General features: G+C 34.2%; 4 protein-coding genes across 9 annotated transcripts; 3 read left to right on the top strand and 1 right to left on the bottom strand.

Moving 5' to 3' along the window:
• The first annotated feature begins 26,531 nt into the window (after positions 1-26,531).
• LOC108323536 (uncharacterized) lies at positions 26,532-30,520 on the top strand. Of its 6 annotated transcripts, none has more exons than XR_008244904.1 (6): positions 26,536-26,960; positions 27,124-27,520; positions 27,635-27,797; positions 28,226-28,317; positions 29,854-29,904; positions 30,196-30,520. XR_008244904.1 is itself a non-coding variant. In XM_052867351.1 (5 exons), the coding sequence occupies exons 2-5, from the start codon at positions 27,406-27,408 to the stop codon at positions 30,340-30,342; spliced, it is 405 nt and encodes a 134-aa protein (XP_052723311.1). In that variant the 5' UTR covers positions 26,532-26,960; positions 27,362-27,405; the 3' UTR covers positions 30,343-30,520. The 6 variants fall into 6 exon arrangements, 3 of the variants coding, with proteins under 3 accessions (XP_052723311.1, XP_052723310.1, XP_052723312.1); XR_008244905.1 differs by having other exon boundaries at positions 27,629-27,797; XM_052867351.1 differs by lacking the exon at positions 27,635-27,797 and having other exon boundaries at positions 26,532-26,960; positions 27,362-27,520.
• Positions 30,521-49,317: 18,797 nt separating this feature from the next.
• Positions 49,318-50,115, top strand: LOC108344346 (uncharacterized). Its single transcript, XM_017582802.1, has one exon. It carries the CDS (start codon positions 49,318-49,320, stop codon positions 50,113-50,115), a length of 798 nt encoding a protein of 265 aa, XP_017438291.1.
• A 4,122-nt stretch (positions 50,116-54,237) lies between these two features.
• LOC108344345 (uncharacterized) lies at positions 54,238-54,990 on the top strand. The gene has a single exon (XM_017582801.1). It carries the CDS (start codon positions 54,238-54,240, stop codon positions 54,988-54,990), a length of 753 nt encoding a protein of 250 aa, XP_017438290.1.
• Positions 54,991-57,987: 2,997 nt separating this feature from the next.
• On the bottom strand, positions 57,988-60,813 carry LOC108344344 (uncharacterized). Its single transcript, XM_017582799.1, has 3 exons — positions 60,640-60,813; positions 58,531-58,623; positions 57,988-58,272 (listed from the first exon to the last, which is right to left on the bottom strand). The coding sequence occupies exons 1-3, from the start codon at positions 60,811-60,813 to the stop codon at positions 57,988-57,990; spliced, it is 552 nt and encodes a 183-aa protein (XP_017438288.1).
• Positions 60,814-72,089: the final 11,276 nt, after the last annotated feature.

The raw sequence follows: 72,089 nt of genomic DNA, 5'->3' as shown, positions 1-72,089 counted from the left end.
TATCAAGATATCATTAGTGCAAATTTATCTTTTATAGTGATTATTTATACCGATCATAATTTATCACATATAAAAGTGGGGTAGTGGTAGTTTCATAAATATGAGAAGCTTTTCTATACTGGTTGGATCCAGAATCGGTATAGAAAGTGGGCACGGTTGTAGTTTTGCAATAAAGAAGAAAAAATTCTATACCGATTCTAGTTATAATCAGTATAGAATGTAGGCTCTTATTAATTTTTTAAAATTAGGATACATTGAAACCCTAAATTTTCATATCTTAGTGATAGCATTGTCCAAGCGTCTTCTTCCTCCATTGACACTACCAACATTCGTGAGCATTGTCGCCAATGCAAGGGGTTGCAACCACGATCGTCAACGAGCTTGCAACCAGGGATCTGCACCATCGACGACCCTTTCCGTCTTGTAGGAGGCTTGCTACTTCTTTTCCTCTGATTTACGGTTCAACTTCTCCAATGAGTCACATTCAAAGACGTACTTCTCTACAATGTCGTTCACAATTGCCCATCAGCAATTATTTCTCCCTTTCTTCTCTTTATTTTCTTTTTTGGCTAATTTATGGGAGTGAATGTGGGTTACAATGACCCACTTATTCAGAAAGACAAAATGTAGTGGCCATGCTGCTCTCAAAGATATGGGACATTATAGAGGCATACTTGGAAAAGCCTTAAAAAATGTAGTGGTAATTGTGAAGGTGGGGATTTGAGGAAACAAAATGGTGTGCACAACAAATTTCAGTCCCCATTCATCTGCTGCTCTTCACCAATTTCATTCTTTGTTCACACCCAACAAAAATCCTACACAATAAAATCCCAATTTTCTATAGTTGTTGTACTTTAACCAGTATAACAAGTGGCACTTTTTATATTGGTCATGAAATGGGTATAAAGAGTCAATATTTTCCATACCACCTTCTTTTATACTGGTTTCAAAATCGATATAAAAGTCCATTTTAATTGGTATAAAAAGCTTTTTCTCCACTATAGTATTATAGAATTTGTTGCATAAGTTTTCTTTAAAAGAGATTTTATGAACGTTTCAAAGTTTCCAAATTAAGTTCTCACTTAATCCAAGAATAAAAGGAAAGCTTAAAAGTCATGGAACATATTTGAAGCTCCAAGCGAATATCTGAAGATCATTTCAAACAGATAATAAAGACCATATATGAAGAGCTACATAAAAGTATGAAAATGAATGATCAAATCTTTCAAATTCAACAAAAACAACTATATTTTTAAGAGCTAAAAATAGAGGACATGTTGACCGAGAATGACACACAAATACAACAATCACTAGAACGAACAACATTCACTACACAAAATTCAAAGAGTAAAGCATTGTCAAATTTACTTAATAAAGAGTTCAGTTTCAGAAAAAGGGAGAGTGATAAACCATTGTAATATTCTTCATAGTTTGAAATTTTACCCTTATAAGCTATACTAGTACTTTCTTTCTTTGACATTCACTAGTACAAAAATAGCGTATAATGTCACGCGTTCAACATCCAATATCAGAACAACCAACGTTAACAATGACCGGTGGTAGTTTTGTAAATAAATTCAATCGCTATACGTTGTTTAAAAATACAATTTGGTGTCCAAAATGAAATGAGGTTTTACCACACCCACGTTGGACGTGCAACTATGATCTGAACAAGAATATAACGTCCGCTTAGGACACAACGGACGTCCAATCCCAAACAAATTAATATAAATGGTCATTTAGTTCACCACAGTTTCACTTCAAATAGAGTTTTGCATCCTTTGAAAACCCTAAACCTCCATTCACCAAAGTTTTGCTTCACTACAAAGCTTTATTAATCCAATTCATTTTTGATAACTTTTTGTCTTTATGTTTCTATTAACTCCTTCAAGGTCACAAAAGCATGGCATTTCTTTGTCTTTGATTCATAGTCATTATGAAATATTTTTTTGATGCTTGAAGGTATGATAGAAACACAGAGCAAAAAGTTAACAAGTATGGATTTCAAAATCCTTCTCCATTTTACATAACCTGTAGTGGTTCTTTTGTTGGTTTTATTTTCATTGTTAGAAAATATGTGCTTTTGTTTCTCACACCAAGAGGGGAGGGGGGTGAATTGGTGTTGTATAAAAATGATCCATTTTGAAATCATTTTCGCAAAATAATAAGTCTTCAAACTTTTCTTGAATCGCAAGTACATATGTATGTAATGTAACAGTATGCATATTCAAATATAGACAGAGTATAATTGATTTAATGTAGAGAGATAGGGAGAAGAAAGTTCAAACTCTGAGTTTTATACTGGTTCGGCCAACTTGCCTACATCAAGTGTCCTTCTACTCAACCTGAGATTGGAAGCCAATGCACTATAAAGATCTGATTTTTTACAACAAGGGCTTTTAGCTATCACACTATCAAAATGTAAATCACCTCTCTAACTCCCTAATCTAATATAGGAAAATACAAAAAGACTAGCAACAAGAACAATCCTCTCTTGCAGTCACCCCTTTGAGACCCTTCTCAAAGTCAAGAACCATGTTCTTCTTCTTGTATACACCATAGGGAAACATCAATACTCAACGTTTGTTAAAGCTCCTGATCAAGCAGTAAGCACCTCTATTTGCAGAATGATCAGACTTTACGAATCAATCAATCTACCTTCTCAAGAAATCTTCAAGACTTGTACACCACGACAATTCTTGTTTCTTGGAGTGTTTCTCTCTGCTGTAAAACTTCAAAGCTCAATCTGAAATTGATAGTAAAATTGTTAAACTCAATTGTCTTACAGAATTTCATATCATGCATCTATATATAGAGTAAGTCAAATCAGACGCCTTTTAATCGATTTTGTTATTAATATAATCGGTTTCATTTTACAGTTATAACAGATTAACAGAAATCAAAGCCAATAATTGAATGCTCAATTAATGTAATCGATTTGCAATAAATGTTTGGTCAACATATTTAAAAATATGACCATTGAGACAGTTATGTCAAGCAATGTAGCAGTTTTCAAATATTTTACAGACATAATTGAATACAATACCCATGTAATTGATTAAGCTTTAACACTTATCATATTTTTGAAAACTTTTCTTCTCAAAATCCATCACAACACACTTGAAAAATATTTGTGCAAACATACGAGTTTTAATCGATTTAACCACTAACGCAATCGATTCAAAACTTGTTGTTTTGCCATAGTTTAAAAGTTAAGCTGTCTAATGACTTTGATTGATTAACACACCATTGTAATCGATTAAGTCATACAGATATGCTTGGTGCATGTGGTTTTTCCATTTCCAAAACTCATATTATGCATACACAGATATAATCACATTTCACATAGTAGTATGCAATAATCAACCTAATATGTCCACAACTATGCTTGTACAAATCTCATAGTAAGCATAAACATATATAACACAAATAAAACAGTACATACACATGTGTTTTTATTAACAATGTGTTGTCATCATCAAAAACAAATATCACAGAGATTGTGGATTCAGCTAACATTGTGTTCCCTCTATCATTAATCTCAACATTCATTTCTTCTCTATGTTTTGTTATAATTTATTTCTTTTGGTTTTGTTTTCATTTGTGAACCTACGTTCTGTAAAAATGGATTTCTTTTAGAAATCCTCCAAGGCAGTTGACGTCGAATTCGTATAGCATTCGACGCCCTTTTGTATATATGATTCAATTTTTAAGTTTCTTGAAGTTGTTTTCTACAGAATCAGTGGATCTGAAATGTGGTAGAAAAAAACTCTAGGAAAACTTAAGAATTGAATCATTCAAATATGATCAAACTATGCAATAGTGTATTTGGATGAATCTTGTTTTAAGTGTGCTAAGGTTATTTTTCGCAGAATGAATCTGTTTGCTTTGAAATATGATCTTAAAAATCATGTAAATAAGTTTAACATGTAGATTGTATAAGAGAAACAGTTTCACATTGTATTTGTAGATGAGTCATCAACGTCGAACCTCATTGCAGCTCAACGTGAACCTCTTCGTTGGTAACATCAACATCCATTAAGTCTTTTCACTTCCCTTCCCCATACATATATGACGGCGAACCCCTACACAATTCGACGTCAACCTCTGAATTGGTATCAACAACATCCATTAAGGCTTCTCACTACCCTTTCCCATGCATATATGACGTTGAATACCACCCAAATTCGACGTCAACCCCAACTTCCCTTTCCCTTGGCCAGAAACGTTTTGTTGGACGTCGAAGAGCCATGCTATTTGACGTCAAGTATATAGTTTTTCTTTAAATACAGTCTCAGATCCTTGGATAACCACCACACCCCACCATTTATAAAACTTTTCCATAGTACAGAGCTTTCGTAACTGATAACAAAAATTCGTTTAATCATATGAAAGTTCCTAAATTTAATTAAAGTATATTCTCAACCAAACCTAGAATCCCTTGAACTCATATGATTAATATGCATGTATATTCAAACACGTTATGATGAAAAAATCATTGCTTTTAATATGATTGAGAGATGAAAGACATAGTAAGAGAGCAACTAAAATCAATAATCAAAAGAAACAATTGCATTAATTCAAGTTAACCTCAAAATTCATAATAAAATCAAAGTGGAATAGCCCTAGAAGCTTAGCCCTCCATGAATGGAGTAGAATACATGATGAAATAAAATGAGAGGAGTGGGTGGATGAATGCTTCCAGTGGAGGAGTTTGAGAGAATGAATCAATTGTGTCTCCCTTGGGTCTCTTTATATAGGACTTTATTGGCCTTGGATTCTAAATATTTTGTTGATAAAATCTTTTATCTTATATCTTTCAAATAACTAAAAGATTTAAATAATTATAAAATTATTTGGAAGATATTTTGTGTTAATATTCCCAAATTAAATGAATTCAAAAATTGAATTTTCTCTTTTAGCCTTTCTGAATTTTCCAAATTTGCAATAAGCCCTAAAATTTCTTCTATTTGCGCTTTAGACCCTCTTTTCTTTACAAAATTGCACAAAGGCCCTGTTTGACCAGCTTTGACTAGAGGAGACTTGTTGACCAACTTTGACAAAGGGGAAACACGACCAATGAAGCCTTGCCATGTGTCAGCCCTTCCCCACCCAAAAATTATGGTTTTTGCAGATTGGGGAAAGGGTTTGTGTCGTCACGCGAAGGAGAAACTACACTAGACTCTACAACGAGCTCGATTTCTCTGCAGGTGGTTCTCGCAGGCTGCTGCAATTAGGATTGAGGGCGCGAAGGTGGTGGTTCTGTTATGGATGGATGGTGGCTTTGGGTGGTAGTCGTAGAGGCCTCACGATGAAGATGACGAAGGAAAATGATGGTCGCGGCAAGGCAAGGGTTCGCGTTTCTGGGTGGCACGATTTGATCTTGTGGTCCTTCTGTAGATTTCTAGTTCTTGTGGTTTGTAGGTTTGGGGTTGGCGAGGATGATGGAGGTGTGGTGGTTGAGGAAGGCACTAAAGCTCACGGTGTTACTCGCGATTTGGGAAGAAGATGATGTTGCTGGATGTTGGTGGTGATTTTCCCCATTGGTCTTGGAAGAAGGTTGAACGACGCCACTTGCGACGCGAAGAAGGAGCTTTGGGTGGTCTCTACGGTAGCTTTAGTGACATTGACGGTGCAGAAGATGGTTGCGCAACGGTGGTGCTCCACGATAGTCGTGTTGAGTGGTGAAATTGTGGCCTCGCGTTTCTGGGTTGGTTATGGAGGAAGGTTGCGCGACGAGTGGTGGTGGAGGTCGCGGCGGCTTGCACGAGTGGTCAAGTGACGATGCTTCATGGTGGCATCCTGACTGGTATCTTTGGACGGTTCTAAAACGGTAGAGTTAGGTGAGAGTTAGGATCATATGGCATCTGATGTGGCAATGGTGAAAGTTGGCAACATTTAAATGGTTTATCATGGTGTGTTAGGATTTGCGACACGTGGCAAAATCCAGTTCAATCTGATTTAGTAGAGGTGTAGGTAGGGGAATTTAGGGGTGTACATGTAAAGGTTTATTGTTGGGCTTTCTGTTTGGCCTTTTTTAGAAAAGAGGGGCGTACATTTGTAAAATCAAAGGTGCATTCAGCCTTTTTACTTTAATAAACTAATTTCCTTTTAAGACTTCTGATTTTGGGCCTCAATTTCCAATTTTGGTCCAATAAAGCTTTAATTTCAGCTGCACAAATAAATATTAGAACATCCAAGAATAATTTATGTGCTAAAACTCACCTTATACGTCTCTTTAATTCCCAAATCCAACAATTCCAATCGTCACAGATTCACTTTAAATCAACCATTTAAGCACAAGAATCTCACTAAAGTGTTATAGGTGATTGAGAAGTTCCAAGAACCAAGATTCAAAGATTTGGAAGAAACTTGAAGGATTCTTGAGAGAATAACTATGCATGTAATCTGTTGATCATACTCTACACTAGTGAGGTGTTTCTACATTGATCAGAAACGTGCTTTTGCAATCTCAGATTGTGGTTCCCTATTCGTGCATGACAGGAAGAAGAACAAGGGGTTCTTGACTTTGAGAGGTAGTCTCAAAGGGTTCTACAGCAAGGACGTGTTGTTCTCTGTGCAGGTGTTTTCTTTCTATATTTGATTGTTGAGTGGGAGAGGTGTTTACATTGTGAGAGTTTTCTCTGAAAAACCTTTGGTATAAATCTCAAATCATTATAGTCAAAGATCTTGATTGGAAGGGAAACTGGATGTAGGCATTGAGGCCGAACCAGGATAAAACCTTGTGTTTGTTTATCTATCCTTATCTATTTTACTTTGAATTGCATACGCGTATTACTTAGATTACAAGAAATATTAAAGATCATTCAGATTATGAGAAAATATTTGAAAAACATTCAATTTTATTAATCACCAATTCATGTGATAACGGTTGAAAATACTTTTATCTGTGATGTAATTTTAATACTAAATGCACCTTTTTGTGCTTAGAAACTTGCTTGGAATCATGTTTTTCTGTTAAGTTGTGTGAATAAGAGAGTCGGAGTTGAATTTGATGATTTTATGACTAATTCCCTTTGTTTTGATAGAAAATGAGTTAATATGGAAAGCCGGGATAAAGTGCTAAGGAGATAGAGCTCAGAAAGGTCCAAACCAGAAGGAAAGAAGCTCGAGGCTTGGACTCCTCTTTTGAGGCTTAAAAGGAAAGAATCTGTACTTGAAAAGATTGGTGGTCTTGAAGTCAAGGCTACAAAGAGGAAGCTGTTGAAGATAAGTTGGTGTGGAGACAAAAAGGAGAACGCCAAGATTAAAGTTGGAATTGGTTGATCCAGACATGAGCCTATTGGGTCAAACTAGTGACGTTAAAGAAATGCTTGTTGGGAGGCAACCCAGTGTTTTAAAACTTTTATTTGTTTATTGTTTCTTTAAGTTTGCAATTTTTATGTTTATTTTATGTTTGCTTTGGGTCAAGCTAGTGACGTTAAAGAAGCGCTTGCTAGGAGGCAACCTAGTGTTTTACAAACCTTTATTACGTTAGTTTTAGTTTGTGACTGATTTCATTGTGCTTAGTCTGAATGTATGAGGGGTGAAGAGAGATGAATTGATTGATCTAAGGGTTGTTGTGAGGACTAGGGAAAAGAAACTGAAAAATTCTAAGTTGAATCTGAGAACTCAAGGCCAAGACCACCCAAAACGAGCTAAAAAGAAAAGAGGAAAAGTGTCGTCCGCCGCTTAAGCGCCCTCTTGATAACGGTTGAAAATAACGTTATTTGTGATGTAATTTTGATACCAAATGGAAACCTTTTGACCTCGAAACTTGCTTTAACTCATGTTTTTGCTTTAGTTTTGTGAATAAGAGAGTTCAGGTTATACTTGATGATTTTAACACTAAATTCCCTTGATTTTGTAGGCTATTGGAATGATTTGAAGGAAGAGTTAAAGTACCAAAGAGTTGGAATGCAGAAAAGTCAACCAGAGTGTAGAAAATCCAACCAGAATGTAGTCTGTGAGGCTTGGGCGGCCCTAAGAGGGGGCTTGAGCGCCAGAAAGTGTTGCAGCATGCCCAGGCACCCGAGCGTCATGCATCGTGGATTAGGCCCAGTTTTTGCTCTATTTCGACTCTTTTGGACCGGACCCTGTTTCTACTCTTTTCTGACTCTATTTAAAGGATCCCAACACTCTAGGTTTGGTATCTTTTGATGGCTTGAGCACAGAAACACACTTTTCACCCCTTGGATATAGATTTTGGGGATGTGGCAGCGCTCCTTTTCCTTTAGGGTAGATTTAGGGATGTGACAACTCTCCTCTTCTCTTTCTAGGGTTTTTCTATCTCTTTCATTCTTTCATTCCATTGTAAAATCTTTTTGTTGTTGGGGGATGATGTAACCTTGTGAACTCTCATGTATTTGAATTGATTCTCAATTTCATATGCTTTTTCATTAATTGTTAGAGTAATTCATCTGTGCTTATTACATGCTTTGTTTAACTCATTCATCGCATGATTTATAAATTGCATGAGTGTCAAGAGGTTCCTTACAATTCAGGTTCTTGTTGAATTCTCCCAAGAGTAATATTTCTCAGGGATGAGGGTATGAGTCTTGGTCGTCTTAAAGCTCTTGATCTTCACATTTAATTGCTAGGAATGCTAGGAATTGGACGAACTGGTGATTAAGGACAGGCTTATTCGCCGAGGGATCGGGTTTAAGTGATTTAGTGAGTGACGTTAACATTAATGTGTAAAGAAGAATTCTTATATACATGAGAGTAAATTAGGTGAAATCTAAACCCCAACAACATATTCATCTCATATTATCATCTTCATCCATTCATTCTTGTGTTTAGCCTCAATTGATCAAATTGCATTCATGTTTATTTTATTGCATTTGCATTCAAAAACTCCAAAATATGTTCTTTAGAGTCTTAATTAGTTGAGTAATCACATAATTGTTTAGTGCCGTGAGTCTCTTGGGAAACGATACTTGGTGTTACCATTTTATATTACTTGTGCGATTTGGTACACTTGTCAATCCATCAACAAGTTTTTGGCGCCGTTGCCAGGGATCAAAAATGTTGTCAGCACCTCTGAGGGGCGATAACGGTTTAAAATACCGTTATCTGTGATGTAATTTTGATACTAAATACCCCCTTTTTGACTTAGAAATTTGCTTCGGCTAATGCTTTTTCATTAAGTTGTGTGAATAAGAGAGTTGAGGTTGAATTTGATCATTTTACGACTAATTCCCTTTGTTTTCATAGAAAATGAGTTAATACAGGAAGGAGAGATGAAGTGCTAAGGATATAGAGCTTAGAAAGGCCTAGAAAAGCACTAGAAGAGGGAACCGCACGAAGCTTGGGCGACCTGTAGGAGGCTTGAGCAGAGAAAAATCGACCCCCGCCGCCCGGGCGTCGGATTCCTGAAGGTCGGGCGAAATTGAAGCCTCAAGCCTTCCGGATATCGACGTACACCGCCCGGGCGCCCAAAAAGGGCGCACGAGTGTCGTGCGTTGCGGATCTGGCCCAATTTTTGCTCTGTTTTGACGCTTTTAGACCGGACCCTGTTTCAACTCTTTTTAAAGGACCCTGACGCTCTAGGTTTTGTATCTCTAGCTGGAGCAACACAACAACACACTCTTCTACTCTTTAAAGGGGGATCTGGAGGCAAAATCTTCCTCTTCTACTCTTAGGGTTTTACTATCTCATGCTTTTCCATCGTACATCTAGTTTCTCCATGTCTATAGGGAACTAAACTCTATTTGTTGTTGGGGAACGATGTAACCTTGTGAACTCTCATGTATTTGAATTGATTCTTAATCATATATGCTTTATTCATTAATTGTTAGGGAATTCATCTCTTTTAATGCTTGCTCTATTTAACTCATTTAGTTGCATGATATATGAATTGCATGACTGCCGAGAGATTCCTTACAATTCAGGTTCTTGTTGAATTCTCCCAAGGGTAATATTTCTCAGGGATGAGGGTATGAGTACTTGGTCATCTTAAGCTCTTGATCTTTAGACTTAATTTTCTAGGAACACTAGGAATTGCACGAACTAGGAATTAAGGCAGGCTTATTGCGCCAAGCGATTGTGTTCTAAGTACTTTAGTTAGTGACGTTAACATTAATGCATAAAGAAGAATTCTTATATACATGAGAGGGAACTTGGTGAAATCTAACCCAACAACATATTCATCTCATACTAAAAAACCTCCGTTCATCTTTGTGTTACTCTACTATTGATCAATTTGCAATCATATATAATTTTATGTCTTTGCATTTTAAACCAATGATCTCGTTTCTTTTAAGTGTTAATTAATTGAGTTATCACACAATTGTTTAGTGTCGAGAGTCTTCTGAGATACGATACTTGGTCTGACCATTTTATATTACTTGTGCGATTCGGTACACTTGCTGATCCGTCAACAAGTGTTTGGTTTCGTTTCTAGAGATCAAAAATATTGTTAACAACACCCAATTAGCACAAAAAGATAAAAAGAAAAGGATAAAGAGATAAAAAGAGAAAAAGATAAAAAGATAAAAAAATAAAGAGATAAAAAGATGAAAAGATAAAAAGATAAAAAGATAAAAAAAATAAAGAGATAAAAGGATAAAAGGATAAAAAAATAAAAAGAAAAGATAAAGTCTAATCGGTTAAGAATTACACAAATAGAATAATTATACCACGAGTCCCCGACAACAGCACTAAAAACTTGTTAAGACTCCGGCAAGTGTACCGAATCATATCAAGTAATATAAAATGGTAAGACCAAGTATCGTATCCCAAATGACTCATGGAACTAAAGAGTTATGTAATTACTTAAGCATTTAATACTTAAGAACAGTGTTTGGGGGTTTTCAATGCAAATGCAATAAAAATAAACATGAATGCAATTTGATCAATTGAGGTTAAACACTAGAATGGATGGATGAAGTTGAAAATATGAGATGAATATGTTGTTGGGGTTTAGATTTCACCAAGTTTACTCTCATGTATATACGAATTCTACTTCTTCATTAATGTCAATGTCACTCTCTAAAATAGTTAAAACCCGATTCCTCGGCGAAGAAAGCCTATCCTGAACTATTAGTTCATACAATTCCTAGCATTCTTAATAATTAATTCTGAATAACAGAAGCTTAAGACAACCAGAACTCATGCCCCCAATCTTGAGCAATACTGCTTTTAGGAATAATTCTCCGGATCATGAATTGTAAGATACCTTCTAGTAATCATGCAAATCATACATCACGCTACTGAATGAGTTAAACAGAGCAAGCATTACGCAAAGAAGAATTACTCTAACAATTAATGAAAGAAGCATAAATAATTAAGAATCAATTCAAATTACATGAGAGTTCAAGCGGTTACTCTTTTTCCCAACAACAAATAAGGTTAAGTTCCCCATCATCATGGAGAAACTAGATGAACAATGAAAGAATGAAAGAGATAGAAAGACCCTAGAAAGAGAAGAGGAGAGTTGTCACATCCCCAAATCTACCCTTAAGGAAAAAGAGAGCTGCCACATCCCCAAAATCTACCCCCAAGGGGTGAAAAGTGTCTTTCTGTGCTCAAGCCATCAAAAGATACAATGCCTAGGACGACCAAGTCCTTAAATAGAACATACAAATAACAGAAAACAGGTCCAAGCCCAAGAAACTAGCGTTCAGTGCCTTAAGTGGGGCGCCCAGCGGCATACGGGTCAAAACTAGAGCTCAGCGCCCCTAAACGGGCGCCCGAGCGAGCTTTACGGCACTAAACTGGCGCTCAGCCCCAAAAACTGGAGCTCAATGCTACTTTTTCTACACTCTGGTTGACTTTTCTACACTCTGGTTGACTTTTCTACACTCTGGTTGACTATTATGCATTTTGGTTGACTTTTTTGAACTATGGTTGACTTTTTTACACTCTTGTTGACTTTTTTGCATTCTAGTTGACTTTTTTGCATTCCAACTATTTGGTACTTTAACTCTTCTTTCAAATCATTCCAATAGCCTACAAAATCAAGGGAATTTAGTGATAAAATCATCAAGTATAACCCCAACTCTCTTATTCATAAAACTAAAGCAAAAACATGAGTTAAAGCAAGTTTCTAAGTCAAAAAGGGTGCATTTAGTATCAAAACTAAATCATAGATAACGATATTTTCAACCGGTATCAGTGATCATCTACTTGTAGATTCTTGAAGAGCAAGTTAACTGCACGTACAAAGGCTGATCATATCTGCACATTGGGTGTAATTGAGAGATCAGAGGCTACAATCTTGTAAAGATTAGATTGAGGTTCCCTGTTGAGATTACAGGAAGAAGAGCGTGTTGCGTTCTTGACTTTGAGGGTGGCTCAAAGGGTTTGGACTACCGGAGAGGGGATTCTTGCTGCTACTTTGTTTGTATATGCCTATATTTTGATACGAGGGTTAGAGAGGTGTTTTATATTTTTGACGTGAGGTTGCTATAAAAGCCTTGTTGTAAAAACCTTGATCATTATAGTGCATTCGCTTCCTGTGGTTGGAAGGACACTGGATGTAGGCATGGCCGAACCAGTATAAAAACTCAGCGTTTGATCTTTCTATCCATACACTCTTTTATTCAGTCGATTTCTTACTGTATTTAATCGATTTAATTTCCGCTGCATAAACAAATCTTTTTCCTTGTGTTTCAAGAAAGCTTTTAAAGGCATCCACTTTGCGAAAAAGATTTAAAGAAAAAATTGTTTTTACATTTCACCAATTCACCCCCTCTTGGTGTGAGAAATTAAGCCATTCTATTTTCAACAATTGGCACCAGAGTTGGTTTTCATAAGATATTTGAAAAACAAGTCGATTATCTTTTTCTTTATATCGACTGATCCTAAAAAATGGCTTTCAATTTTCAAATCTTTGGTGAAGGTGCATCCACAAATAGACCACCACTATTTGCTAGAGAAAACTATGCTTTCTGGAAAATTAGGATTCAAATCTTTCTTGAATCCGTGGATAAAGGAGTTTGGGATGCAATAAACGGTCCATTTGAGCCAATTCATGTTGTTAATGGAAAAACTATTTTGAAAAACTTTTTTGAGTGGACTCAAGATGAGAACCGAAGAGCTCAATATGATGTCAAGGCTAGAAATGTTATTGGTTATGCACTAACCATGGATGAATTTTTCAGGATATCACATTGCAAGACTGCCAAGGAAATGTGGGAGGTTCTTGAGGTGACACATGAAGGAACAGACGAAGTAAAAAGGGCCAGAAAGAATTCTCTTATACAAGAATATGAGTTATTCAGAATGAAGGTTGGTGAGACGATCTATGTGGTACAGAAATGATTCACACACATAGTCAATCACCTTATGGCTCTCGGGAAAGTATTTGATAAAGAAGAAATCAACATAAAGATCTTGAAAATCCTCAATAGAAGCTGGCAATCTAAAGTCACTACTATATTTGAATCAAGAGATCTTCCAAGCATGAATATGGCAACCTTGTTCGGCAAGCTGAGAGAACATGAATTGGAGCTTGGAAGCCTAAAGGAGGAAGAAGAAATTGAAGAGAAGAAATCGATTGCTCTAAAATCCACAAGCAAGAAAGCTACAAAAATTCATGAATCTGAAACTGATTCAGATGTAGATATACCAGAAAAAGAAATGATGAATATGATGCTAAGAAAATTTGGCAGATTCATGAAAAATAAAAATTCTGCAACTAACAATGCAGGTTTCTCAAGAAGAGGAAAGAAGAATTCAAGAAGCAACGTTGTTCAATGTTATGAATGTGGAAAGGATGGTCATATCAAGCTTGACTGTCCCGACTTGAAGAACAAGCAGAAAGAATTCTCCAAGTATCCTCAGGATAAGAACATGAAATAGAGGAAAGCTTATATTGCTTGGGAAAACAGTGATACAGATTCTTCCAGTGATGAAGATTGTGATCATGAAGAAGAGTCAAATATATGCTTCATGGCTGGCCCAACACAATTTGATGATGACAGTGATGATGGGTTTGAAAATGAACCAATAGAAGTTAAGTACCACATGCTACTAGATGCATTTCAGGAAATTCATGCAGAGGCCATGCCACTTCAGTACAAAGTGAATCGATTATCATCTGAGAGAAGAGATTATGAATACAAAATTGATAATCTTGTGCAGGATAATGAAAAGCTTGAAAAAGATCTTGAAGAAGCTCTAAAATCTGCAAAGACAATAAAGACTGAAGTACAAGTTATTGAGAAAGAGTGTGATAACTGTCCTCTACATGTTGAGAAAATTGAGTACTTAACCAGTACATTGGCAAAATTCACTCAAGGTAAAGAAAATCTTGATGTTGTGTTGAGATCATCTAGAAGAGCTATATATAGACAAGGTATTTGTTACAAGGCTAAAAGTAATAGGATAAAGTCAAAGAAATTTCTTGATCTGAGTAAACCTACTACTAATGCATGCTTTTATTGCAATACCCTTGGTCACACAGTAAGAAACTGCTATTTTAGAAATGTTGGCGTTCCAAAGGGAAAGTACAAATGGGTTCCCAAGGAACAGCTTCCAGCTACTAATAAGACAGGACCCAAATTCAAATGGGTACCAGCATCAAAACCTTTTAACTATTGTACAGGAAAGGAGCAGTAGTTGTTGTAGCAGTACAAAACTCAAGGATGAGCTAACTTGATGATATCAAATTTATTGAGTATCTACAAGCGATAACAATCGTTTTCACATTGTATCATGATTGATATTTGTTTGAACGATTGTTTGATGAATGTATTGTTTGTTGATTAATTCATTGAGATGGCTTTTTGTGAAAATCACTTGTTACGACTTTTAATCGATTGGATTAAGTGTGTACTCGATTATTTGTTGTTGTACGTGTATTTCTATTTTGTGAAAACCTTTTGAAATACAGTAGTCAACTTTGCAAATAATAAAATCGATTGGGTGTTTCTATTAAGTGAAATTTAAAATTTTGTTCAAATCGTTTAGGCTAAAATTTTGGTGCGAAAATGAATACAAATTGTTCCCTCCAAATTTAATTTTTCCTTGATTAAAACCCTAAAACATAGAAGTGTGTCACTAAGCCTTCTCAACAACACCTGAATCAGCACTTTCTTTCACTCGGTGATTGATGACAAATTTATGAACACCGAAATACGGCGCCACAAACTTGTTTAACAATCGGCAAGTGTGACCGAATCGTTTCAAGTAATAAACTCGGTAAGACCAAGTATCGTTCTCCCAAAGGACTCACAACCTAGTTTAGTTATGTGATTCGTTGATTATTTAAGACTTAAGAACGAAATAAGTGGAGTTTAATATGCAAAACAGAAAATAAACATGTATGCATGAATTTGATCAATGGCTAAAACAAAATACAAACACTTTAATGGAATATATGGATGAGTATGTTGTTGGGGTTATCAATCTCATCTTATCCACTCTCATATACTTTAGGAATTCGACATTCTTTTCATCATTGTTAATGCCACTCTCTAAATTACCTTGTCTAGAAGGCCTATCCCTAATTACGAGTTCATACGATTCCTAGCATTCCTAATAATTAGTTCTTTTAGTGCAGGAGCTTAACGGCAACCAATATACTATTGGGAGAACTTCCCCGGATCTAGACTTCCCCGTACGTTCCCGTATCGACAAAATCAATAATCATGCATTGAATGAGTTAAACAAAGCAAGCATTGAGCAAAGAGGAAAAACCCTAACTAATGATGAAAGAAAGCATAGGTCTTAAATATAAGATGTAAAAACAAATTCCATATATGAGAGTTTCACAAGACTACATTGATTCCCCAACAACAATACAAGGTTTAGTTCACCATATTCATGGTGAAACTAGATGAATAATAATGAAAGAATGAAAGATAAAACCCTAGAAAGGTGAAGAGGTAGCCTGAGCATCCAAGATCCTCCTTCAAAGGGGTGGAAGAGAGAGTATTTGCTTCGTCACAGCCAAAGATACAAACCCTAGGGCGTCCTAAAGCTTATATACTATTCTAAAATTACAGAAAATTTAGGCCCAAGCCCATAAGTGTGCCGCTCAGCGGTAAAGTACCGCTCAGCGGTAAGTGCGTGAGTTGGTTTCTTCCCCTCAGCGGATCCCCCGTGAACTCCTGAGTGTCGCTCAGCGGTAAACTGCCGCTGAGCGGTAGTTGCAGCTTCTCCTTTTGCACTTTTTGATGTCTTTTCTGATTCCATCTCTCTCCTTCTTCACTTCTTTCACCAAATTCACCTTAAAACCTGCCCAAAAACACTGAAATCAAGCATAAACCTGTCCAGCTCTCTTATTTCTGAAAATATGAACAAAAGCATGATTTCAAGCTAGTTTCTAAGGGTTAACGGTTGCTTTTAGTATCAATTTTAAGCATGAAAATAACAGTTTTTCAACTGTTATCAGTGATCAACACTCTTATTCACTTTAGCAATGGCTTCTAGTTGTTCTCAACGCAAAAGGGTAAAGACAATTGGTCAGAAAAACATGAAGCGTCCTTCAGAACTTGATGGATGGATTAGTGATGGTGAAGTGCAATCAAAGTTCCTCGACTGCTGCAAAATGCGTAGTCTGATAACGCATAAATATTTAAAACTACGCTTTTTCAGGAATGAAGGCTTTAAATTCCAGAACTAGCTCAAACTACAAGGATTAAATAAATTTGTAGAGATGGCGGATCCATGGTATCCGAAGCTTGTGAAGGTGTTTTATTGTAACTTGAAGATCAGTGACAAAATACTTTGTTCCAGAGTCAAAGGGGTAGATATCAAGCTCACTGAAGAGGTCTGGACTAATATTGTTGGCCTAAAAATGGAAGGAGAAAATATGTTATTTAGGCATAGATGGCTTCCATAAATTCTCAGTTTATCAAGACTGTCTAAGGAATCCTGACGCCATTTAGGATTATTCTCATTATAAAACTAGGGGTATGAAGAAGAATGATAGACTAGCTGTGTTCGTCATTTCATGGATACTTTTGCCTAGAGGGGGTAATCACGCCCAAGCTACCACTGAAGACTTACTCTTGCTGAAAGCTTTGAAAGAGAACATTCAAGTGGACTGCCCTGCTGCCATCTCTAATAACATGTTGAATTAACAAGACTTGAATCTGCAAAGCTGCCATATTGTGTGTTTATATCCAAGATTCTTGTCCACTTCGGCGTTAATTGTATTGATGAATCAAGTGTATCTTATAGTCGTACTAGTCTGATAAATAAAGCTGCTTTACACATGATGGGCTTGCAACACACATCTGAGGGTTGGCAGTTCAAAAGTGAAGTTGTTGAAGATGAAGATCATGCAGAGCAACCTTCTATTCCGTATAAAGCTCGTTCTGAATTTGAAAGGATAGTTTTGAGGGAAATTAAAGCTCTCAAAATTATGTGCCAAGCTACAAGAGATGATGTCTTGGAAATAAAATAGCATCTCAAGTTGAACAGTCCTGATGATGATGATGATAATGAAGATGAGTCAGGTGAAAAGGGAAGTACACCTGATGAATCTACTAGAATGAATGTAGATGAAAGTGAAGAAGAGGATATTGATGAAGAGAGTAATAGTGACATGGTCCTTAAGACATATTTGAAAAAGAATAAGATGAAAGTATAAATAGTTTGTTTTTTTTTGGATATTTTGTTTGTTTTTAGGGCTTGTTTTGTTAATGGCTTTTTATGCCATTCTGCTTTTGGTTTATCTGATTATAATTCCAGTATAAAATCAATGAAATCAGATTTTGAAGTTTAATTCGATCAGTATTGACTTTGAAATTGAATATGTTCATATCTGATTGAAGTCGATTATGTGTTGGATGAAATTGATTATGTTGTTGTTTACTTTTACATTAATACTTTTGCATATTCATTTATCACCTGTAATAATTCTTGCATTATAATGATTCTAAAATTCTTGATCTGGAAAAGATCTTGAAAGGTTTTGCAGGAACATTGCTTCTGGATGAACTACTGGAAATACAACTCAAATGAAATGCAATGAAGTCTATTGCAACAATGAATCAATTGATTATTGTTTAACAGGGGTTAAAAATTCCAGATTTGGAATTCTTTTATCTTTACTATATGATGTTAACCTTTTACTTTTCAATATATCTCTGTTCAATAATTGATTGAAATTACTTGAGATAATTTTGAGATTGGTTATTGATATTGTATGTATGCTTCAATGATGTGTTTGCACAATTTCTGATATGATACAATACTGTCACATGCTTATACATGCTCTAAAATGTTCTGTGAAAACTGCATTGTGCATTTGGATTTTGATTATAAAACATGCATAATGGCAGGGGAGCATTGAATAGGATCTTAGATAATTTCACATTCCTACACTTTAGGGGGAGATTATATCTTTTTCATGTGATTATTTGTGACAGGGGGAGCATCTTTGTTTGATTAATTTGATTTACTGATGCATCTCTGACTAACTGTTTATCAGTATCATCAAGCATACCTTTTTCGCTAGTGCACAAAGGGGGAGAATGCTAGAGAGTTGCTCTGATTTTTGTTTGCTCTTATATGAACTGATATTTTTTGCTCTTAATGAAAATGAGATATTTTCAGGTTTGCTCTGATACATTTTGATCGTTTGCTCTGATACATTTTGACATGATATGATTTGATTTGTACAACATGGTTGTTTATTAATCATGGTTGTGCATCATCAAAAAAGGGGGAGATTGTTGAGATTATTGATAGGGAAGCACTGGTTTAGCTGAACCTACAATCTCAAAGCTTCTAGTTTTTTATGATGACAACATAATTAATAACCCATGTGTTGTTTATGTGTTACATGTTCTATTGCTTACATGCTATATGTTTTAATCAATGTGTAATGTGTTTAAAGCATTGAGAAATTGATTGTGTTGATACATTGCATTTCACTGTGCTATATAATTGATTTTATTGGTGAATGCATGTCTAATGTTTTATAGAAGGAAAACCACAAGCACTTATGTTAAACTTTTAATTGTGTGGCAAAACAACAGTTTTAAGTCGACTTCATTATGGGGTGAGTCGATTAAAACTCATGGCTTTGCACAAACCATTTTCAAAGTGTGCTATGACGATTTTCAAAGTGAAAGTTTTTCGAAACTTGGTTTAACTGTGTTATATAGTCGATTATATGCAACATGCATTCGTCTAAGTTTGTTACAATTATTTTTGTTTATTTTAACTGATTATTTTCGTGCTCTTCTCCTTCATAGGCGCATTCTTCTTTCTCTCTCACTGGTGACGAAACTTTATTCTGATGAACCCACCGTTTGAAGGTTAATTTTCGTTTTCGTTCAAGAACTTATGTGTTGAACTTGTTTGTTGTTTTTTTTGTTGAACTTGTTTGTTGTTGTTGTTTCGTTGAACTTGTTTGTTGTTGTTTGATTGAAATTGTTTGTTGTTGCTTATTATTGTTTGTTGTTGATACTACACTAAACGTTCATAGTTCATGCTTTATAAAATACCCGAACACTGAAATTTGTTGTTTTTTTGCTTTTCAGATCTCATAGAGTTGAAAAAAAGGATCAGAATTAATTAAAAAAAACAAAAAAAAAATTGATTAACGTCGAATATTGACAAAATTCAACGTTAAGTTAACGTCGTATATGAACAAAATTCGACATAAACTTAATGTCTCCTGATATGACGTCGTTTGCGAATTCGCTGTTAAAAGCCTAAAATATTCGACGTTGTACGCGATTTTTTACTAGTGTCTCTTCTAAACGATCCTCTTATGAAAACCTGTTGTTGAGTTTTATTTTCAAATACAAGAATCTTCCAAGCTAAACGATTACTTTTCAAAACACTACAGTACACATTTTGAATAGCACGATAAACACAACTATCATTTACCAATATTGATCAAGTTTAGTGTCTAAGAGTTTAAAAGAAAAGTCTTAAAGCTTGATAACATATTATATCAGAAGGATTGCAAAAATTTTTCCATTAACATTATTCAACCCCCCCTCCCCCTACCTTCTAGTGTTTTTCAGGTACTTCAAGAGTCTTATTCACTAAATATCAATTATTTTTACGTATATCAAGGTGTCTTGTGTTAGATTGATATGTTTTCACTTTGCTCGTGCTCTTTTCCCTTAAATATGTGCTATACTGATTATTTCTATGACAAAGAGGTTTTGCTTTGCATTTTCATTGTTTTCTACCAACCTAATTACCTTACATAAAAGAAATTGAGGTTTATAACTTTTTGTAATGTGTTTTAGATGATGATGGGTTGTTAGGGAGTGTTGTTTGGTTATTTTTGGGGTGACCAGATAGTTTCCAAAAACTGTCAATGGCGTTGAGTGTTGTCGAGTATGTTCCATTGTTTCCATGATGTTCTTATACATGTGTCATTGTGTATAAGTGTTACCTTGATAGTTATAAGGCTTAGCCAATGTGGAGTTTTCCTTTTCCTGTATAATTCTGGGTTTTTCATTCTATTGACGTGTTGTTTGTGTTGTTTTGTTATGCTACTACTATAGTCGAGTTGTATGCAGCCAGATTGGGTTATACGAGTTATGTGTAGCCAATCTAGGTTGTTGTTAAGATCTCGGCAAGTGTACCGAATCGTATCAAGATATATAAGATGGTAAGAACAAGTATCGTATCCCAAAAGAGTCACAACACTAGACAATTGTGTAATTACTTAACTAATTAAGACTAAAAAGATATTTTGTTTGTTTTTAAATACAAATGCAACAAAAGTAAATATGAGTGCAAATTGATCAATTGAGGCTAAACACTTGAATGGATGGATGAAGTTGATAATATGAGATGAATATGTTGTTGGAGTTTAGATTTCACCTAATCACTTTAATGCATATAAGAATTCATCTTCTTCATTAAATTATTAACGTCACTCTCTAAATTACTTAAAACCCGATCCCTCGACGAAGAAAGCCTATTCTTAATTACTAGACCACAATCTGTTGCATCCCTAATAATTCATTTTGCATTACAAATAGGAGCTTAAGACGACCAAAGCTCCTATCACCATCCCTGGGCAATATTGCTTTTAGGAGAAATTCTCCAGATCCCGGTTTCTAGGTATTTCCCAATAACAAAGAAAGCCAAATATAATAAGCATAAAGCAAAGGAGAAAATCCCTAACAATTAATGAAATAAGCATATAATAATTCAAAACAAATTCAAATACATAAGAGTTTAGAGGTTACATCTTCCCCAACAATAAGTAAGACTAGTTCTCCATCATCATGAAGAAACTAGGTGCACAATGGAATGAAAGAGATAGAAAAACCCTAGAAACTGAAGAGGAGAGCTCCCACATCCCCAAATTTGCCTCCAAAGGGGTGAAACATGTGTTTCTGTGCTCAAGAAATCAAGAGATACCAACCCTAGGTCATGCAAGTCCTTAAATAGATCTAAATTGGATCATAGGCCAACATCGCTGGCGCTCAACGCCCTAAGTAGGGCACCCAAGCGAGCTTGCGAGAAAACTGGCACTCAAGCTTTGTCTGACATGAAACTGGCGCTCAACCCCGCTTTCTGGCGCTCAGCCCTGATTGGCTGGCGCTCAGCTTCAGCTTGACTTTTCTACACTGCGTCTTTTTCTCTTTTTGTGCATTCCAACTCCTTGGTACTTTAAATCATTCCAATAACCTACAAAATCAAGGGAATTTAGTGATAAAATCATCAAGTATACCCTCTACTAACTTATTCACAAAACTATACTAAAAACATGAGTTCAAGCAAGCTTCTCAGTCAAAAAGGGGTGATTTAATATCAAAATTGAATCACAGATAACGGTATTTTCAACCGTTATATCAACCCCAAACTTTAAACTTTGCTTGTCCTCAAGAAAAATGTAACTTGGCTTAAACAAAATAATCATACTACAATGGACTAGCACACCAAAAAGTATTTTCCGCTAGGACAAGTAAATCACTCATGTTTGCTCATCAAAGAAAGATTAGTCAAGATATAATGATGCTTTAGCCAATCAAGTTTCAACTATGGTGCTCACATAATACAGACATACACAACAAATGCAACAACCTTATGAGTGATCACCAAGCAAACAGAATGTTACCCTATGTGCATGGAACTATTCCTCACCAAAGACAGTGTTTCACTCAAGCACTCAAAAGTGTTTCACTCAAACTCAAAGGTGTATAGTGAGGTGACACTCTTACACTCTACCATCACAATGTCACATGAATCAACTTTGCCTTTCATTTAACCACATATCAAACACACTTACAAACAAGTTAGCATCACAAGGGCTTTTCAAGGCTTGTAACATGGTCGGGCTAAGAAGAAAATTAGTTTTTCTATACAACAAAATTCCTTGAGTTAAGAGAGTGCATAATTCATTTATTTACATTAACAATAATCTCTTTTTCTCCTTTTATGTGAGAAACCAATCTTCAATTCATTCCCCACTTTCCTTTCATTGAGCTTAACCTTTTCTTTTCTTTCTTTTCTTTTCTTTTCTTTTTTCTTTTGCTTTTTGCTTTTTCTCAATGCTCTTTAAAAACTTTAACAAAGTTCTTTCCGGTTTCTCACAACCTCAAACTTGAACCATTCTCCATTACCATACAACATACTCTACTCAACTCAAGGTAAGGATTTCAAAAAGATTTTTTTTTTCAAATTCCAAATTTAGGCTCAAGGTTCAAAGGGTAAAGAGAAACATTGTTCTTTGTTAGGTTCACCTATTGACATTGGGTCTAAGGGAGAAGAAAACATGGCCTTGATCATGTGTAACAAGCAAGCAGGTGGTTCAATCATAGAAAATTAGGCAAAATCTATCATGTTTCCAAAGTAATAGGATTCAATCAATCAAAGACTCTAGAGTCCAACCTCTCACCGGTTAGTTCAAGTTCCACAATTTGATAAAAATCCTGCCCAACATATTAATCACAATTGAAATCATGCATATGTTTTTAACACAACTATGAGCAACCACCATATATGCTTAAAAGCCTCATTAATCATTAACTCAACATGCATCATAGAACAATAGAGCAAACACAAGAATATTACTCATCACAAACAATAGTTTATCACATCATACCAAACCATTGCAGCACAATTCATTAAACCAAGTACATAAGCAACCTAAAATAAAAACAAAAATAAACACAATTCAAATAAGCATGTTAACAATATTTTGATCTCAAGAAACGGAACCAAAAACTTGTTGATGGATCGACAAGTGTACCGAATCGCACAAGTAATATAAAATGGTAAGACCAAGTATTGTATCCCTTAAGACTCTGGACACTAAACAGTTGTGTGATAACTCAATTAATTAAGACTTAAGTAAAACGATATTTTTTGTTTCAAATGCAAAGACATAAAATTAAATATGAATGCAAATTGATCAATAGCAAAGTAACACAAAGATGAACGGAGGTTGTTTATAAAATGAGATGAATATGTTGTTAGGGTTTGATTTCACCAAGTTTATTCTCATGTATATAAGAATTCTTCTTTTTACATTAATATTAACATCACTCACTAAAGTACTTAGAACCCGATCCCTCGGCACAATAAGCCTGCCTTAATTCCTAGTTCGTGAAATTCCTAACGTTCCTAGAAAATTAAGTCTGAAGATCAAGACCTTAAGACGACCAAGTACTCATACCCTCATCCCTGAGAAATATTACCCTTGGGAGAATTCAACAAGAACCTGAATTGTAAGGAACCTCCCAACACTCATGCAATTCATAAATCATGCTACTAAATGAGTTAAATAGAGCAAGCATTGAAACAGATGAATTCCCTAACAATTAATGGAAAAGCATATAAATTAAGAATCAATTCAAATACATGAGAGTTCACAACGTTACATCATTACCCAACAACAAATAGAGTTTAGTTCCCCATAGACATGGAGAAACTAGATGAACGATGGAAAAGCATGAGATACTAAAACCCTAAGAGTAGAAGAGGAAGCTTCCGCCTCCATATCCACCTTCAGAGTAGAAGCATGTGTTGTTGTGTTGCTCCAGCCAGAGATACAAAACCAAGAGCACATGGGTCCTTTAAATAGAGTGGGAACAAAGTAGAAACAGGGCCCGGTCCAAAAGAGTCAAAATAGAGAAAAAACTGGCCTAGATCTGCAACGCGCGATGCTCGGGCGGTTCCCTCTTCTGGTGCTTTTCTAGGCCTTTCTGAGCTCTATATCCTTATCACTTCACCTCTGCTTCCTGTATTAACTCATTTTTTATGAAAACAAAGGGAATTAGACATAAAATCATCAAATTCAACCTCAACTCTCTTATTCACAAAACTTAATGAAAAAGCATGTGACCAAGCAAGTTTCTAAGTCAAAAAGGGTGCATTTGGTATCAAATTTACATCACAGATAATGATATTTTTAAACCGTTATCACAATCCCAAAACTAGAACTTTGCTTGTCCTCAAGCAAAACAGAATGTAACTCAGCTCTTAACAATTATCACAATGATTCATGAATTTTTCAAAATCTTTTTCCAAGACAAGTAATCACTTAAATTAGCTCATCATAAGAATATCAGTCAAGATGCACAAATGCTTTCTCTCAAATAACTTACAGTGATACTCAAACAGTTCAACAGATGCTATCCTTAAGAGTAATCAATAAACCAAGCAAAGATGCAATCAGAAATTCAAAGAACTATTCCTCACCAAAGAAAGTGTTTCATTCAAGCACTCAATATTGGATTCTTAATTGGTTTTTGTACTTTAATAAAATATTTTAATTAGGATTTGTTATAATTGGGTTTATTTAGCATGAGATACAAAAACATGTTAAAAATAGTTTTTTAGTTGCATAAATGTTTTTTTGGATATTTTGACATGTGTTAGTGTAGCTGCAACTAAGTTGCGCTCATTGAGGTGTGGAACTAAATTGGTTAAAGTTCATAAAACCTTAAAGATAAATCCAAGAATAGCAAATAATCAAGACCAGAAGAAGTCAATCCAAGCATAGCATTGAAAAGTGAAGAACTTTGGCTAAGTTAAGAGGAAGGAATAGGCAACAAAATTGGATCTTGAGGATTTCTATATTTTTTCTACCAAAAGGACTTTGATAATTGATAAATGTATATGATTAAAGATAATTTAAGAAAAACATATCTTAAGATATTTTATTTGATATTGTTAAATAAAAACCTTATTTAACTATATCAATAAATATCAAAAGATGATATTTGTCAAATCTTTTTTGGTCTAGCAAATATCTTCTCAAATAATTTTAGATCTCCACAAAAATCTAATATATTTTGAAGATATAGGATTATTTATAAGATAAGTGGAGGAGATTACATTATCATAAAGAAGATTACAACAACAGAAAAGCCTAAAACAAATCCCATGCTTCAGTTGAAGATAACTAATATTTTCTTCGCCAATCGGACATGCAAAATGACCTTTAACACTATAACCACTCAAGTTCCCATATGTTGGGAAATCACTTATGGTGCAAAACAAAATTGCACACAAACGAAATTTTTCTTCTGAATATGAATCGAAGACCTCGACACCCTCTTTCCACAACATTTTTAATTCGTCAATTAACAGTTTAAGATAAACATCAATGTCATTTCCAGGTTTTCTAGGACCCGATATCATCATAGACAACATAATGTATTTTTTCTTCATACACAACATAGGAGATAGATTGAAAATCATCAACATAACTGATCATGACCTATGTTTGCTATTTAAGTTCCCATAAGGATTCATACCATCGGTAGCAAGTGCAAGTCTTAAGTTTCTTGGCTCTGCACTAAATTCCGGAAATGTGCCATCAATGTTCTTCCATTGTGGGGAATCAGCTGGGTGTCGAAGAAGATTATCACATTTTCTTCCATCAACATGCCACATAAGATTCTTCACATCTTCTTTAACAGAGAACAATGGTTTCAACCTAGGTACTATAGGTAAATACCACATGACCTTAGACGGTTGACCTTCATTATGTTCATCATTATTTCCATGAAGTTTCTTCTTAAATCGTGACGAACCACACGTCGGACACACCTTCATTGAAGCATATTGATCTGTATACAATACACAGTCATTGGGACATGCATGTATCTTTTGGTTTTCCAAACCCATTCGACATAGAATTTTCTTCGCGTCGTAATTACGGATAGGTAACGTGTTATTTTCTGGAAGCATCTCCTTCAGCAACTCCAATAATTCAGTGAAACTTTTATCAGTCCATCTGTTTCTTGCTTCAAACAAAACAATTTCAAAGTAGCCGATAACCTTGTAAAATTGATGCATCCTAGATACAACTCTTGCTTTGAATTGTTCTTAAGACTCACTACAAGAAAAATGTTATTTACATACGGATTATTATATACGGATTTTGATCCGTAGATAAAAATTTCATTATATACGAATTTTATATACGGATAAATTAGATATGGATTTTTTCGTATATAATGATAAAAATATTTACATACAAATTTTTTGTATATAAAATTGGTATGTAATGATAACGTTTTTTGGCGAAAATTTTACCAAAATAAATCCATGTATAAAATCAGTAAGTAATTAGGTTCTCTAGTTATATACGGATTTTATAATAAATAATAAAAAAAATTAAAAAACTAAACCTAGAAAACGTAAGAGTCACAATCAATACTCCAAATTTCTCTTCGACTCCTTCTTCCCTCTCGTCAAGCCATCGAGCCCCTCTTCTTCCTCACGAGCTCTTGTTCTTCCCTCTCATCGAACCTTTTTTATCCATCCCTTCTTCTCTAGCCTCCATTGAAATCCTAACCTCCACTACAAACGCCTCTTTCGTGTTACCCTCTCCTCGAACCCTAGCCGCTACCCCGTGCTCCATTACAAGGTTGAGGGGACTGGAGACCGCTCCACCAGTCATGCCTCCTCGTTGGCTCTCCCCTTGAAACCCTAACTCATTCTTAGACTCACGTGGAGACGACTGGAATGGTAGCGTCGAAGTCTCGCTCACGCTCACTCAAAGAGAAGAAGTTCGTCCATTCTTCTCGTGTTCACTCACCTTCTCCGGAGAGTTATTCTTTCAATCGGTAAGTTTCTTCGTTCAAACCTTCTTCTTTGCTCGTCCCCTAAATCCCTAAATCCTTAAGTCCATAAATCCCTATCTTCTCTGTTGATATTGATGCAAAATGGTCCGTTGTGGGGTTTGCGCAAAGATTCACCGAATATATTCTTTTGTTCTTGAATATGTAGTTGATTTTGATGCATAGAGCTTCTGAAATGTGAAAGACGGTGATGGAACTATTCCTAGGCCAAACCATGGAAGTGAGAGTGCAAAAGAAGAAGAGAGAGACCGGAGAGTGGGTCGCCGTTGATGCCAAGACCAAACCCCTCTTGGAGCTCCAAACCCATTTTGTTGATTTGAACTTAGAATACAGATGTTCACTTCAATACTTAAGTATTTGTGGTTTGATCATATATATATTTGCAGGTTGAAGGTGAGGTCCAGCGATTAAATGTTGCAAAGTCAGTAAGATGAAACATTTGATGTTTAAGAGGCAGAATGAGCTTAAAGAATTTTACAGAGGAGTTCACATGGATTTCGATAGTGAATTTGCAAGACAGATTTTGACTAGTCTCATTGAATGTGGTACAAAACTTGTCCTATTATCTCCTTTATATAGTTTTTAAATCTCTCTTTCTTTATATCGCCCAGGATAGGCTTCAGGACCATAATGACTAAACCTTGTGATGTAAGGATTAGGTTAATGAGGCTTTAAAGAGAAAGAGTGGAGCCAATTTGTTTGCAGTTGTGATTTGCTTCCAGCAGCAACTTCCTTGCAACTTAGTGGCCCCTCGCTCTAGAGTGCACCGGAGCTTCTCTACTTATGGTTTGAAGGAATTACAGAGTTTCCTTGATAACTTGGGTAATTGAGTTCCTTCAATTTTCTTCTTTTTGAGGATTAAGATTCATTTGTAAGTGTAGGTGTAGTATGCTTGAGAGAAAACTTTGACTATAACATATGCCATCTAGTCAACATTTAATTTAGTTCTTGGATGTTTACAATCACTGCCACTGTCTCTAAATCATTCTTGTTATATTTCTGCATAATCAGTACGCATGGTTATGTGATGCATTTCAACAATCTTGTTCTTTTTAATAGGAGTATTACATGGTTCAGATAAACTTTTATGTAAAACAGATCATTTTTTAATTTCATCTTGCTTACCATGTTTAAGTTTTTTGTATACATTACATTATTAGTTCAAAGACATCCTCATAAGAGAACTTTATGGCTTGTATAACTTCACTCTGATGTTGGTTCTTTCAACACTCTGCTTGGCATGGGAATAGGTAGCTGCACAGAACATGGCATGGACCTTTCGGGTTCTCCTTCCTCCGTGCTTAGTCTCTTTTTGGGTTCTCCTTCCTCTCTATTTGTTAAGGTACACAACCATGGAATCTTATTCTTCTCTTACCAAATTGTATCCCTTTAGTTTTGTTCTCATCTTGTATATTTGTTGTCTCTGCTTCCATTTTTATATCACTAGCGTTACTATTTAATGTGATCATTATATGTGATAATAATAAACAACATTTCCACATGAGGTTGGAGATGTATGAAGTGGTGCGAAGATAACTTATATCTGCACTCATAAGATAGGTGGGAATGGACACGTTAATTTTCTAATTAGGCAGATGATCCAAACATCCTGAAACAAGTTATAGTTTAGTGATCTATAGCACTTGATACTTAACTTTGTCTGCTTGCAGTTATGGGTATAAAACTTTTTATTTGTAAACAACACAAATAGTTCAGACATTTAAAGTAAACCTGAATTTAACAGTAGTGCCTCAAAGTGAAACAAGGTTAGTATGATTGTATATCTGGTATAATTGGATAAGGTATGATTGTATATCTGGTATAATTGGATAAGGTATGATTGTATTTATTTTTGGTCTAATAGAAGGATAAATGAATGGGGTTCTGGTCTTAATAAACTCTTGCAATTTTTATTTTAATGAATATTAAAATGACAATTTGCTCCTCTGATAAATACTAAATTGATTCTGATGTTAATAACTTTAACTACTTTATAAATTTTTGCTATTTTTGTTATTATATCACGCATTACTATATTATAAAATTGTGACTTATAAATACTTAATTTGAAAATTTATTTTCTCTTATGGTGTGACAGGATATAATTCATTACTAGCAAAAAATAAATAATAATTTATACTAATAGTCATTCAAGACATGAATTGCATACTAGGTAGTAATTACTAGTTTCTAAACCATTTTCATGTGGGCCATTCCAATAGAACGTTCAGTAAAGAATAATAATTTTATTCAATTACTTTTTTACAGTAATGATTTCACCATTTGGAAGGATGTTTTCATGTGGGCTAATACTTTGATAATGTTAATTAGTGTCCTTACAAGTGAAAGGATTCCTTGTCAAGATGTTTTCTACACACGGTTTTACTTTATCAATCCCCATCTCATTCCATTTTTCTAGGCATTCCATGGCTCCCACTTTTATCTATTATTGTTTTTAATAAATTTACAAGTCATGGCATATAGGCAAAAATGACTTCAATAACTCCACCCCCGTGCATAACCTCATTAAATGTTTACTAATTTTCATTTAAAAGTGTTATTTCTATTTATGTACCTTGATTATCTATGATTCTATATATTTCTAGTCCATTTGTGTTTGTTAATTAAAAGTTTTTATTGAGTATTCCAGTCTTATCGGTATCAAGTCAGGTTACTAATTTGTGGTTATTATTTACTATCTACAAAAGAAAAGATGAACCAGGGCCATAAAAAATTTGCCAAAACATATATTGTATTGTCATTCTTTAAATATTTTGACAAGATAGGATTGCTAGCAAGGGTAAGAATGTTGCGGGAATGAATAGACATGCTGGGCAACATGGAATTAGAAATAATACGATTTCTTAACATTTCACAGGCAGAATTGAATATGCAAGATCTTAAAAGTGTCCTAGTGCATAATCTTTTGGTAAGTTATTTCTTTTTTTTATCCTATGATAATATATTATGAGCATGGATACAAAAGCTTACATGTTTCTCTAATTTGTATACATTCTCAAATCTTGCTTGTGTAATTTAATTAATGTTTAACTAGTACATTGAATTCTTTGTCACAACATCATCTTCTTTTAAAAAAAGTTGGTAGACTAATTATATGGTTAATAGTTTGTTTTAATCAAGCTTGTGGTTAAACCTGCTTTGTAACAGGGCCAAGTAGTGTAAACATTTCTAATAGTGTTAAATGATGTGTTACTCTCAGGAGAAGAGCATGGTGGAAAGAATGATAAGTGTTCCTCAGCAAAAGTTTTCGAACTTGGCTTCACATTTTTGCAACAATGGCAGGCATTGCCACAAGGCCTTTACAATCAAATGCATCATCATCAAGACTTTTCTATACACTTGGTAAATCTTGTACTCAACAATACAAGTTAGTGGTGTTTCAAACACTGGTGGAACAATTCTTAGATAGTTTTTCACAGATAACTAATTGTATAAGTAGTTTAATTTACTATTACATTTGCCATATTATGAATTGTACTATTTATTTATGACTATTATACATTTTATAAATTTAATTCACAGTCATGATTTTGTAATATTATAATATATTTGACTTTTAAATGTGAAAGACTTGTGTAATATGATCTTTGACTGAATGAATGGTGTAATACTATAATGGATTAAACAAACATCACGTTTTAATAAAAACTGACAGATATTTGGTATTATTTTTTTACAATTTGGCAGTTTTATTTTATTTTTATCAGTATATGAAACTATTAGTTATTGGGTATAGATGTGAGATCATCTAATTTTTTTTTATAAAATTAGTTATATACGGATTTATCCGTATGTAATTTACATACGAATTTTATATACGGATTTATCTGTATGTAATTTACATACGAATTTTATATACGGATTCATCCGTATGTAATTTATATACGGATTTTTCCATATATAATTTACATACGAATATATTCGTATATAAGTTATATACGGATATATCCGTATATAAAGTAGCTAAGACAGTTTTATATATGGATTTTTGTCCGTATGTAATCAAGTGTTATATACGGGTTTTGGGCCTTATATACGGATTTTGGTTGTATGTAATTCAATTTTTTCTTGTAGTGACTATCGTATAAATGAGCTCTTCCAAAATTTTCTTAGCCAACCTCACGTACCATTTCGTCTAAATGATCACTCATCCATTCGTCGACATAATTCGAACCTCTTAACATTGTTTGCTTATATAATACTTTCCCATGCCAAGTCCAAACTGTATAACTTCTCATTATTCCATAGATGAACAGTTGATCATGGATGTTGTCACAGTCTTGATATACTTGATTGAGACAACGAACACAAGGGCAAAAATATGCCCCGTTCACTGGATTTGCATGCTCTTTAACATATTCTATGAACTCAAAAACCCCTCGCTCATACTCTTCACTAATACGACGCTGATGAATCCAGCTTCGATCCATAGTACTACTCTAAAAGAAAAGAATGGAGAAAAAAATAAAACTAACTTACGTTGAGAACAAAAAAAATACCAATCATACGTTGAAGGAAAAAAATAACTATCATAGTAAACGTACATGAACACACATATCTATCGTAATGCATATATCATACGTCCAGAATCGACAAACACAATACAAACACGAACATTTAATATTATACGTAAGAAATATTGAAGGAAAAAAAAACAAACTTTCAATGGTGTCACTAGAGAAGATGATGAAGTTCGCTGACCACGTACAAAAAATAGCCTAAAGATGAACGAAAATCAATCGGTCAACCCAGATGAAAAACAAAGTAAATGAGTCTGAAATGATATTAGAAAGACATAAACGACTTAAAAATAACCTTCTTTCTTTATCACACTTGTCCTCGAAGAAGAAAGTTCAAGCACAAATGGAAGTGCAAAGAAATAGTGACTGTGTTATGTTTTTACATTCAATAAAAAAGATTCCACGTCAAATACATTTTAAATTGGACGTTATATTTAAATAAAACATCGACCGCAAACCATTGGACCTTTTATGGCACGCCTTTCTTTTATTCTTATTCTTTTAAATTGCAATGTTTACGTCGAATTTGAAGGGAAATAGACGTACTATTGGAAGCCAAAATTTTCTTCTTCCCACAGTATCAAAAAGTACCGTACTTTTGGATCTTTTTTCTTTTTCCCCTCCCATAGAACATCGAAGGCTGCGGGGCTAGGACATAGAGGGAAATGAAGTAGTTGGGATCATTAATGGTGTGCTCATACCGGAGCATTATTAGAGCGTCGAATTCGATAGAGCTTGGACGTTTTTTCCTTCCGCCAATACTAAAAGGTGGCGCTCTTATGATTCTTTATTCTTTAAAATCAGACATGAAAATTTTTCTCTTTACTTCTTCCTTAATCTATTCAACTTAGCAGTGTACTAAATAAATCTTCATTTCATTGCAAAATAAAACCGAAAGTAGTACATAAAATTCGAGGTGGTTTAATAGCCATGATTACAAAAAAAAACACTTAGAAAATAGTCCCTATTATTATCAAGAAGATTCCATTGAATCTTCATCATCAAAATCTTCAATTTCATAGCCAATGCCATTCTTGTTTACCACATCTCCCTTCATCTCGAATCTGAAAAGAGTCTTTTCAACTAACTCATCCCTTTCAGACGTCTTCCTAAATTGATCAATAATATATTTTTCAAAATCAGTTTATGGAAGGAAGGCAGTATGATGTTCATCTCCTCTATCTCGACTTCCAATAGTTTGCTCATCAGTGAAGAACCATCCATTCACAGTCCTTTCCAACCCAATAAATAATAGACTTGGTATACTAATAACAGTTGAAAAAATGTTATTTTCATGCTTAAAATTGATACTAAAAGCAACCTTTAAGACTTAGAAACTAGCTTGGAATCATGCTTTAGCTTATATTTTCATAAATAAGAGAGTTGGACAGGTTTATGCTTGATTTCATTGTTTTATGCAGGTTTTAAGATGAATTTGATGAAAGAAGTGAAGTAGGAAAAAGTTGGAATCAGAAAAGGACACAAAAAGTGCAAAAGAAGTGAAGCCGCAAGTACCGCTCAACGTCATTTTACCGCTGAGCGGCACTTCTGAACACTCGTTGGCACCGCTGAGGGGTAAAAATGCAGCTGAGGGGAAGAATTGACTACGCGCTGGTACCGCTGAGCGATATTTTCCCGCTGAGCGGTATTTTCCCGTTGAGCGACATTATTTTGGGCTTGAGCCTACTTTTCTGTAAATTTTAGAACTCTATATAAGGTTTTAGTTGGTCTAGGTTTAGTATCTTTGGCTGGGACGAAGCACAAACACACTTTTCACCCCTTGGGGGTAGAATTGGAGATGGTGAAGGTTGTCCTCTTCTCTTTCACGGGTTTTTCTATCTCTTCCATTCTTTCATTCCATTGTTCATCTACTTCTTCCATGATGATGGAGAACTAAACTTTGGTATTTTTGTTGGTTAATCAATGTAATCTTTTGAAGCTCTCATATATGGAATTTGTGTTTAAACATCTTATTTAAGATACATGCTTTCTTTCATCAATAGTTAGGGGTTTTTCCTCTTTGCTCAAAGCATGCATTGTTTAACTCATTCGATGTCATGATTATTGGTTTTGTCGATATGGACACGTATGGGGAAATCTAGATCCGGGGAAACTCTCCCAACAGTAGTATAAACCTAGACATAGGAGTATGATGGTTGGTTGCCTTTAAGCTTCTGCTCATTATAATGCATGATTAATTGCTAGGGAGATAAGACATTGTAAACTAGTGATTATGATTAGGCTTTCTTCGCCGAGACATCGGGTTTAAGGTAATTTAGAAAGTGACATTAACATTGATGAAAAGAATGATGAATTCCTAAATATATGAGAGTGGATAAGATGAAATTGATAAACCCCAACAACATACTCATCCATATATCTCAATTCATGTGTTTTGTTTCTTCTTGCCCATTGATCATCACATGCATACATATTTACTTTTCAGTCTTTTGCATTTGAAACTTACAACAATTTGTTCACAAGTCTTAATTAATCAATAAATCACATAACTGTCTAGGCCGTGAGTCTTTTTGGAGAACGATACTTGGTCTTACCATGATTATTACTTGATACAATTCGGTTACACTTGCCGAGGGTTAACAAGTTTTTGACTTCGTTTTAGGGGATTGAAAATTTGTTCATCAAGTTTTTGGCGCCGTTACTTGGGACTCATGGTTTAACTAGTCTATTTGTGTGATTTTTTATTACTTTTAACTTGTTTTGAATTTTGTATTTTCTGCTTTTATTTTCTGTTTTTATTTTTATTTTTTATTTTCTATCTTCCTATCTTTTCAATTATATCTTTTGATTTTTTTATCTATCTTCTCTTTCTTTTTGTGCTAACAAATATTTTCTACAGTTTTGTGCCTAATGCTTGCAGGATGCAATTCGGACAAGAATTTAACTATATGGGCACTCAATTCTACCAAAGTAATCTCAACCACTAGTGGGAACCTCACTCAAGCATGGATCAAAGCCAATTTTGGCAAGCTGTTGGACAATTTGAGAACCAACCACAACAACAATGGCAGCAACAAAGCTCTAAAGTCAGCAAAGGGAATCAAGAGATCTCTTCTTTTAGAAAAGGCATGGAGGAGACATTAGGCCAAGCATGGATCGTTATAAAAGCTTATTGAGAAAGACTCCCATGCATGGTTTTGATGAAGCAGCAGTAGGTCTACTTTTCCTTGGAGGTCTTGGTTCACAAACCAAGTTGATGTTAGATGCCTCAGCTGGAGGTAATATTAAATGTAAGACTCCAGAGGAAGCAACAGAATTGATAGAGAACATGGCTGCTAATCACAATGAAATGTATAGTGAAAGAGGAGCTCATATTCAACAGAAAGGGGTTCTACAATTGCAGTCAAATGATGCCCTTCTTGCTCAAGATAAGATTATAACTCAAGAGTTGGAGAATCTAACAAAGGCACTTGCTCAATTGCCAAAGGAGTTAAAGACAGTTGCTCAGGTTCAACAACAGATGTGTGAACTATGTGGTGGTGACCATATCAACGGTCAATGCGCCTTTCCAGTTGAAGCTTTAGAGGATGTAAATTTCGTGGCCAATCAATTTCCATACCGTCAGGGGAACTTCAATCAAGGGTGGAAACCACACCCAAGCACTGGTCAAAGACAAAATGGGCAAGCTAGACAATCAGGCCAATTTAACAGGCAACAACAACAACCAACCTTATGGCAAGAAGTGTCTACACTTAATGAAAGATCAATAAGGATGGAAGAAACTCTTCAGCAATTCATACAGGCAACTACATCCACTCAAAAGAGCACTGAAGCTGCTATTAAGAACTTGGAGATTCAAGTGGGTCAACTTACTAAGAAGTTGGAAGAAAGGCCTCATAAGAGTTTTGGGGCTAATACTGAGGTTAACCCTAGAAAAGAGTGTAAAGTTTTAGTGAGTGTAGATGTTGAAAAAGTTGAGTTAGAGAGAAAAGAAGAAAAAGAAGAGAAAGAAAGAGAGGTGGTTGAGAGAGAAGAGAGAAAGAAAACTTGTGTGAAGATTGAGAAGTTGAGTAGAAAGAGAGAAGGGAAGAAAAAAATAAGAAAAAAGAAAAAGAGAAAATTGAGGGAGAAGAAAAGTAAGAAAAAAAGGATGAGAGGAAAGAAGAAAGAATCATATGAAAAACCCCGTCATCATCCAAAGAAATATCATAGGAAAGAGAAGGACTTTGAGCGCTTTATGGAAATCTTCAAGAAATTGGAGATTAAAGTTCCTATGATTGAGACATTGCAACAGGTTCCTGGTTTGATCAAATTTCTGAAGAAGTTCAGTAGAAAGAAGAAGAAAAAAAAGATTGAACTTGAGCTTTATTGGGTCAAGCTAATGACATTAAAAGAACGCTTGTTGGGAGGCAACCGAGTGATTTAAGAACTTTTAATTTTTGGTTTGCTGATGTAATTATGAAATTTTGTTATTTTTGTTTTAGTTATAAATTTTTTACAGGGTATAGCATCTACTGATGGATGCTAGGTGGTTAAGTATCTACTGAAGGATACTAGGTTTGTTACACCTATTGATGGGTGCTGGTAAGAAAGATTTGCACTTACTGATGGGTGTTGGTGGATTTTGGGTCAGGCTCGTGACGTTAAACAAGCGCTACCTGGGAGGCAACCCAGTTGATTTACTATATTTTGTTTGTTTGTTTTTTATTCTGCTTTAGTTGCATGTTAGGGATTGAATGTATGACTGATTTGAGAATTGAAATGCATGAAGTGAGTGAGAGGCATGAGTATAAGGCACCTAGGGCAAGCTAGGAAGAAGGAGAGCATGTCACGCAAGTGTCGCTCAGCGGAAATTTCTGCTGAGCGGTATCACTGCAGATTGGGCTTTTAGGGTTGCCTTAGCGGGACCCGAGCCCATTAGGGTATTCTTATACCCCTAGGGTGCGATTTTGGTTTTATTTTCAGATTTCTTTCCTCTCACACACTTTTAAACACTTTTCTAAGAGTTCTCTACACCTTTCCCTTCCAATCCATTTACAGAACCTCTCTTCCAATCACTTTCTCACTAGGGTTCCATCCAAGTTTGGGGTTTGGTGAGAGCATTGCTATTAGGGGCTGATTTCTTCACATTCCTAGAGCATTCTTCATTAATTTTGCTTGTTGGTTTTGCTGCACAGGTTGCACTTAGGGGTTTTGATTGCCCTCAGCGATGATAGGAATGGTTTTAGGGTGTTGGTTGTGGTTTACTAATGCTTAATGATTTTTCTTGTGATTTTGTGAATTGTGTTTGATGTAGGAATGGCCTCCTCATCGGGCAAGAGATTCAAGACTACAGTATCCAAAAGGAAGGAGAAGGAACCAGATCAACCCTATTCCAGCAAGTTCCTTTTCCGCAAGCATGAGCAACACTTCCTCATTGCCCAAGATAGAATGGCCAGAGGAGCAAGCATAGGCCAGTAGAGCTGGAGCAGCTGAAGCTCCAATTATGGAGGAAGAACTGATGGATGCTATCAGCACTAGAGCAGGATTTTTCTTATCTTTTGTTTTGTTGAACTTATTTGCTTCTGTTTTTAGAATAGGGTTTGATGTACTTAATTTGAACTTTATCTGTTATGATGGTTTGCTTATGACTTATTGCATGATAAGTAATGCTTGATGATGCTTGGTTATTGTGCACATTATATACTTATACAGGTGCTTCACAAGCTTTGTGAACAAATGTATGATGTTGTGATTGTGATTATGATGCTTAGCAGGATGTTGTATGTGGAATGTCAATGAGCTTATATGTGAGGTTTTGAGCTCCAGAGTTGTTGTGATTGAATGTTATTACTTTGAAAGCATGAATAACTTTGCCCAGGTTTTTCTATGATTGAATCATTTGCTTGTTTGCATCATATGATCAAGGTCATTTGTTGGTAACCCTTTTGTTAGCCAAATGCATGATTGTAGCCCACAAAAAGAGAGCACTATGTGTTCTATACTTTGAACCCTTAGCCTTGAACATGATTTGAAAACCCTTTGTGAAAAGCTTTACCTTGAGTTAAGTAGAAAATATTCTGCAGTATTGATAAATGTTCAAGTTTGGGGTTGTTGGTTTTGAAAGGGAAAATAGAAAGCATTGAGCTAAGAGCTAAGCATGTGAAAAAGAAAAGAAAAAGAAAAAGTAAAGAAAAGAAGAAAAAGAAAAGCTCAATGCAAAGGAAAGTTGGGAATAAGTAAGAATGATTGTGTTTAAATGATTCTCTTAACTCAAGGGTTTTGTGATCTAGAAAAACCAATTTTTCTTGTTAACCCAGCCACATTATAAGCCATTTAAAAGTCCTTGTGATGATGCTTACTTGTGAATGTATTTGATTAAGGTTAAATGAAAGGCAAAGTAAATTCATGTGACATTGTGATAGTAGAGTGAATGAGTGAATACCTCTTATACACTTGTGTGTTTGAGTGAAACACTTTATCTAGTGAGGAAAGATTCCATGAACACATAAGAACATCCAGGCTTAGTTGATTGATCATTCATGAAAAATAGCATTTGTTGGATATTATGTGATTGTGGAACACTAAAGCATGTGCATGTCATGATTGAAGTCTTTGTAATGAGCTTAATTGAGTATTTACTTATCTTGAAAGGAGGATTTTTTAATGTGGTGAACCATTGTATGGATTGGTGGAAGATTGAGTTACATCTTGTTTGCTTGAGGACAACAAAGTTCTAAGTTTGGGGTTGTGATAACAGTTGGAAAACTGTTATTTTCATGCTTAAAATTGATACTAAAAGCAACCTTTAAGACTTAGAAACTAGCTTGGAATCATACTTTTGCTTATATTTTCATAAATAAGAGAGTTGGACAGGTTTATGCTTGATTTCATTGTTTTATACCAGTTTTAAGATGAATTTGATGAAAGAAGTGAAGTAGGACAGAATTGGAATCAGAAAAGGACACAAAAAGTGCAAAAGAAGTGAAGCCGCAAGTACCGCTCAACGCCATTTTACCGCTGAGCGGCACTTCTGAACACCAGTTGGCACCGCTGAGGGGTAAAAATACAGCTGAGGGGAAGAATTGACTACGCGTTGGTACCGCTGAGTGGCATTATTTTGGGCTTGGGCCTACTTTTCTGTAAATTTTAGAACTCTATATAAGGTTTTAGTTGGTCTAGGTTTAGTATCTTTGGCTGGGACGAAGCACAAACACACTTTTCACCCCTTGGGGGTAGAATTGGAGATGGTGACGGCTGTCCTCTTCTCTTTCACGGGTTTTTCTATCTCTTCCATTCTTTCATTCCATTGTTCATCTACTTCTTCCATGATGATGGAGAACTAAACTTTGGTATTTTTGTTGGTTAATCAATGTAATCTTTTGAAGCTCTCATATATGGAATTTGTGTTTAAACATCTTATTTAAGATACATGCTTTCTTTCATCAATAGTTAGGGGTTTTTCCTCTTTGCTCAAAGCATGCATTGTTTAACTCATTCGATGTCATGATTATTGGTTTTGTCGATATGGACACGTATGGGGAAATCTAGATTCGGGGAAACTCTCCCAACAGTAGTATAAACCTAGACATAGGAGTATGATGGTTGGTTGCCTTTAAGCTTCTGCTCATTATAATGCATGATTAATTGCTAGGGAGATAAGACATTGTAAACTAGTGATTATGATTAGGCTTTCTTCGCCGAGACATCGGGTTTAAGGTAATTTAGAAAGTGACATTAACATTGATGAAAAGAATGATGAATTCCTAAATATATGAGAGTGGATAAGATGAAATTGATAAACCCCAACAACATACTCATCCATATATCTCAATTCATGTGTTTTGTTTCTTCTTGCCCATTGATCATCACATGCATACATATTTACTTTTCAGTCTTTTGCATTTGAAACTTACAACAATTTGTTCACAAGTCTTAATTAATCAATAAATCACATAACTGTCTAGGCCGTGAGTCCTTTGGGAGAACGATACTTGGTCTTACCAGGATTATTACTTGATACGATCGGTTACTGATGAGTGCATATTTATGCCCACATTTATGCTTTAAAATTCAAATTTTTGATGGGATAATTGTGCTTAAATGGTTGATTTTAAATGAATTTGTGATGATTGGAATTGTTAGGTTTGGGAATTAAAGAGACGTAAAAAGTGAGTTTTAGCGCATAAATTATTCTTGGATGTTCTAATGTATATTTTTGCAGCTGAGAATATAAGTTATATAGGTTCAAATGGCAATTCAAGGCCCAAAATCAGATTTTATTTGTAAAGTAATATACAAATGGGCCAAAATGGTAGACTTTATCCTTACACCCCCTAAAATTCCTACATACACTCCTATTTCTGAAACAGGCCAACAACCAAGCCCAAACACTGAGCCTTTTCTCCTACACCCCTAAATTTCCTTACCCATACCCCTCCTAAGCCAAACTCCATCAGATGTTGCCACGTGTCCAAATCCTCCACTAACATATCAAACCGTCCAAATGATGCCACATCAGTCATCCTTGCACTAATTAGTGAGTCAATCAGGTTTTGCCACATCACCACCCATGACACCTCAGCCCTAACACATGAGCATCATCTTCCACCCACTGAAACCCTAGCCGTCGTTCCGCTTCCGCCGCTCCCGCCAATGCTGCAAGTCGCCGCCACGGCCAGAACATTATCTCCTTCCTTTCTCGCTGGCGCATCAATGGACCACCACGGTGCCTCAACCAAGACGCCGCGACATCACCGTGAAACCGCGAGCCGCCTCTCCATCCGCGCCGCCACCATCTCCAACCTTGCCGTCAACCTCCACTGCGACCATCGCTCCACCATGTCGCGCATCTCCTCCATTGACGCAAGCTCTGCACCGCATCATCCGCAACCTCCGTTCATCTTCTCCATTCTCGGAACCCAATCGCGATTCTGCCATGGATGTCGCGTCGCCGGTCACCACCATCGCACAACCATCTTCATCTTCTCATCCACGCTTCAACGCACACCGCTGCCACGCCGCAACATCCACCTTCATCGCGCCATTAACGGCGACGCCACTACAGCGCCTCTCCACCCAAAGCCGCCACCACCAAATCATCGCTCCACCGAGTCACCGTCGCACCACCAAACTGCGATTCATGTTCATCACCATCAACACCATCGCGAGTTCTTCATCGCCCCAGCAATCGCAATCGCGAATCTGCCCTAGACGCCATCAACGAGCATCATCACCGCAAGACCTTCATCTCGGATTTTCATTCGCAACCGTCTCCACCATCAACACTTAGACGCGAGTTCTTCCCGCTGCCACACCGCAAGGCCGCCACAATCATCATCTTCACCACCATGAACTTCTTCTCTATTGATCACGACGCATCACCTGCAAGAAGAAACCAGATTTAACAACCACACAGAAATCCAATTCAGAAGCCGTGAGTCATCTCCATTCGAAAATCCTAGTGCGAGAAGCAAAGAAGCGTTTTCCATTCACGGTGCAACGCAGGTCGCGTGACGGCACAGAGAAAGCCCTTTCCCCCAATCTGCAAAACCCTAATTTTGGGTGGGAAAGGGGATGACACGTGGCGAGTTCCCATTGGCCACGACCATATGAGTCAAAGTTGGTCAACAAGCCTTCTCTGGTCAAAGTCTGGTCAAACAGGGACTTCTGGTGCAATTTTGGGAAATTCTGAAGGGCTAAAGTGCAGATAGGGGAAGTTTTAGGGCATTTGTGCAATTTTGGAAAGTTAGAAAAGTTAAAAGATAAAATTCAGTTGTTAAATTAATTTAATTAGAGAATATCAACAGAAAAAATCTTCCGAATAATGTTATAATTATCTAAATCTTTTAGTTATTTGGAAGATATAAGATAAAAGATTTTGTCAACTGAATACTCAGAGTCCAAGCCCAATCAAGCCCTATATAAAGAGACCTAAGGACTTCACTTAATTCATTCTCTCATACTTCTCTCTCTCTCTTATTTCATCTTGTATTCAACTCCATTCATGGAGAGCTAAGCATCTATGTCTATTCTGTTGTAATTCCATTATGGATTCTGAGGTTAGATTGAGTTAATGCAATTGCTTACTTTGGTTATTGATTTAAGTTGTTCTCTCTATGTCTTTCATCTCTCTATCTTGTTAAAAGCAAAGATTTTTGCATCATAATATGTTTGAATCTACATGCATATTGATTATATGAGTTTTAGGGTTTCTAGGTTTAAATTGAGAATCTACTTTGATTTAATTTAGGAACTTTCATATGATTAAATGGTTTTTACTATCAATTGAGAATGTACTTTGATTGATTAGTAATAATTTCAACTATAATCAATTGAGAATTTACTTTGATTGATTAACTTTTAATTTGGTTAGGAGATTTAAGAATAGACATGATTAAACACAATAGAATTTGATTGAGAATGTACTTTGGTTGAATTTATTGTGAATAATCTAGAAAGGTTTTACATTTGATTGAGAATTTACTTTGGTTAAATGCATGATCGCCCTCAAATTAATTAAGAATGTACTTTAATTAATTTAAAACTTATACAATAATCAATTGAACAATTATCCGTGAATAACCGATGATGAATCTATCTTGGAAAAGTAGTGGAATTAGCCTATTTCATCGTAACTGTTTTTAAGTTTCTTATTTGCTCTTTAAACATTCTCCAAACATTACTTTTATCCATAAGCATTGCATAGCATTCGTAAGAGTCAGATATTCAAAAGCAATTTCGTGTTCGTTGGGAGATGACTCAGGGTTACTTCAACCCTGTCTACTTTCTTGAATACTACTTGGCAATACTGAAGTTGCATTGAAAAATAGTATTAATTTGATAGCTTCAACGACAGCCTATCAGTTACACTTGCCGAGGGTTAACAAGTTTTTGACTCCGTTTTCGGGGATTGAAAATTTGTTCATATTATGCTAATTTCTTGTGACTTGTTGAACAGAAGTTTGTCTTCTTCAGATACATCTACTCCTTGGAGTACCAGAACATTGTTGATAAATACTCCATATGACAATTTGTATGCATAATTATCTCCTGCACCGATCATGTGGTCTTTTAGTACCGCAACCCAGTTTGTTGGGATTCTAGTCTTGATAGCATTCAATAGAAATACATCTTCTGTTGACATTCTATCCTCGACAAATCTTCCAGGTAGCAGTAGCCAAGTCAGGATATAAGCAATAACTTTCTCCTCCTTGTTTAAGCCATCATGTAGGTATTGCTTATCGACCTTGTTTAAGCAGTTTTCTTTGTTAGCCATTTGTTTCAGTCAGAATCACGGATTTGAGAGTCCAAACCTTCAGCTTTTAGTCCAGCAATATCTGACCAAACATTATCGTCAATAGTAATGTTAACACCTTTTACCCTTGAGTGAATGACCCCATTTAGAACCCTCAGGTTTGTGTAGAAAACCTCAACCAAATTTGGATAGCAATCTCCTTTCATCTAGACAAAATCAGTAAGCCTTTGATATGCAATCCATTCTTGGAAAAGGAACCCTTCTTTCTTGAAGAATTGCAGGTCCAGATAATTGTGAGGAACTACAATTTTTAAATGTCTCTAGTATAAAAACTTTCCTCGGATCTCTTGATCACTTATCCATCCAGATGGGTTTGCCTTTCTTGTAACCCGGGCAACCTTCTCTTTTCTTCTTGATGATGATTATGGAGAAGCCATGTCTGAATAGAATTCTAGGAACGTCTTTCACAATCGAGAGTTCTTAGCTTCTCAACTTCTGCTTTAAAAATACAAAGGAGACGTCGAATTATACTCGACATCGACGTACTAATTGTCAGCCAGAAGACAAAGAGTTTGAAAAAAAGACAAAGGATACGTCGAATTCTACGGATATTCGACGTTTTCTTCTTCATCCTCGTGCCAATATGTTTTTCTGTTTTCCTTTATTAAACCTCCCATAACCTCTCATTACCATTATATTTTAAGATAAGATTTACATTTTAAGATAACTTCCCATTACAATTGCAACGTCAATTCTACGGATATTCAAGGTTTTCTTTTGTGTGCTTTTTTCCTTTATAAACCTCCCATAACCTACCATTACCTTTATATTTTAAGATAAGATTTACATTTTTTTTGGTATTTTTATATTATAAATTTGTGTAAATTTATCTTGTAATATTTACTTATTATAAAATATAAGAAAGATTTGTGGGTGAAATTTAAAGAGAATAAAATTTTATTTCTTTAAAATATTATTTTCATTTCATATGGAAAATAATAATAATAATAATTTATGAGAATTGAGTTTTAGTTATAAATAATTAAAATCATAATAAATATTATTATATTATTAAAAGTATTGTGAAATGAATGTTTTTTTAACATCTAACTTTTTTAATATAAAAAATGAAAAATATTGTACACCGTAAATATTTTTTTTTATTACATTCAACAACATTTCCAAACTTTATATTTCTTTCCTCTCCTTTAAAAATTTTTATTATTAATATAGGTATGATAAAACATAAATCAAGTCTTCAATGTCTCTTAATAGGTGTGTGTTAATTTTAGGATAAAGATAGGTATGATTATACTAAAAGACTTTGATTAATTTTTAAAAAATAATACTTTAAGTTTGAGAAGAAATTAAGTTGACTGATAAACTAAAGGTTAAGATAGATTATTTTGGACAAAAATTGAGATAGGTCAGGTAGAAAAAAATATTGAGACAAGTTAACAATTGAGATGCATCAAACCAAGTCAAAGATCAAGAAGAGACAACGTGTATGGAGAATAGTCAGACCGATCTGGACCAAAAATTAAGACAGAATGGGTTGGGTCGAAGATTAAGGCTAGTTAAGTTTGACTAACGGTCGAGACTGGTTGACCCAAAATGAATGTTGGGATGGGTTGATTAAGTCTAATCGTCTAAACAGACTAACATAAGTTAAAGGTCGAAACGGGTCGGTCGTTGCCAAAGGTCAGGATGGGCTGACCCGAGCCAAATTTAGGATAGAGGATTATCTCCTAAATAATAATTAATATAGGAAATAAAATAAATTCTATTTTTCTTTTAATTGTAAACAATTTGTTTCATTTGCCATGTTATTTTTGGACCCAATGTCATTGGGCTTTCTTTTAGGGTTTCTTAGGTGCCTTAAACATTTATACCTATATATAGGGGCACCAAATACATATGTAGACACTTTGGAAGTCATAAATATGCATTTGCAGTTTTGTCAGAGAGGATTCTCTTCGTTATTGGTTTACAACTCTGATTCTTATCAAAGATTAACATCTTTGTGGCGAATCTTCCTTTTCTTATCAATATGCTAGTTTGTGGCGTCTCCATATTTGTCTTACGAACCTCTAGTACAAGCAAAAAAGTCGACATGGATGGGCGAGGTCATGATATGTTACCACCTTTTTGCTAATAGACTATGTGTCACTATGTTATTGGTCTGTATATTTGAAACAGACCAATCACGACTACCACATAAGCATTTATAAAAAACTCGAGTTTAAAAAGTCGAATACGATAAAAGATCAAACGAACTCTTAGACCAAAAATTTTGCCACATTCAAATAATTATAATTAGTTATTAGTATAAATGATTATGATATCAAAAAATACTATGATTAACATTATTAAAAAAACAAATTTGACCCCTCTCATGCATTATTTCTTTTTTTTTTAGTATTTTAACAAACGTGTGATCAATATCCAGCCACATTGTCATTAATGTCACCATAAATAATCATTAAAAGCTCATTTGCATTTCTTAATTTATAACGCTTTGAATCGATTCTTTATTACTTAGAATCGATTATATTAACTTAGCAAAATTGAGAATAGAATTATATGAATATAGAGGGGCACATCAAACTTTTTAACTTTGATCCCTCCAAATCTCACCTTCTTCGTGGGTGATTGATAAGTAGACAATTTTTGGGGGACGAGACGTCAATTTGTTTTTATATGAATCACGCAAAATTTATTACTTTTTCTCTGAATGATGTTTGAACGTCGAATTCGGTGGGGCTTCGACGTTCATAGAAGATGGTGTAGTGTGGTAGTAAGTAAGCATAATTACATGATGTGTGTCATCGGTTCATCTATAAATATTGCTTGCATCACGGAATCCCTTGCTTCCTCTTTCCGTATTGAACATATTAGGATATATGTTTTTTATGTCCTTGGCGTTTTCCTTTCCTTTGATTTCGAAACATGTTTGTTCTTTAAATTGCAATTTGCTCACTTGAATTTCAAAGTGTCGCATTCAGGTCTCAATTCATATGAAGGTGGCCTTTGAAATTCAAGTCAACAAAATGCTTTTTATAGTACAGAAATGATTAAGTTATCTTACTGAAAGAGAAGTGCTTAGGAAAAAGAAATATATATGGTTCACAATATGTTTAATGTTGATACAATTTTAAGTAGAGTTGTCAAAATGGGTCACAATCCGCGGGTCAACCTGGCCCACCACGGGTTCGAGCCGGGTTGGGTTTGAAAAAATTGTACTTTTTTATGCGGGTCAGATTTCAACCCGGCTCATTTAAACCCAGCTCATGCGGGTTGAACCCGTGGATTAACCTTGGTGTATGGCATTATTGGTGGTGGTTGAGGACATGGTTATTATTTCTGAGCAGGTGTCTCCACCTACATGGGTGCAGGTTCCCTATATGAGTCCAACATCAATACATCTATCCGGATAGTTTGGGATTTTTCAAGGTTGATGGGAAATATCTTATGTTTTGTTTGAGTTATAATATGGATGTGTATTATTACTGTTTTAAAAAAATGTATGTATGTTCTTTTGGTACTTTAGTTTACCCTTGCTTTCTGTATTGTTTGTCTTTGCGATAACCACTTTAAATGGTATGGACTTAGGGAGGATGTCTCTTTAGTCTTTTCAATGGGAGGTTCAAAGTGATGCAACAGTATAAATAGAGTTTTGTTCTCCAAGTATAAGATCTTTTTCATATAAAATTTGTAATTTATGATACGTTATCATCTATACAATAATTTATTTTAGTAGTTTTATAGGTTTAATAGGTTCGGAGGTCCCTATATTTGTGGGTTCGTTTCAATTGGGTCCTCCAATTTTGAAAGTGATCAATTTGGTCCCTAATTTAACAAAATTGAGTCAATAATACCCTTTCCGTTAAATGCAATGGACGTCATTAACTTTTTAAACATGTGGTATGTTGAAGCATTCTTCAAATAAAACTGTGCCACCTGCAAATAAAAGGATGCCTCAACATGCCACATGTTTAAAAAGTTAACGCCGTCCATTATATTTAACGGAAAGGGTATTATTGACTAATTTTGTTAAATTAGGGACCAAATTGATCACTTTCAAAATTGGAGGACCCAATTGAAACGAACCCACAAATATAAGGACCTCCGAACCTATTAAACCTAGTTTTATATTACAAAAATGGAATGTTACAAAAAAAAAATATATATATATATATATATATATATATATATATATATATATATATATATATATATATATTACATCCATCCAAATATAAATCACTTTATTTTTTAGTACTAATTAATATTTTTTTTAAATGTATTTGCTATAAAAAAAAATCCTTTAGTCTTAAACTTGCCTTTCTTTTTTTAATTGAAACAATTAAGAACATTAATGTTTTCAATACAAATTTATTCAATATTTCACTGGTTCGAACATAAAAATTGACTAATGTGATATATTTAATTGTTTGTTAAATATAATAACGGTTACTATTTAAAATTAATTATAAAAATACCTTCTTATGTCTGTTCAAATTAAATAGGTAGTTTTTCTTTTAATTACACTCAAATTTTCTAACTTTTTTTATGGTTTTGTTACTGTTGCACATCCTTTCTTGCAAACAAGTCTTAGAAAAAGAAAGAAAGTACGAATATAATTAGAGAAAACATAAGGAGATATTGATGTGATTACAACAATTTTGATTTTCTTTTTTTTTTTGCATTAGACCATTATCATAGATATAATTTATGTTTCTACAGGTGATTATAACATTTTATATCTCCTTTAATTGTAATATATATATATATATATATATATATATATATATATATATATATATATATATATAAATAATGTTATTATATAGTTTAATATTCTAATTTAATATGAAACTGAATAATTTTCAAACGTAAATACCTAATTATACATCCCACCAAACTGAATAATTTTAAATAATAAATTTGAAGTCAACATTAATATAATATTTAATGTTGTTTTATAACATAATATTTATTATTTAATTTTTTTAATCTTATTTTTATTTCGAAATTCATATTATTAATACCAACAAAAATACCACTCTTGTAACGCTTACTGTTATAATTTCAAAATATTTTAAAATATAATTTGAGTAATTTATAAATATATAATTTTATGAGTTTAACGAGTTTCTTTTACGGTTTTTTTTATATTTTGAATAAAAATTAAACGTAATGACAATGATATTTAATGATTTTATTTAAAAATATTATAATTAAAATTTATAAACAATTAAAAACATTTTCATTTTTCATTCTTATTTATATATATATATATATATATATATATATATATATATATATATAAAAGACCATTTTCTCTATATAATCATAGATAACAGTTATTAAAATAGTATATCATTATTAAAATTTATAGCGAAATTACAAAATATTAGTACAGAAAAACAATTATAGAATAAATAATTTTTTTTAACCTTCGTAATATTGTAATCAGATTCTGTTAAACAAATGAAATAAAGATCCTGTTTGGAAGGTCTATCGTATGAAATATTTATCGATTTATTCGCCACTGGTCAATCTAGTCAAATGGTTTTGGTCGTAATTGGGTCAGCGCTTAAGTTGTTACTGGACCAATAGTCCAGTGGATAATAAAATAATTAAAGATATCTGGTTAAAGATATTCGATAAACCAAATCCAAAATATTTGGTTGAAGATATTAATAAAGCCGTTTATGGGTAACTAACCGGATCTCTAGGTAAGGTTGTTTTTATTTGATCTATGAAACACTTATAAATACATTGACAGGGCCAAAAGCCAGGTACGTTCCACTTACGTTCTACTCACGCTTTATTCATTCTCCACTACTCTCAAATACTCAAACAATGCTAACCATTAACTGAGTATTTCATTAAGAGCTAAGCTCTTCAACAACATGCCTAACTTGAGCTTTGGAGTGTCTTTTGCAAGTACATTCCCCCTCGTCAAGAAGGAGACCGATCGGTTCACGTCCCTACCGAACGGTCAACAACAGGAGATTGAAGGAAGACAAGCGATCCAAGCAGTCGGAGAGCGAGCGGGAGTACATACGACCAATTGAAAGACGAATGTGCGGTCTATATTGCGGGAGAGAGAGTGTTCGGTCTACTTTGCAGAAGCGAGCGTTCAGAGAGCGAACGGCAAAGTCATCTAGGAGGGATAAAGTCACGTGTCTCGGTCCCACAAAAATATTTGCCGAAACATTTTGGCGCTCACCATGGGGCCGAGAGTAACCAGAACACGCCCAGATGGTGACCACGAGGAGCATGGACGGACAACAAAATACCAGAGATTTGATAGCGCAGATGCAAGCACAAATACAAGCACAGACAAGAACCATACAGGCGCAGCTGCAAGCACAGCAATAGATGCAGCGCAAGCACGTAGAGGAGATTGCGGCGCTAAGGGCAAAATGAGTTCATATCGAGCGGTCCACCTCAAACCACAAGAATTGAAACGAGGGAAGTCGTAATCGGCAGCCATCCATCCCAACACACCAACCCTAACGGTCGAGGAAGGAGAGGACCTTCACCCATCCAAACCGTTCGACCAACCAGCTTACTCCCTTTTACGGCGACCATCATGCAAACTCCAATACTAGAGAAGAATCCTCCAGTATTAGAGAGGTATGATGGCTCAACGGATCCCAACAATCATCTTAGGATCTTCACCAATGCAATGGCGTTCTACACGGACAATGATCCAGTCATATGCAGAGCCTTCTCCTTATCGCTCAAGGATGAAGCATTGGAGTGGTATAACACTCTTCCCCCAAACACAGTGGATTGCTTCGTCACTGTAGAAACCCTCTTTAGAAGGCAATACGCCTCCAATCGGAAACAGGAGATAACACCAACAGAATTCGTAAATACTAAACAGGAGAAAGGGGAAACTTTGAAAGCCTTTATGAAAAGGTATAATGAAGTCGCACAACGAGTTAAAGATGTTAATCACACTTTTGTTATCAGCAACCTGCCTTCATGTCTAAGGCCAGGATATTGTGCTGAAAAACTATATGCGCGACCACCAAAAATAATGGATGAACTTCAGGAAAGGATAACTGAGTTTGTTCGTATGGCAGACATGAGAAGCTCACGGAAGAAACAACAGAAGGAAGCTTCTACAGGCAGTAGCGAGAAAGGTAAGGTCCTTCGTTCGAAGGATTTTTCCCGAACGCCCAAGTTTACGCACTATACAATGCTTAATGCGCCGAGAGCAGAAATTCTGAATGAAGCCCTTAATGCTGACCTCCTCTCGGTCAAAACTGTTGTTACACCGAGAAACACGGATGGAAGGAAGCATTGTCAATATCATCAGAACCGGGGACATACTACTCAAGAGTGTGTAACACTAAAAGATGACCTCGAGAAGCTTATCTGATAGGGTCATCTTCGTAAGTATGTAAAGACGGATCGATCGCGGATAAGAAGCTCATCAAGGTCTCTACAAAGAATTATGGAACAGCCACATAGAAAGGAGGAGAGGAAACGTAGGCGGGGTTGCAGCCGCAGCCATAGCTCTGACCGCACAATCCTAAGGAAGATATGATGAAAAGTCCTTCCTAACAATAGGAATGCGACACATCTCAAGTTTACATTAGTTGAATTTTGATGTCATATTTTATTTCAATTAAACTATTTTCACAAGACTTACGTGTTTACACTTTTGGTATAAATAAAGCCAGAAAATTCCTTTCAATCACATATGTTCAATCATTCGGCCTCATTGGTATTCAGTCGTTCGGTTTCACAGTACAGGTGACAGAACCATGTAGACCACTCGTCCAAGAGGAGGGCAAAAATCGAGCGGTGATAGAAGTTTTCAACGAATTGTCACTCTCGTAAACAAAACCCAGGGACGTTATCTGAAAAACACCTAGTCCAAACCGAGCGATGATAAAAGTTCTAAACGAACTGTCACTCTCGTAAACAAAACCCAAGGGCGTTATATGAAAAACACCTGGTCCAAACGAAGTAGTGATAAAAGTTCTAAACGAACTGTCACTCTCGTAAACATAACCCAGGGATGTTATCTAAAAAACACCTGGTCCAAACCGAGCGGTGATAAAAGTTCTAAACGAACTGTCACTCTCGTAAACAAAACCCAGGGGCGTTATGTGAAAAACACCTGGTCCAAACCGAGTGATGATAAAAGTTCTAAACGAACTATCACTCTCGTAAACAAAACCTAGGGACATTATCTAAAAAACACCTGGTCCAAACCGAGCGGTGGGGAACGTTATAAATGACTATTGGCCCAGCAACAACTTAAGCGATGGTCCAATTACGGCCGAAACCATTTTACCAGGTTGACCAGTGGCAGATAGACCGATCGGTCTTATTCAATAACCGCTCGGTCCATATTTCATACGATACAGAAGGTAATAAATATAAATAAGTTCAATAAAATAATCTTCTTTCTATATCAGTAATTATATTATATATGAATAAAAAAATAGAAAATAAATATTTTTATTGGTTTTTAAATATTATTATCATAAAGCACTTGAAAGTAATTCCTTTGTAAGTTGTTTTTTATAAACATGTCAATAAAATGGAATATGTTTAGAAGGTAATAAATATAAATATAAGTTCATATAAAAACCATCTTTATTAATAATTATAAAGTTTTAAATTAGTTGAACCAAACTTAATAGCATATTTTATATAGAGAGAGAGTTTTAAATATGGAGATATTCTTCCAAAAGTATATAAAATATATACAGATCTTTATAATTAATTACTTTTAATTATTAAGAAAATAAATTTTGACCATGTAAAAAAAATTGATAGTTTAGCGTATATAACAATTTGTCTCCTCCTTGAGAATCTCAACATGATTATACTTCTTGTAGAAGCAGATTGTTTTATTGGTCTCTTCAATTTAGTAATTTCAATTTGAATCCATTTCTCTGTTTGGTGATCATCTTCCCTAATAGAAAACTTTCTCTATTTTGGTAAACAACAATATGAATCAATTCATTCATTTAATGAGAACATCAATGCTCTTTAAAGAAGTAGAAGGAAACAACAACATCTGCATTAAAAGGACGAATTTGGTGCATTATATTCTGCAAAGAAAATAGGCTTCTTTACAGAAAGTGTTGGGTCCTCATAAACTAGGACGCGTTTGATTATGTTTTTACTTCAATTTTGGTCGGTGCAATATAAGGAGTTTTGATTTTGCTGATGATGTTTTTCAATTATGTGAAGTTGGTCCCCCATGTTTGATATGTATTATGTTAACTGCAGAAGCAATTGAATTTTTGTCTCCTTCCCAATCTCAACCATATTAGTCTGATCCATTTTTGTGGGCAAGACTCACACACAATTTGAGTTTGAGTATATGACCAATAATAGGCCAAGAAAAAAAAACCAACCATTCTCAAAAGTTTAAAATAACACAAAAGAAATTAACCAAAAATACTAAATAATTGTTTAAAAGAGTTTTTTTTTAACTGGCGCACCCCCTGCTATATTCACACCCCTGTACACAAAGCAGAACTTCTGATGCACCCCTTGAAATTACTAAGTTCACACCTCTGTCCACTAACACATAATTTCCGATGGACCCTCTGAAATCAATAAGTTCACACCCTTATCCACTAAAACAAAATGCCTGATGCACCCCCTGAATTACTAAGTTCACATTCCGACCCATATTCTAATATTTCTACAACACCCCTTATATTTCTAAGTTCACTCCTCTTCCTTACAAGTGGGTCCCACAATTTTTTATTATGTTTTTTTTTTAACAAAACTTCAAACTTCACTTCTTCTCCTCTCTCTTTTCCTCATTTAAAACACATGACTTTCACATCATTTACGTAACACAATTCCTCCCCACACACTTCACTTTCTCTTTCTTTTTTCTTCAAATATTATTTTATTCTTTTTACTCACACTCCGCACTACCACTTCTTCTTCCTTTTACGTAAACCACCCCATGCACTCACTTCATTTTTTTTTTTTTCTTCACTCCTTATTCCCTTCACACTTAACATCACACACATGCACCCTTTTCTTTCTCCCTTTTTTTTTTCTTTCTTACTCCAAATGAAATCCAAAAACCTCTTTCTTCTTTTTTTTTTTTTCTCTACATATTTTTTAATTCATCTCCTTTTCATCTCTACTTTCTCCAGATCTATTAACTCCCCCTCTCCCCCTCACTATTTCTTCACTTTGCTTTTCAACACACATACCCAAACTCCCATTTTTTTTTCTACATAACATGCATGTAAACCACACTCAATTCTCGCATTTTTCAACTAAAACTAACACCCCTCCTTCCTCCTTACTTCTTTCTTCACGTAAAAAGAAACACAAACCACCCCTAGCCTCCCTTTCTCTCCTTTGTTTCTCCATACATCAACTCCATCTTTTCTTTTTCAACTACTAACTCTACTTCCATTCATTTATTTTCTCCTTCCACACAAGCACCAAACTCCATTTTCCTCACTGTTTTTCATCCAAAATTGTGCCCTATATATCACCTTTCTTCCTCCTCTTCTCTTTCCACCATCTAACCCATTTTTAAGAAATTCTCCTCCTCTTCTTTATAATCCTTCAAAGTATCACACTTCACTTCTTGAATGAAACCCAACCACACACACCTTTCACCAACACTCATTCTCATTTTCATATTCCAAGTCTTTTTCTTCCAACAATGGAAGAGAACTCTTACTTTCATCCTACCCACACTCTTGGTCAAAGAGTATAGATAAGTGCCCCTCAGGGTGTTTAACTCATGCAAGGTAAAAAGGAATACAAAATAATACACAATACAACATGGTATATGTGTACCCAAAATATATTTCATAAACATGCATCATTTCAAGGAACCCAAAACATATATACTCATTAAACAACAAAATTTATTAAAATATATGCATGTATAACCAATTGTATACCCCTTTAGAACACCATTTCGAAGGTCCACATGTATACCCCGAAGTATACCCAATACAATAGCAAAACGAAAATGAACATATAACCACCCCTTCATACAATCCATACGTAAAATATATTATACCAAGGTCATGGATGAATAATCACTTTAAAAATAATCATCTTCTACTCATCATACACCATATTATATTCCCAAGTTAAATTCCTTACCTCTAGTTTTAATGAGCCTTTAAGAGTTCTTGGGTGTTTTAGCAATAACCAAAAATTCTCCAACACCTCCTTGTTGTTGGAAATAAAACTAAACTATAATGCCTTTAACTGTTGTTGGAAATAAAACTAAACTATAATGCATTTAACTATCAAATGACAGTCTAACATTCTTTGTATCTGATATACATATATACCTACTATGGTTAATAAGAAATAACACTTGTTATTCTCTCTCTCTGTTTTACACCCTCTGTCCATCTTTCTATTGCATTCTCTCAAACACCTTTCAGTTCTAACAGTGGTATTAAGAGCGATAGGTTACGAAACCTGGTGAAGTTTTGTGACGTTGAAGAAGACACTTCAAGAAGAAAGAAATGTAGAAGTGATGGCCGGAATGATTCACAGTAACCTATCGGTATTTGTCGAAAAGGGCTACGATGATTGGTGCGTGAAAATGGAAGCGATTCTTGGGTTCCAAGAAGTGGATGAAATTGTCAAAAAAGGTTTCAAAGAACCACCGAAGGGTGATTCGGAAGAGGTGAAGAAACTATACAAAGAAAATAAGAGGCTGGACTGCAAAGCACGGATGTTGCTGCAACAGTGTGTATCTGAGGCAATTTTCCAGAAAATATCGAAGGCCGACACGACAAAGGAAGTGTGGGATATACTGCAAGAGGACTACGGAAACTCTGTAAAGGTCAAGAAGATCAGGTTGCAATCTCTACAGCGACAGTACGAGCTCCTCTACATGGGTGAGCAAGAGACGGTGATGGAGTATATTGGGAGAATTCAAGTTGTAGTCAATGCCATGAGAGCATGCCAAAAAATCGTGAAGGATAAAAAGATTGTCGAGAAGATACTTCGAACCTTAACACCAGAGTACGATCACATCGTGGTTGCCATAGAGGAAAGTAAGGATCTTGAAGAAATGAAAGTGGAAGAACTGCAGAATTCTATGGAGGCGCATGAGCAGCGCTTAACTGAAAGAAAGAATGCAGAAAAGGATGTGGTGCAAAGCATGAATCAAGCGCTGCAGGTCAGAAACAATCGGAGCTTCAAAGGTCGTGGACCTGGAAGAGGCAGAAGACGGACACGCGGTGGCCGAACGGGTGGTAGAGATATGAAACCCTCTGAATAAATTGGCGAAAACGATGCAAGTGAGCATAATGAGGGAAACAATAGAGGAGGAAGACAATTTTGAGGCAGAGGAAGAAAGCACAAAAGAAGTGTTCAGTGCTACACCTGTAACAAGTTTGGGCATTACTCTGTAGAATGTTGGCACAATGAAGCGGCAAAGAACACCAAGAATGACGAGGCAGCGAATCTTGTTCAAGACGCATGCAATTCAGAGTCTAACCATGTTATTTTAATGTGCACAACCGAACGGTTTCACCTTTCGACCGAACGGATGTAGATGATGGAGAAACCAAACGGATGTAGATGATGGAGAAACCGAACGGGTGTCATCTTCAAATGTAGCAGAAGAAGAAACTGAATGGTTGTCCTATTCAAGTGCAACCGGTGAAGAAACCGAACGACTGTCCTATTCAAGTGCAACCGATGGAGAAACCAAACGGCTGTCGTATTCAAGTGCAGCTAGTAAAGAAACCGAGCGGATGTTGTCTTCAAATGTAGTTGATGAAGAAACCGAATGGTCTTTTAATGCAGCAGATGGTGAAGAAGTATTACCTTCAGAGGAACGGTTTCTGAAGAAGAAATGTTGCCTTCAGACCGAACGGTTGCTGTAGAAAATATGTTGTTATCAGACCAAGCGGTTGTTGAAGAAGTGGTGTTGTTCTCAAACCAAACGGGTGGTAACGAAGAAACCAGACGGCAGATGTCTTCAGACCGAACGGGCGTTGGTGAAGAAAATTGACGGCTATCGTCTTCAGACCAAATAGAAGTCGATGATGAAATCAGACGACTGTTAAACCGAACGGATGAAGATGATCAGTTGTTGTTTAGAGACCGAAAGGATGAAGACGATCGGTGGTTGTTTAAAGAACGAATGAGAGTTGACGGTCGGGTGTCTTAAGATCGAACAGATGCACTAAACAGGTATGACTGTATTGCAGAACACATGTTGCAATCAAGAGTAGCACGACATGCATATGACCACGCGTCTTATTCAAAGGATATGAGTCATGCATCGAATGTTACAGAAGTTGAACGTGTGATGCTGTCAAGCGAACACAATCACGCTGAGGAAGATTCATGCTGGTACTTAGACACTAGGTGCTTTAACCACATGATAGGAAGGAGAGACTGGTTGATGAATCTTGATCCAAGTATGGGAAGCAGTGTGAGATTCGCAGATGATAGCACGATTACAGCGAAAGGAATTGGCAGAGTCTTAATCGCGGACAAACATGGCGGAGTTGCATATATGGATGATGTACTGTATGTTCCAACAATGAAAAAAAAATTATTGAGTCTTTGACAGTTTCTAGAGAAGGGATACATTGTGACGGTGCAGCAAAGACACATCGAAGTGTTTGATAAAAGGCAGCGGCTAGTGCTCAAAGCCTCTCTTGCCCGAAACCGAACGTTTAAGGTGAATCTGCAGGCCACGATAGTTCAGTGTCTTGCTACAACTGATACTAGGGATGATAGAAGGAAGAAGAAGATGATATCTAGAAAATATGAGCATAGGCATGGTAAAAGGAGAAACAAACGTCGAAAGAAGAAACAAAGGAAATAAGAGAGTGGAAACAGCCCCGATGGTGATGACTGTGGTGTTCAACTGAAATATCAGAAATAAAGGGAGGCAGTCTGATGTGATAAACGATCAGCCTGGCAAAGCTTGGAGTTAAATTTCTAAGGAGTTTAGTTTTAGAGGGGTGTGTTGGAAATAAAACTAAATTCTAATGTCTTTAACTGTCAAATGACAGTCTAACATTCTTTGTATCTAATATACATATATACCCACTGTGGTTAATAAGAAATAGCACTTGTTATTCTCTCTCTGTTTTACACCCTCTACCCATCTCTCCATTGCATTCTCTCAAACACCTTTCAGTTCTAACACTTGCTCCTCACGTTTTTCCAAATGATTTGCAAATTCCTTGCTTCTCTCTTACAGCTCTCATTGTCTAACACAAGAAGTGGACAACTCTTACACTCTCTCACTGATGTTTTTGGTTGGTGCAAAACAAGGTTAGTGTTTCTCCCTTTCTCTCACGGTATATAACATTCATTACTAAAAGACTTTTCCAAACCCAAACAACAACTTGCACCAGCATAGGGGTTGAAATTTTCAAAAGAGACAAAGAAATATAAGGCAAGATTCACTCATTCTAGAACATGCACCAGGGAAGCTAATAAATGAGACAAGTACAAGCAAGGAAATTATAACAAAAGACAAAGAATAAATGCATAACTCACGTGACCATGCTATACCAATAAGCAACCAAAATATTTTTCATTCAATCTGATAAAATAGTAGAGTATAAAATTGACCTAAACATGTTATATTAACATTAACACATTCATATAAAAAATAGCGGAAGCAAAATGAAAGAATATTGTGCGTACCTCTTGCCATTGCAATTTTGTAATCCAAACACAGCTTTGTTTTCTAAACCTTAACTCACTCAAACTCGATGGTGTGTTTTCTAAATAGAGGAGTAGGTTTAGTGATCAAAACTGAGAGTAACTCATTCCCTTATATAAAGTCTGGCCATCACAGGTTCAAAATAAATGGGCTTTATGTTTAAACAAAATTAATAACTGCTCCATAACCTCTATGCAGTTAAAAGGATAAAAAGTAATGGCTTAATGGACCACTTTATGTTCCTTAAAAATAGGAACTGAATATGCTATAATATTTATTTTATATTTCAAATAATGCTAACATTATCCTACTTGGTCCATTTATCCAATTATTAACCATAACAAGTGACAGAATATATACGAGCCATAGCGATAGGTCCTCTGATAGTGAGTGTTATCTTTCATGTACCACAATATATATTTCTCTCAACATTAGCTCTCAACTTAATGCATAAACCATATGTTTATGCTTGATCAAAACTAAATGATATCTTCTCAAAATAAATGTGCACAAAAACATATGAGAAAAACATCAAACTAAATAAGAGTTTCATTGAAAATAATAAATGTACTGATAATGAAATTACATCGTGGAACCAAGTCCCATTTGTACTACATGATCCTTAAAATTCTTTGGTGGCAAGCCTTTAGTTAAAGGATCAACAATCATCCACTCAATGCTTATGTGTTCAATGACCACTTTCTTTTCCTTAACACGTTCTCTGATGGCTAAGTATTTGATGTCGATGTGCTTACTTCGACATCCACTTTTATTGTTCTTAGCCATAAATCCCGCAGCAGAGTTGTCATAGTACAACTTTAATGGCCTAGAAATAGAGTCCACAACTCTAAGCCCAGAAATGAAACTCTTTAACCATACACCATGCGAGGTAGCCTCAAAACAAGAAACGAACTAAGCTTCCATAGTAGAAGTAGCAGTTAATGTCTGCTTGCCACTTCTCCAAGATACAGCTCCACCAGCTATCATAAAAATATAACCAGATGTTGATTTTCGTGAATCAACGCAGCCAGCATAGGCTGAATCGGAGTAGTCAATCACTTCTAAACATTCAGTTCATTTATATATAAGCATGTAATTTTTTGTCCCTTGAAGATATCTCATTACCTTCTTTGCAGCTTTCCAGTGGTCAACACCTGGATTACTTTGATATCTTCCCAAAACTCCAACAACATATGCAATGTCAGGTCTAGTGCAAACCTAAGCATACATAAGGCTTCCAATAGCTGAAGCATATGGAATATTCTTCATGTGTTCCCCTCAAAATCATTTTTCGGACATTGATTCAAATTGAGTTTATCACCCTTCACGATGGGAGATACACTTGGTGAACAATCCTTCATGTTAAACCTCTCTAAAACTTTGTTGATATAGGTATCTTGAGACAAACCCAAAATGCCTCGAGATCGTTTCCTACGGATCTTAATGCTAATGACATAAGATGCCTCTCCCATATCCTTCATGTCAAAGTTCTTTGAGAGAAATTGTTTCACTTCATATAGTTGATAACAGTTGAAAAACTATTATTTTTAGACTTAATTTTGACCTTAAAGACAACCTTTAGGACTTAGAAACTAGCTTGTAATCATGCTTTTGCTTATGTTTTGGAAATAAGAGAGTTGGATGGATTTTATGCTTGGTTTTCCTTGTTTTTGCATGTTTTAAGATGAATTGAATGGAAGAAGTGAAGTAGCCATAAGTTGGAGGCAGAAAAGGAAGAAAATAAAAGAAGAGCCGTAAGTACCGCTCAGCAGAAATTACCGCTGAGCGGCACTCTGAAGTCCCGCAGTCACCGTTGAGGGGCAAAACTGCAACTGAGCGTCAAATAGAAGAACCGCACTTACTGCTGAGCGGTAATTACCGCTGAGCGCCATTTTAATGGGCCTTGGGCCATTTTTCTGTAATATTTAGGAGTCTATATAAGGTTTTAGTCGACCTAGGGTTAGGATCTTTTGGCATAACAAAGCAAAATCACACTTTCTTCACCCCTTGAAGAAGGATTTTGGATGCTCAAGCTCCACTCTTCAAATTCTAGGGTTCTATCTTTCATTCTTTCATTATTTTTCATCTAGTTTCACCATGATTATAGTGAACTAAACTTTCATTGTTGTTGGGGAATCAATGTAATCCTTTGAAACTCTCATGTATTGAATTGGTTCTTTAATTCACATGTTTTCTTTCATTAATTGTTAGGGTTTTTCTTCTATACTCTATGCATGGCTTGTTTAACTCATTCAATTGCATGATCATTGATTTTATTTGTATGGACACATATAGATAAATCTAGACATGAAGAAATTCTCCCAATAGTAACATTGCCTAGACATAGGGATAGGAGCATTGGTTGCCTTTAAGCTTCTGTGCGAATGTAATGCATGAATAATTGCTAGGGAGACAATACATTGTAAACTAGTAATTAAGAGTAGGCTTTCTTCACCAAGACATTGAGTTTAAGGTAAATTAGAAAGTGGCATTAACATTAATGAAGAAGATGAATTCTTGAATACATGAGAATGGATAGGATGAATTGAAAACCCCCAAATACATTATCATTCCATATATCTCAATCACGTTTTGCTTCTTTTGAATTGATCAATACATGCATTCATATTTACTTTTTAGTATTTGCATTTAAATCTACAAGAATTTGTTCATAAGTCTAATTTAATCAACAAATCACATAACTGTTTAGGTCATGAGTCCTTTGGAAAACGATACTTGGTTTTACCATTTATTATTACTTGATACGATTCAGTTACACTTGCCGAGGGTTAACAATAGCAAACCCTTATCGTTGGTTGCAAGCAAAATATCATCCATGTATAATACAAGGAAACAAATCTTATTCACACTAACCTTTTGGTATATACATTGATCCATGACGTTTTCTTCAAAACCGAATGAAGTGATAATATCATGAAATTTTCGATACCATTGGCGGGAGGCTTGTTTTAATCCATAGATGGATTTATTAAGCTTGCAAACTAAGTGTTCATTGTCTTTAGAAGAGAATCCTTCAGGTTTTTTCATGTAAACCTCTTCTTCCAGATGACCATTAAGGAATGTTGTTTTCACATCCATTTGATGTAACTCAAAATCAAAATGAGCTACTACTGCCATAATTACTTGAAAGGAATCTTTCTTAGATACAGGAGAAAAGGTCTATGTGTAGTCAATTCCTTCTCTCTAAGTGAACCCTTTGGAAACAAGTCTTGCCTTATGTCTCTCAATGTTGCCTTTTGAGTCTTTCTTAGGTTTAAAGACCCATCTACATCCAATGGATTTTACACCATTAGGCAACTGAACGAGCTCCCAAACTTTGTTGGATGCCATGGAATCCATCTCATCTTTCATGGCGTCATACCATAGGTCTGATTCTTTAAAACTCATGGCTTGTGAAAACGTTTCAGGATCATTTGCAGCTCCAATATTGTAGTCAACTTCTTGCAAATACACTACATAATCACTAGGAATTGCTGGCCTTTTAACTCTAGTAGATCTTCTTAATGTTGCCTCATCATTTTCTTAAGGAAATTGTTGCTCAAGCAACTATTCAGTAGGTTGTTCAACATCATCTTGTTGTTCCTCATTAGCAACTTGATATGTAAGGTCATTTTCAACAGGTTGTGAAGCTTCAATTATTGTTTGTCTAACACTCATTTGTGTTTGAGGGGTGTGAATGATAACCAATCTATCACTTGAGCTAGAGGGTTGAGCTTCATAGTGATCCCTTTCATTCCCAATGTTTGGAAACTGATCACTCCCACTAATCAAGTCATTCTCAAGAAATTTTGCATTTCTTGACTCCACAATCCTAGTGTTATGCGATGGACAATAGAATCTATATCCCTTAGACTTTTCAGCATATCCAATGAAATACCCACTAATATTCCTTGGGTCTAGTTTCTTCTCTTGTGGATTATAAATTCTCACTTCAGACGGACATCCCCAAACGCGTATATGTCGCAAACTTGGTTTCCAACCTTTGAATAACTCAAACGGTGTCTTTAGGACGGCCTTGGTTGGGACTCAGTTTAATATATACACAGCCGTCTTTAGTGCTTCAGTCCACAAGAATTAAGGAAGTTTTGAATTACTCCTCATAATTCTCACCATGTCCATTAAAGTTTTGTTCCTTCTTTCTGCCACACCATTATGATCTGGAGAACCAGGCATAATGTATTGGGCAACAATTCCATGTTCTTGAAGAAACTTCACAAACGGACCAGGTGCTTGTCCATTCTCCGTGTATCTACCATAATACTCTCCACCTCTATCTGATCTCACAATCTTGATTTGCTTTCCGCTTCATCCTCAAAAATTTTAAAGGCATTCAAAGCTTCATCCTTAGAACGAAGTAAGTAGAGATACATATAACGTGAGTAGTCATCTATAAAGGTGATGAAGTATTTCGGACTACTTGGGTCCATATCCGAACAACAAATATATGTATGAATAATTTTTAGTAAACTTGAACTCCTCTTAGCACCAATTTTAGACTTGTTAGTTTGCTTACCCTTTATGCAATCCACACAAGTCTCAAAATTAGTAAAATCCAAAGTACTAAGTACTCCTTCATTTACTAATCGCTTAATTCTCTCAATGGAGATATGTCTCAATCTACTGTGCCATAAAACAGAAGAATCCTCAATCATAACACTTCTTTTTAACCCGACAGTAACGTGCATAGAATCATAAGCGGTATTGTTTTGCAAAAATAATGGAATAAAGACCATCACACAATTCACCAAAACCAACAACTTTAGATTTATTCATTAAGGTAAAACTAGAATCTGAAAAATTAAAAGAAAAACCCAAAGGTATAAAGTCTTGAAACAAAAATAAAATTCTTAGAAAAACAAGGAACATAAAATGTCTTTTCTAAATGCAAAACAAAACCACTACTTAAAACTAATCTGCACGTTCCAATGGCCTCCACATGTGAGCTCATCTTACTCCCTAAGTAGATATATTGCTCACTTCCCACTGCCTCCTTAGGTTTTGCATACCCTACAAGGTATTAGAAACATGAATTGTAGAACCAGAATCAAAGTAATACATCAAACAAAAGTGTACCATATGCTCTGTATGCAGAGAGGGATGGTTTGTAACTCAGTTGTTTCTGTTTTAAATCTCAGTTATTAATACAAATATGTTCTTTTACGATTAACTATTTAATCATATTGAACAATGGTTAATTAGTATATTACTATTAAATGACTTAATTAACTGAGATGTAGTCCTAATAATAAAAAAGTTGTGGATAAAGTTATGGTATATTAACAATTTTATTTAAATATATAACCAGATGAAAACTCTATTTAATTTATCAGTCATTTATTTGTATTATTATATTTTAGTTGTTAAATAATTGGTATAGTCGTAAAAGTATTATTTACTTTTAATATATACATCAGGTAATAAGTTTTAATCTTCTTATAATTACCGATAATTTTTTTTTGTAACTTAATTAACTACAATACTTCTTTAACTTTCCCAGTATCAGTTTTTTTTAGGAGGGAAGGGTTAATTTGCCTTACATTTTAACTACTTTGGCTTTTACTTTTATGTAGTGGGATTACTTGTATTAGTTTAACTTCTATCTTACGCAAACTAAATTTTTAAGATTTGTATTATTAGTAAGATACTTTAAACTAAATATTGTTTTATTTGTAAATAGTTTAAATTATTGAAGAACTGCAGTAGATATCCATTTCTTCATATTTGTATTGAACAACTGGATCTATGGATCTATAGTTCATGTAAATTATCAGCTCATACTTTAGTACTATAGTATCATTCATAGTTTCAACCGGTTACTACAGCTCCTTTATCTTAATTTTTATCAGTATCCTTTACTTCTAAGCATATTTATAATTGTTGTCCCGATATTGCAGGAAAAAAGAACGACGAGAGTTAGTATGTTGGTAAACTATTTATAAGTAGAGTCAAGACTTATTTATGAACTCCATATATTATTATTTTTACTTTGTGATCTATTTCTGCAACTTCGTCCATTACTCTTTTAAACCATTCAAAAGATCCAGGCTCCCTAGTAACCCAGTAGAAATAAGCATTTGTAGTCCTTCGTGATCTCTTATTTCCTCCGGGCGTTAAGTTTGATGATGTAAAACTATTGGAGCTCTCATCTGATCTGGTCGCTTGACTTGTTTCTGAGTTTGATGGTTCCTGCACCTGAGCTTATAAAAATTGATAACTGAACATGGAAGTGGAATAATTCTATTTTCTGAAAAGGGAGACAGAGTATGCACTTTACCCCGAGTTCATCCAATGTTTTGGTGTTATTGAGAAGATCTCGGAGAATGCTAATGAAAGGAGTTGCTCCAATTCCTAATCCTATGAGTAGTAGTACATCAAAGCTCTGGTAGTCTTGTGCTGGAGCTCCATAAGGGCCAGGGCCATCAACGAGCAGTCTCGGTTGTTTGTGAAACAAATCGTCAGTTAATGATGGATGGGATAAATGTGGAGTGGAATGTGAAGAATCGGACCGCGGCAGGGAGATGGCGATCTGAGAGGTGCAGTGGACTTAGCAGAGTTCCTGGAGAGAGATAGAGGCGGGGGAACAGTGTAGCGAAAACCTAGATCTTCACCGTCGTCGTTGTCGGCAGTCTGAGAAGCCATGACCTGAGCGAGGCGCTGAGTAGCAGCTTTGGCAGCAACATTCTGAGTCCTTTTGACGGTTGAAATTCCAGTTGTAGTGAGGGTGAGGGAGGAAGAACGAGAATGGTCACGTGAGTGTCAGATTGTTATTGGTCAGCAACGTGGCAGAGAGTGCAGAGCGCAGCTGGCATCAAACCTGACATCACCGTTTGCCACATCTACTAAAATTTAACGCCATCCATTTTTAAGGACTAATACTGATAGTTTCAAAACTACGAGGACTAAAACCCATCAAAGTTTCGAGTAGGGACTAAAACCAAAATCGTGTGATACTTAAGGGACGAAAAACATATTTAACCCATAATTTTATTATATATTAATTTATTGCATTTTCGATTTATGTTACTATTAGATTTAATTAATAATATATGGGGTTCATTAGTAATAATTATTTTAATTTTATATTTAACTTTTGTTTGTGATCTTGGTCATTTTCTTACATTTTTATGCTAAGTTTTCATTATTATCTAACGGACAACTAAATATGTGAGGATCAATTCACGTATCCATTATTCGCAATTTGAATTTGTTATCTCTTTCCTAATTTTATTTTGTTCTTTGTGGGATCAATTTATAAATTAAAATTAAGAATTGATTAAATCTTAGTTTGATAATTGAATACAAATTATGTGGAATTACGTGATTTAATTTCTATAATTGGTTTAAGTGATTGATTGAATTAGTTGGTTGTTCAACTTGGATCTAATCTTTGAAAGACTACGAATTTTGGATTTTTTTGGTTGTTTGAATTTGTAGATTGCTCTATAGGTTTGGTAGGGGGATTTACTACGAAATAAACTTGTCTGAACTCTAAATTTGTAACAGAATTTTAAATTTCCAGCTTCCAGGTCTTAAGTATTGAACGATCATCTAGTTGTCCCATCCTGTATGCACTATTGTGACGTTCTCAGTAAAAGGCTTCCTAGTTCATTGTGAGCTTTCCCTCCAAAGTGTCTTTTCTTGCTTCTTCCTTTATTCTCGTGACGAGGTCCTAGTCTATGTCATTGGTTTTGACAATAGATGTTTGATGGATTAACCTTGGTGTATGACATTATTGGTGGTGGTTGAGGACGTGGTTATTATTTTTGAGCAGGTGTCTCCACCTATACAGGTGAAGATTCCCTATGAGTCTGACATCAATACATTTATCTAGATAGTTTAGGATTTTTCAAGATTGATGGGAATTATCTTATGTGTTGTTTTAAAAAAAATGTATATCATGTTCTTTTGATACTTTAGTTTACCCTTACTTTCTGTATTGTTTGTCTTTGTGTACGTTTTTCTTTTGCGATAATCACTTTAAATAGTGTGGACTTAAGGAGGATGTCTCTTCAGTCTTTTCAACAAGAGGTTGAGAGTAAATAGAGTTTTCTTCTTCAAGTGTAAAATCTTTTTCATTGAAAGTTTGTAATTTATGATAAGTTATCATCTATACAATGATTTATTTTAGTAGTTTTATACTACTAAAATGAAATGTTACAAAAAAATATATATTACATCCATCCAAATATAAGTCACTTTATTTTTTAGTACTAATTAATATTTTTTAAAATGTATTTGGTATAAAAAAACCCTTTGGTCTTAAACTTGCCTTTCTTTTTTTTAATTGAAACAATTAAGGACATTCATGTTTTCAATACAAATTTATTCAATATTTGACTGGTTCGAACATGAAAATTGACTAATGTGATATATTTAATTGTTTGTTAAATATAATAACGGTTACTATTTAAAATTAATTATAAAAATACCTTCTTATGTTTGTTTAAATTAAATAGGTATTTTTTTTAATTACACTCAAATTTTCTAACTTTTTTTATAATTTTGTTACTGTTGCACATCTTTCTTGCAAACAATTAGCGTCTTAGAAAAAGAAAGAATGTACGAATATAATTAGAGAAAACATAAGGAGACATTGATGTGATTACAACAATTTTGATTTTTTTTTTTGCATTAGACCATTATCATAGATCTAATTTATGTTTCTATAGGTATTATAACATTTTATATCTCCTTTAATTGTAATATATATATATATAATATATATAATATAATATATATATATATATAATATATATAATATATATATATAATATATATATATATATATAATATGTATGTATATATATATATAATGTTATTATATTGTTTAATATATTAATTTAATATGAAACTGAATAATTTTCAAACGTAAATACCTAATTATACATCCCACCAAATATGTTTTAAAGTAACTAATTTAAATAATAAATTTGAAGTCAACATTAATATAATATTTAATGTTGTTTTATAACATAATATTTATTATTTAATTTTTTTAATCTTATTTTTATTTCGAAATTCATATTATTAATACCAACAAAAATACCACTCTTGTAACGCTTACTGTTATAATTTCAAAATATTTTAAAATATAATTTGAGTAATTTATAAATATATAATTTTATGAGTTTAACGAGTTTCTTTTACGGTTTTTTTTATATTTTGAATAAAAATTAAACGTAATGACAATGATATTTAATGATTTTATTTAAAAATATTATAATTAAAATTTATAAACAATTAAAAACATTTTCATTTTTCATTCTTATTTATATATATATATATATATATATATATATATATATATATATATATATATATATATAAGACCATTTTCTCTATATAATCATAGATAACAGTTATTAAAATAGTATATCATTATTAAAATTTATAGCGAAATTACAAAATATTAGTACAGAAAAACAATTATAGAATAAATAATTTTTTTTAACCTTTATAATATTGTAATCATATTCTGTTAAACAAATGAAATAAATATCCTGTTTGGAAGGTAATAAATATAAAGAAGTTCAATAAAATAATCTTCTTTCTTTATCAGTAATTATATTATATATGAATAAAAAACTAGAAAATAAATATTTTTATTGGTTTTTAAATATTATTATCATAAAGCACTTGAAAGTAATTCCTTTGTAAGTTGTTTTTTATAAACATGTCAATAAAATGGAATATGTTTAGAAGGTAATAAATATAAATATAAGTTCATATAAAAACCATCTTTATTAATAATTATAAAGTTTTAAATTAGTTGAACCAAACTTAATAGCATATTTTATATAGAGAGAGAGTTTTAAATATGGAGATATTCTTCCAAAAGTATATAAAATATATACAGATCTTTATAATTAATTACTTTTAATTATTAAGAAAATAAATTTTGACCATGTAAAAAAAATTGATAGTTTAGCGTATATAACAATTTGTCTCCTCCTTGAGAATCTCAACATGATTATACTTCTTGTAGAAGCAGATTGTTTTATTGGTCTCTTCAATTTAGTAATTTCAATTTGAATCCATTTCTCTGTTTGGTGATCATCTTCCCTAATAGAAAACTTTCTCTATTTTGGTAAACAACAATATGAATCAATTCATTCATTTAATGAGAACATCAATGCTCTTTAAAGAAGTAGAAGGAAACAACAACATCTGCATTAAAAGGACGAATTTGGTGCATTATATTCTGCAAAGAAAATAGGCTTCTTTACAGAAAGTGTTGGGTCCTCATAAACTAGGACGCGTTTGATTATGTTTTTACTTCAATTTTGGTCGGTGCAATATAAGGAGTTTTGATTTTGCTGATGATGTTTTTCAATTATGTGAAGTTGGTCCCCCTTGTTTGATATGTATTATGTTAACTGCAGAAGCAATTGAATTTTTGTCTCCTTCCCAATCTCAACCATATTAGTCTGATCCATTTTTGTGGGCAAGACTCACCCACAGTTTGAGTTTGAGTATATGAAACAGTCACAACTTCAGATAAGTTTTTAACATCAATTCAAAATAATTAACTATGATTAAAGATGAGCTTACCAAGTATTAAGTCATTTAACCTGATTTTAATTACTTTTTCTTCTTTTACAGAAAGCTAGTCTTCCCTTGTTCATTTCTTTATATATATATATATTACTGTCAAAATTGGTTGAAAATTATCAGTTAACTCAATCCATTATGGGTTTGGATCAGGTTCAGTTAAAAAAAATATAAAATTTTGATTCGAACCAATTTTAACTCGGTTTACAAAGAATCCAACTCATTTAGATTGAATCCGTGTGTTCATCAACCCACTAATTTTCTTTTTTTAATAAAAAAAATGAATTAATTATTTAATAAGAAAAAACATTACAATTTAAACCATTAATCTGTTTATACAAAACTTTTATTTATATTAATTAGTTCACTTATTATTATTTAAATTTGATCATCAAAATAATCTATATAAAAATTTTGAAAAAATAAAGTAAAAAAAAAGGTTAAATAAATTAGTGAATTAATTCATTTAACCCACTTTATGGATCTAACTTGATTTGTATTTTTTCGATTGATTAAGTAGTCAACCTGTTTTATATATATATATATATATATATATATATATATATATATATATATATATATATATATATATATATATATATATATATATATATATATATATATATATATATAATGAACGAGAGACTTCGATTTACTTTTTAATAAAACATAAAAACTTTAATTATTTTGTTGGACACTAAAAAGTTTTGGCGAGTTTTTATTTTTTTAATTGAATGACATAAGTATTATTTTATTCTGTTTTCTTATTTTTATTATCTTCACATATTAAAAACTATGAAATATTTTTTACTTATATAAAATAATATTGAAACAATAAAAAATATTTATCGTGTTAATTATAATATTATTTTATTAATCACAAAATTTTATATTTTTTAATATATAAAATTAAATAAAAATTATTACTGGACAAAATAACATTTGCAATAATCCAACTAATTGAAAAAGAAAATTAAACATAAAATACTCAATTGTTTGAAAATATAAAAAAATTAAATTTGTTAAAACTTAAAACTTTGTTAAATCTAAAATAAACTAATTTAATTATTATTTTCAAAATAAACTAATTTTACCTAATTTAATAAGACTATTTTAAAATTATTATTTATTTATATTTATAAAGCTATTTTTTTAAGTAGTCTTGATCTCAAGTTTCAAAAACAAGAGTAGTCCAGAAAATATATTTTTTCTAGATTACGAAGTTAGTACAATTAAAAACTATTAAATAAACTAACTTTTATTCCTTAATTAGTGTCAATTGAATTTATTATTTATATTTGAGTTTGAGGATTATTTAGGAAGCAAGGAATTTTTTAATCATTTGTTGTGTTCTATTAAGATGATGTGATTTCAAGTATATTTCTTTCTTATAAACAATTGCTAGTTAGTTTATATATGGTTTAATACTGGTCCCTCGAATTGTAGGATATATTTAAAGTTGTCCTCATTTCTTTCAAAAGTTTTTTAATATCTTATATTTTGCAGAAATGATTCACGTTAATCCTTTTTGTTTACGACGTTAAAAACGCTAACGGCAGAATTGTCACTTGACAAAAACTAAGTGAGTTATACACTTATTTATTACATGGCAATATTAACCTAATTGACGTGACAACGTTAAAAGTTACTCTACATCGGAGTAATACACGTCGTAATTGACTACTTGCTCTATTCTGCCTTCGGTTCTGTGCTCCGACCTTATACTTGCTATTGAGGAAGTGAAATTGCTAGGATTTGACCCTTTGAAAGTTGAGTTTACCTCTGACACTTCAAGCTAAAAGGGTTGTTTCGAAACCCCTTTGGCATGCCAATGTCGACATCTTGAAGAAATGGGGTTGGTCCGGATGATAAAGGGTAAAATTGGGTCTTCATATGCTGAATCCAAACTCAATTTTTTCTCTTCAATTTCTTCCAATTGTTTTGTTGTGTAAACAACAGAAGTCGAGATATGCTTTTATGGAGGGTTAAAATCATTAGTTAAATGTAATATTCTTAACATTTTAACTCATGCCAGCCAACTCTCACTAGTGCAGAATTGGCCTTTAACGTCACCCAATAGACGTCCGTCCACAAAAACACCAACGTAAATAATTGACCGGTGGCATATCCGTAAATATGTGGAGTTGTGGCATATCCGTAAATATCTGAGAGGGTAGTTGAAGAGTTAATTGTTTCAGCCTCTTAAACGTCCGTTGTGGAGGGGCCCCGACGTCTATAATATTATACACCTCGGGGCCCCTCCAACAGACGTTCAAGTGACTGAAAAAGTTAACTCTTCAACTACTCTGTCAGCAACTTAAACGTCCGTTATGGAGGGGACGTCTATAATATTATACACGTCGGGACCCCTTTAACGGACGTTTAAGTGGTTGAAAAGTTAACTCTTCAAACTGCCACTTAAACGTCCGTTGAAGGGGCCCGACGTGTATAATATTATAGACGTCCCCCCCACTCCACAAAGGACGTTTAAGTTGCTGACAGGATAGTTGAAGAGTTAACTTTTTCAGCCACTTAAATGTCCGTTAGAGGAGTCTCGACACTTATAATATTATAAACGTCCCCCCCCTCCACAACGGACGTCTACAGTCCCACTTATTTACAGATATGTCACCGGTCAATTATTTACATTGGTGTTTTTGTGGACAAACATCTATTGGGTAACGTTAAAGATCAATTCTGCACTAGTGAATGTTAATATTGTAATTCAAAATATTTTAACTATCGTTCTAGTCAATATAATTTAAAAAATGATGTTGATTTAAGTATATGTTAATTTATTTTATTTTTAAAATAATGTAGCTTGCAGTTTTTTATTAGTATTTATAACTTCTTGTAAAGTTTTAAATTTAAATTTTTCCCAGTGAATATTTGTGTACAATATTTCCTTAACTTATAAATGAAGTTTGTAGGTTTTGGAGTTTAGTAAATACATATCTGATTTTTTTTTCTTTATTTTGTTTTCTAATTTTGAAGTTTAATGTTGTCATCATTGACAACACATATTGTATATATACATTTAAAATTTTATTGCAAATGCGTTTATAATTTTATTATATATTAATTTATTGCATTTTCGATTTATGTTACTTTTAGATTTAATTAGTATTATATGGGGTTCATTAGTAATAATTATTTTAATTTTATATTTAACTTTTGTTTGTGATCTTGGTCATAATTTTTTTTATAAATATATCATTTTTTTAGATTTTAATTTAATTGAATTCTACATTTTTAAGTTTCAAATTGATATATGGATTATTAGATTTGAACTCTCATGTTATTTTTACGATTTTTAGAAATTGAAAAAAGTTGTTGAATATTTACAAAAAGATTCGACAAATTTGACTTTTTTTAATTGGATTTTTAAACCTTATTAGAATCATATTAGGTCCATAATTATTTCAGAGTTAGAAAAATTAGGATTTAGTTTCAAAGTCTATTTGAGCTTTAATTATACTTAAAAGAATGAATATAAATCAATTAGACAATTTGTAAGGATTTTAGTTTCTCTCTTTTTCAATATATTTTCGTCCATTATATTTTCTTATCATTCTTATGCTAAGTTTTCATTATTATCTAACGGAGAACTAAATATGTGAGGATCAATTCACGTATCCATCATTCTTCAATTTGAATTTGTTATCTCTTTCTTAATTTTATTTTGTTCTTTGTGGGATCAATTTATAAATTAAAATTAAGAATTGATTAAATCTTAGTTTGATAATTGAATACGAATTATGTGATTTAATTTCTATAATTAGTTTAAGTGATTGATTGAATTAGTTGGTTGTTCAAACTTGGATCTAATCTTTGAAAGATTACAAATTTTGGATTTTTTTGGTTGTTTGAATTTGTAGATTGCTCTATAGGTTTGGTAGGGAGATTCACTACGAAGTAAACTTGTCTGAACTCTAATCACTTGAAAGATTTCATTAATGGCTAGAACCTCCCCGGTTGTAAAGAGTATTATGGTAGGAAATGAACTTTTCATACACTAATTGTAATAGAATTTTAAAGCACTATTGTGCAAGTTCTCAGTAAAGGGCTTCCTAGTTCGTTGTGAGCTTTCCCTCCAAAGTGTCTTTTCTTGC

The sequence above is a fragment of the Vigna angularis genome, chromosome 8, assembly GCF_016808095.1.
Source record: "Vigna angularis cultivar LongXiaoDou No.4 chromosome 8, ASM1680809v1, whole genome shotgun sequence".
NCBI classification, from domain to species: domain Eukaryota; kingdom Viridiplantae; phylum Streptophyta; class Magnoliopsida; order Fabales; family Fabaceae; genus Vigna; species Vigna angularis.
Note: the sequence above shows the minus strand (reverse complement) of the source record. Positions and strands in the feature narration are given on the sequence as shown.

Excerpts from the sequence above, each read along its gene's own strand:
- LOC108344346 (XM_017582802.1), top strand. The coding sequence starts at position 49,318 with ATGCAAACTCCAATACTAGAGAAGAATCCTCCAGTATTAGAGAGGTAT.
- LOC108344344 (XM_017582799.1), bottom strand. The coding sequence starts at position 60,813 with ATGAGTTTTAAAGAATCAGACCTATGGTATGACGCCATGAAAGATGAG. Across the intron at positions 58,624-60,639 it reads GCAACATTGAGAGACATAAG|GTTTGCACTAGACCTGACAT; the intron begins GCAAGACTTGTT and ends ATGTATGCTTAG. Across the intron at positions 58,273-58,530 it reads ACTGGAAAGCTGCAAAGAAG|AGTTTCATTTCTGGGCTTAG; the intron begins GTAATGAGATAT and ends GTATGGTTAAAG.
- LOC108323536 (XM_052867351.1), top strand. The coding sequence starts at position 27,406 with ATGAAACATTTGATGTTTAAGAGGCAGAATGAGCTTAAAGAATTTTAC. Across the intron at positions 28,318-29,853 it reads CTTCCTCTCTATTTGTTAAG|GCAGAATTGAATATGCAAGA; the intron begins GTACACAACCAT and ends AACATTTCACAG. Across the intron at positions 29,905-30,195 it reads TCCTAGTGCATAATCTTTTG|GAGAAGAGCATGGTGGAAAG; the intron begins GTAAGTTATTTC and ends TGTTACTCTCAG.
- LOC108344345 (XM_017582801.1), top strand. The coding sequence starts at position 54,238 with ATGGCCGGAATGATTCACAGTAACCTATCGGTATTTGTCGAAAAGGGC.